This window comes from Gouania willdenowi, chromosome 6 (genome assembly GCF_900634775.1).
Source record: "Gouania willdenowi chromosome 6, fGouWil2.1, whole genome shotgun sequence".
In the NCBI taxonomy this organism is placed as follows: domain Eukaryota; kingdom Metazoa; phylum Chordata; class Actinopteri; order Blenniiformes; family Gobiesocidae; genus Gouania; species Gouania willdenowi.
The window spans coordinates 5,058,032-5,128,808 of NC_041049.1; the positions used below are offsets into that span (position 1 = coordinate 5,058,032).

Consider the following 70,777-nt stretch of genomic DNA (forward strand, 5'->3'; position numbering starts at 1 on the left):
TTAGTGCAAGTATGTCATATTTTTGCATTAAAATGAAGCTTTAAGCTGAAGATACTTGAGTTGTTGTGTTTGATGTAATAAAAATTTGAGCTACAAGATGGATTTTAAAGGTGCAGTCTGCAAATCTTAGAAAAGTGACTTTTTGTCATATTTGCTAAAGCTGTCACTTCGTAAGGACAACTTTACATCAAACTGGTAGTTTGTGTGAAAAAAAACAGGCTCATTGAGCTGCGCCCCCTGCTGCTCCTGCAGCCTTTGGCAGATTGCCAGAATGTACCGCGACTGAGCAAAAAGAACCAATCAGAGCCAGAATTGTGTTCGATGGACTGTTTGACAGCTGTTGCTCACAGGCCCCGCCCCTTTCCCGGAGCTAGAGCACCGTCTTTTTTACAGTGTATGGTCTGGAGGAGTGGAAGATGGAATTGGTGACGTTTCTGCTTGAAAGGTAATTACTGCTGCTTGATTTACATTATGTTTGATTTGTAATTGTTACACTAGAACTATGTGGTGCATGTGTTATTCATGTGCGCGCAGCAGCCTCTGTGTGGCTGCTGTAAGTGACACTGTGTTGTTGCTGCTGCTGCTGAGGTGTGCGCACATAGAGAGAGAGAAGCGCTGCAGTAATGTGCTTTTAACAGAGCATGTTATATTACTGTGATGTTGCTGTTGGACTAACGTTAGCTTGATAGCTCCTCTGAGGGAGGGACTTTGGAAAGTTTGGAGGCAGGGCAAGAGAGCAGCGAGGAGGGAGGGGGAGAGAGAGATCTGAGATTTGCGGACTGCACCTTTAACAAACATCAGGTTCAAACTGCTTTCAATAAAATATTATCATTATTATTATTATTATAAAAACATTTATTTAGTCATAAAAGCAGCAAACAACTTTCAGGCTAAAGGTTGCTACTTTTTAATTTTAAATTAAAATAGTAACTTATAAACCTTGTGGAAAACGAGCGACTTGTGATTTAGCAAATACAGTAAGTATCTGATTCATGTCTAGGAAGTATTTTTTAAAAATAAAAGTTTTGTAAGGAAAGAGAAGCAGTATGATAGTGTTTCTTACCTCTTTGATGCGACTGGTGACCACAGACGGGAGTTTGGCCCGCAGCGGCTCCGTCTCTTTGTAGGTTGCGGGAAAACCATTGAGGTAGGCCACAGATGGCATCCGGATCAGACCGGGAGCGTCTTTATCTGTGGTCTAGAACCAATCACGGCACGTTTTAGTTTTACCAGCTCGACAAATGACGACTGTGTAGGTTACAAGAAGTCATCAAGATCAGCGATTGTTGATTTTTAGCCAATTTCTAAGTAAAACCTGCATCACATACATTTGACAACAGGGAATATTTCTGTTGATTTGGATTTTGTCAACAGTAGAAACAGTTTGAACAGAAGTGTTATAAAACCCACCAGGTAACATCTGGACACGGTGAATCTGTGAACCTCTTTGGACACGTCATTGAAGACTTTATCAGCTGGAAGAGCAGAGATAAGCAGTGAGAGCACGCACACGTCTACACATTAACACACACACGCACACACACACACAAAAATGTTACAAGCTCCTATAATATCCTGCTTTTTAAAAAGGTGCGATGGGATCGTCTACAGCAGAGAAATCTGTGCGATATCGTTCAGTTAGTGAAAAAAACAGAAATGTATTGGGAAGTTTATTTGTCAGTTTTTTGAGGCGCAAACACAAGAAATCACTGTAAGAATAAAGTAAAAACACTTCTTATCATAAATACAGGTTGAATTAAAGAAAATGTATTCCAGGTTATGAATCAGTGCGTCACATCAACACATAAATTATATAAAGATAAACAATCTCAAACACACTTGATCTGTGTTATATAAAACCAAAGACTCTTTGTTTACAATCCCACGTGTGATGTACTGTGTAGAACTCTGTGGAACCACTTTTAAGACCATTGGTAATGATATTGTTTTATTGCAAAAAAAAAAAAAAAAAAAAGACCATACGACTGATAATAATAAACAAATAATGAATCATGAAACATCGGTGGCCTCACACTGTTCGAAGCAGCTCAATGCTAACAACTAGTAGCTAACCTACGAGCTAACATTGCCTGTGTTGTTGAGTAAATACTAGCTGTGTATGATTTATTTTACAAAGTTTTATTTACTATTTATATTTCCTATTACTTGTTCTTTACTATAGTTTTCGCAGTCATTTTTAAAAAAAAACATTTTATCCTTTTTGTGTGATTTTGGGTCTATTGTGTTAACGCTAGGGATGTAACGATTCACTCAACTCCCGATACGATTCGATTCACGATACTGGATTCACGATACGATTCTCTCACGATTTATTTTACAAAATGGGACTGTAGACAAATTTTTTTTTTGGGAAAAAAACTAGAAAATACGGTACTATTTTCCTTTTATTTTTCATTGTCAAAAGAATTCCTTGATAAACTATTGAAAACAATGCATTTTAACTAAAAATAAACCTTGAATGAAATAAACAAAGGAATAATACAAATGAAAACAAGCCTATTAATTTAAATTCTGGTTCTATAATAAACAATGCAAAACTGCATAATAGTTCTTTTTCTTTTTAAAAGTGCAACTGAAAATGTATTTTGTGCCTTAACAATTGGACTTTTAAAAAAAAATTTACATCATATTTGTTTGGACCAGCAGAGGGCGCTGGTAACACAGTGGTCAGTTGGCATGCAGATATCTTGCAGTGAAGAAGAGAAGCTATGCTAGCAGACAGAGCTAATAGAAAAACGTGACTTTTACAGATATTCAAGTAATATTACAGATATTCTTTCGGTGTTAAAGGGGTAATGAATCATTTATTAACATGTTTAAGAGTAGATGGCGGCCAGAAAGAAAGTATTAGCAGACTCCGCCCGCCGCCTACACTTGTGGATAGCGCCCTCTGCTGGTTAAAAAAAGTACTGCGATTCAATTTTCAGAAAATCGATATCAACCGTGATACCTATGAATCGATTTTTAACTGCCTTACGATTAATCGTTACATCCCTAGTTAACGCAGCTTGTCAAAAGGAAAAGTTAGCAGTGCAGTCACACACATGAAGATGTGCTGAAGAAAAGGATATCAGACGTGGTGAGGAAAAACAGTTTTCAGGGTGAAATAAGAGAATAAATAAAAAAACAGGTTAGCGTTACCTTCAGCCTGCGAGTGGAAGATGAGCAGAGAGACGGAGGTGGGCGGGTGGATGGGTTTGTTGACGTGCAGCAGCTCTTTGGCGGCCGAGAAGGAGGCGGAGAGCGCCGGCAGCTGACCGATCGTCATGTTGACCCCCAGGCCTGGATCCAAGGCCAACATGGGGGCCAGGATGCAGTGAGACAGCAGGCATTCAGGCTTCTCTCTGGAAAGCAACATCACGCTGAAAATTAACTCCTGCACCAAAAAAATCCACTGAATGTTGTTCATTTGTTTATTTTAAACAGATCCATGAACCGCTTTGTTAACAGTTTTAAATGTACTGAGGAACCAACTAAAGGCTTTATTCATGGTTTTGTTTAGTTTTTTGCAGAAAAAAGGTCAAAAAATTGTACAAACTACAATGAAAAAACCCATTAAGGACATTTAACATGCAGCTGTGTGACTAAAAAGATGGAAACTAATGAATAACGTCTCCTCCACCTAGCGCTGCACAATTATGGCCAAAATGATCACGATTATTAATCATAATTACTCATCATCTTCAGAAAAACATCTGTATTTTTATTTTTAACAAACAATATATCAGAGGTGGGCAACTTCCACACAGCAGGGGCAACAAAAATGTGTTTTTTTGATCGAAGGGCCACATTATTAACATTCATGTCAGCATTTAGAATAATGAGCAATCTGAGCATTAACACAGTAAAGAACAAAAAGTTTTTATAGTAATTAATTTTGTGCATTTCTGTTGTCCTTATGTGTTTTTTTCCTGTAAAAAATATTTTTTTTTGGAGTATTTGTGTAGTCATTTTGAATGTTTTTGCAGTATTTTTTTGTGAATTTCTGTTGTCGTTTTGCTTGTTTGTTAGTAGTGTGCGTTTGCAGAGTCATTTTTTGCATTGTTCTTATCTTTTTGCGTACTTTTGTTTTCATTTTCTTTAATTTTGTCAATTATCTTGAGTCATTTTGTGTATTTTTGTTGTTGTTTTGTGTTATTTGGTGTAATTTTGTGTATTACTATTGCAGTTTTGTTCATTTTTGTAGTAGTTTGTGTGTTTTTGGAGTATTTTCTCTGTTTTTCTTGTCTTTTACTGTATTTTCCTACAATATTGTAATTCTTTGTATTGTTTTTTATGTATTCTTGCTTTTGTTTTGTGTATTTTTCTGTCATTTTGTACGTTTACTTTAGGGGCCGCATAAAATTAGACCAAGGGCCGTATGTGGCCGTATATGTTGCCTTTGTCTGCAACATATGAACAGTTTAAAGTGCAAAAAAAGCTTTAAACAAGAATAATAATAAATACTGTAAGATTCACTTAAAAAGATGTATTTAATTTACTATGAGCTAACTATATAAATACACTGTTACAGACTCAGAGTGCAACTCCTTGAAAACAATTACAGTGTATAAAGAAAAGTAAATAACATCAGACTTAAGCTACAGGTTTTCAGTTAGAAACAGCAGCCTGTCAACATTTTCTGTCTTGAGTGTCCGCTGGATTCATGAATTCATACTAACTAATTAGGTACACCTGCAACCTGAGCACAGTCGAGAGAACTGGAGTTTTAGGGGGTTTTTTTAGGTAAGGAGACAAACAAGCACGGTTAGTCCCGCCCCTTTTATAAAAAACAAACACATGTGGACTCTTTGGTGAGTAGGTTGGACTGAAAGAATTGTGACTAGAGCTACGTAACTAACAGTATTTGATGTTTGTTCACTAATGTAAATAATATTGTAATAGTGAGCTGCTAATGGGATTACTGATGCAAATCAGTGCAGTTCCAGACTCAAATCTGTTCCTTAGCATCACATGGGAACGTTTATGCTTGATATTGGATTTTATGCCTTTATACATCCATTGTGTAGATATTTCTTTCTGTCACAGAGTTTGAGATCTGCTGCTTGTAGCAGAAATAATCAAAGCTAGAGATCACTCACCGATCATTTGGCACTTCCGTGGTTTCACTGACATTCCTCCCCAGACGTTCCCTTCAAGGACAATCAAATTGGAAGGAAGACAAGGCAAATATATTTGTGTATTACATTTTATACTCGAGGCAATTCAGTTTACATGACTAAACTTTAACGTGTTCCAGGCTTACAGCAGCACAGTTTCAGGAAACAGTTGAACGCCGGGAGGCAGAGTTCATGTTTCGAGGAACTTTTGAGCTAAAATCAGCTAAATCGTCAGCAGTTGTGCCCTCACCTCAGCGCTCGCTGCTCCTGCTGCAGCTGCTCTTTAACGGCCTTCAGCTCTGCCAGCAGCGCCGTGTCCGTGCCGTTCACCCACGTGTAAACCACATCGATGGGCATGGGTAGACAGAGCCTGCACACAAACAAAACACTCACTTTAAATTTAATTAATTGATTCCCACCATTAGAATAAACATATTTTAGCTGCTTCTTTCATCTGCACAGTGTGTAGCACTTATTTTAAAATGATGCCATTATTTGCCAACTTGGAACATACAGAATACAGTATATATTTTGTGTGTGATTTCCACTAGGGGTGGGCATTGGCATGAATCAGACGATACGATACACAATTTGCATGTCACGATACAATATATCCCGATACTACACAACCCGATAATATAAATTGCGATATATCGCAATATCAATAATTACACTTTTTGCTTGTGAGAACAAGTAAATAGTAACTAACTGTACAAATATCAAAAACAAGCTGCATGTCTATCAAACTGTCAAATTATATTTTTTTAAAAAGTTTAACTTCTGCTTCTACAACAGATTCTGATTCTGTTAAGTTGTTAAATTCTATATTTAAATCTATAAAAGTGCCCAGTTTGTTTTTATTTAAATAAAATGTAATCAACTTCCAGCTAAAATGCATTGAGGAATGAAGTAGTTTAACAAGGTCTGATGTGATTCACTGACACCTAGTGACCGGGCGTTTACGTGCTATGTAGATGTTAGCGCAATTTAAAAAAAAAAAAAAATTCCATTAAAAACCACGATTAAAAAATCAATATGAACATTTTTTTGGATCAGTGAAATGTAGAAATATCACTTAATTAAATTTTTTCTTATACCCTTAATTTCCAGCAGACTTTCTGGTCTATTACCAAATTAATCAATGTTTTAAAACTTTTTCTATTTCCATATTTTCAATTGTAAGATGCACTTGAGTTTTTCCCTTTTCGGATCAAAGGTAAACTTGCCAGTCTTTGTCTTCATTTATCCTAAACTCTGTATTTCTTAGTACGTTTGTGTCAAAGTTTATTAAATATAACATTTATTTTCATATTTTAAGTCAGAAAATTTGATTATTTAAATGTTATTTAAAAACAAAACAAAAAACATGTATCTCCAATATAACATATTTTTGTTTTCATCAGATTTATTAAAGTACTTTTTTAGAATGTCATAATTAATTTTCATTCATTTTATTAAATTGTGAAATATATGTTTATGGTTAAAATGTATGTAACCATTGGTTAATAATAAATGGATCAGTTTGTTTCTATTGTTCTCTGTATGAGTAACAGACCAAAAAATACTCAAGGCTGCAATATCAGCTTCGTATCTGGACTTTCCAAGTTCACTGTAAAATATCAAATTTTTTCCTCTCAGATTTCATGTTTTCCATGTGATTTTTAGATCTATTGCATTAATGCAGAACGCAGAAAGGAAAACAACAAAATAAAATACCAGGAAGAAGCAGTTCTCCATCACATCAGTAAAGAAATACAATATTTTTCAGCTCTAAATGTGGCCAAAGTCTAGAACTCAGAGTAATGAATCATCAAAGTGACGTGTATCCAGAGGTTCACCTGCTCTGGAAGGACTTCCCGCCCACATTGTCCCTGTACGAGTCGAACAGGACGTGATACTGGTCCCGACTCCACTCCACCACCACCTGCACAGACATCACATGTTCTCACATTAACCAGTGACCAGCACACGAGCACGGACCACACAGTGAAACCTTAGCATACAACACTGGGGGAACACTCGGAAATTGAAGTAAATAGAAAGCTTTGTGACTCGTTTTCAACCAAGGAATGTTCAATATTTTCAATAAAAGGTGATAAAATTGATGATAAGATGCACCATTTTTCCAATCTAGCCCATTTGGAAATAAACTGAGTCATTTGTGGAACCTGAAAAAAAACCAGTTTGACACCCCTAAGCTCGTACTGGGCTTAACCTTAGATACGTTGATCCCAAATACCAGTTTTAGGGATAACCACTCACTCCTTCCTTGTGTTCACGCCCTTCACCGCCATTATTTTTAAGCTGGGTGCATCGTCACCCACTTCAATTTCTCCACACGCTACAATTGTCAACACAGTAAGCACAATATGCACAACTATAACATCACATTTCGCTCTCATCTTTAAGCACCCTTCCATTGTCCTACCCTGACTCCTTCTTCCCTGTTCCCCTTCCCCCTCACCTAGGTGTAACACTGCCTTCTCTTGTTAAATCCTCCCTTTAATAAAGTGTTTCTTACCCTTCCTCAGGAAGGGCTGGTGATGGTCACAATTATGCAATAAAATAAATTCATTTATTTAATTGCACTAACAAAACATGCATTGCATGTGCAGACAAGGCAAAAAAAAAAAAAGTACAACTACTCCATTCATTAACGTACATTTTATATTTCTGCATTTAATCTTGACTATGTGAGAACATTGTTTCTTCCATGTTCCACATATGTTATGTTGGTAGTACCACTATTTGCATTTGTTGATACTGTACTGTAATACAGTTCTGTTGCAGCTGTTTATGACTGAATACTTCTTCTTGCTCCTTTTTAAATATGTATTTATGTTTTGATGTTTTCTTTTTGTTATTGTTTTGCCCCCATTTTTTTTTTTTCGTTTTAAATTTTTTTTTTAATGTTTTTGTTTGCATATTAGAATCAAACACTTGAATCAATGCATACATATTCTGTGTAGTTCTGGTAATAAATGAATAAGTAGTAAATAAATGTGTTACACATTTAGGCACAATATTGTAACATTTGCTTTTATTTGTTTTTACAAAAATAATTTAATATTTGAACCTGTATAAACCATGACAAACGAGCTTTAAAAAATTACAGGAGTTATATGGTTGCTGTGTGTGTGTTTTTTTTTTTTTTTTTGTTTGTTTTTTTTTGCTGCTGTCAGCAAGTATCTGAGTCTGGAGCTAAAGACCAAGTCAAAAACCTTGGTGTTCTGATTGACTCAGATCTGACATTCAGCAGTCAGATCAAATCTATCACAAAAACAGCTTCTACCACCTAAAGAACATCTCCAGAGTGAAAGGTTTAATGACTCAGAAAGATCAGGAGAAACTGGTCCATGCTTTTATCTCCAGCAGACTGGACTATTGTAATGGTCTTCATCAAACATCTACAGCTGGTTCAGAACGCTGCAGCTCAGGTCTGAACCAGAACAAAGTGTCTTTACACTGGCTCCCAGTCAGCCTCAGAATATACTTTAAAGTTCTGCTGCTGGTGTATAAATCTGTGAATGGGTTTGGTCCAGAATACATCAGTGACATGTTAGTCAGGTATGAACCCAGCAGGTCTCTCAGATCTATGGACACAGGTCAGATAGTGGAGCCCAGAGCTCACAGTGGTGATGCTGTGTTTAGTCAGCATCACATGTGAACATTTTTAAATCAAAGTTAAAGGCACTTTTTTTTCTCTACTGCGTATGATTGACAGGGAGATTTTTGGTCATGTTGTTGATGTAATGTGTTTGTTGATGATTTTAATTAATTTTACTGATGATTTTGAATGTTCTTATTGATTTTAAGCTGTTGAATGTTTTATCATGTAAAGCACATTGAGTTGAATTTGCCTTGCCTTTTAGTCATAGTAATTCTAGGATGTGTGTATTGTTTATTAGTGTACAATAGGTGGCATAAATCTTAAAACTGCAGTTTTTTAAACGGAGTCTGGTAAGGCTTGGAGAGTAGACAGCTGCTTGGAGACGGAGCCGTTATAGCGATCCGGAAATGTGACGGTCTGAGGTGGTAAACACACACACTCACCTCCCCAAACTGGAAGGCGGACACGATCATGAGGACGATGCCGCCGAAGCAGAGGTAGAGTCCGTAGCGGTGCGACAGGCAGGTGTAGGTCTGCCGCTGCAGCAGCTTCAGCACCGAGTTCACCAGCACCATGGTTCTCCGAGGCGACGCATAGCGCTGCATTCATTCACAGAGCGGACACTAACTCATCAGCTGACCGACAATCACTCATGACATGACAGTCTCTCCAAGCTTCTTCGGCTGCCGTCACGCCGCTGACGCCGGTGCTGAGTTCCGGACTGGCTCATTAGCATCCTCTGGTGGCTGGGAGGAGAAAAAAAATGGCGTCTGTGATCCAAATAACGCGAGACTTTGCGAGAACGGCCATCTTACCAGAGACTTTATTTATTTATTTATTTATTTATTTATTTATTTATTTATTTATTTATTTATTTATTTTTATTTTTTATTCATTTATTTATTTATTTTTGCCATCTTCACAGGTTGAACATACATTATCAAAAAGAGGAAGAGAAAAAACTAAATAAAATAAATACTACTAACAATAAAAGAAAGTAAAATAAAATAGTATCACATATTTTCCATTAACACCAACAACGTATCAACAAAAGCGTACAAGGGTCAGGATAAAATCGTTTTTCCTAAATAAGAAACTAGGATGTTTTTTTGTTTTTTTTTTTTAAATTGGCATTTATGTATGGAGAATTTGGCTGTCAATATTAAATTATTAACATTAAAGTCAATATTTTTATCTTTAGAAAAGTAACCAAATTTAATGCAACCAACCGTTAGTGGAGATAAGTTTGATTCACAATGATTTTAACATAAAATCAAATAAAAGAGCTATCAATTATAAAAATCTGAAAAAAATTAAAATCTCAAATCTAGAAACACCAAAACATAAAACCATTAGATGTGCTCTCTTAAATATTAGATCACTGAGATCCAAATCTCTACTAGTAAATGACCTTATCTCAGAAAATAACTTAGATTTATTCTGTTTAACTGAAACATGGCTGTATCAAGATGAATATGTTAGTTTAAATGAAGCCACTCCTCCCAGTCATTTAAATACTCATATGCCACGAGACATAGGCCGTGGAGGTGGTGTAGCAGCTATTTATCATTCCTCTCTCCTAATCTATCCTAAACCAAAGGCCAGTTACACTTCCTTTGAAAGCCTGGTTCTAAATTTATCTCATACCGAATCAAAAACCTGCCAGCCAGTCTTATTTGCGATAATTTACCGTCCTCCAAGCCCTTATTCTGAATTTCTATCAGAATTCTCTGAGTTTATATCAAACTTAGTCCTCAGTTCTGATAAAATACTGATAGTAGGAGATTTTAATATCCATGTGGACAAAGATAGTGATAGCCTGAGCTCAGCCTTTATGTCCCTAATAGACTCAGTTGGCTTTTTTCAAACTATTAATGAAGCTACTCATCGTTTAAATCATACTCTTGATCTTGTTCTAACATATGGCCTTGATATTAATGAACTAAAAGTCTACCCTGAAAATCCTCTGCTATCAGATCACTTTTTAATATCTTTTAACATTATCCTAGAGGATCTCGCACTGTGCAATAAAATAGTTAGGAGTAGAAATCTGTCCAATAGTGCTGTGGCTAAATTTAAAGAGGCCATTCCTGCTGCCTCAAACTCAGTGCACCATCCAATAAATAACTATGATATTAATTATAACCCCTCTCAACTGGATCTACTTGTCGATAGCTCTGCTAGTCTACTAAAATCCACCTTGGACTCAATTGCCCCATTGAGGGAAAAAACTATTAAACGTCAGAGGAAAGCTCCGTGGTTTAGCTCTGAAACTCACACACTCAAACAAACAACCCGTAAATTAGAGAGAATGTGGCGCTCCAATAAAACAGAGGAGTCACGAATACTCTGGCAAGAAAGCCATAGTAAATACATGACAGCCTTACGACATAGTCGATCTACATACTACTCCTCACTAAAATAATCCGAGGTACCTTTTCAGCACTGTAGCCAGACTAACACAAAGTCAGAGCTCTATTGAGCCCATAAATTCCTCTAGCCCTCAGCTGTGAGGACTTTATGACATTTTTTAACGATAAAATTCATAAAATTAGAGATAAAATTAGCCACTCCCTGCCTTCACCTGGGCCTGCTGTACCATTAAATGTAAATAGGCCTAACCTAAACTGTTTCACACATATAGGACTTCAGGAACTTAACTCTATTATTTCATCCTCCAAACCATCGACCTGCCTTTCAGATCTGATCCCAACTAAGCTGTTTAAAGAAGTTGTTCCCCTGGTCTGCCCATCTTTGTTGGAGACAATAAATATATCCCTATCAATAGGCTACGTGCCACAGTCCTTTAAAGTAGCTGTAATCAAACCCCTTCTCAAAAAACCTACTCTTGATTTCAGCACTTTAGCAAACTACAGGCCTATATCTAATCTTCCTTTTATTTCAAAGATTCTTGAGAATGTTGTGGCGGCTCAGCTCTGTGACTTCCTTCAAAACAACAACCTGTTCGAGGACTTTCAGTCAGGTTTTAGAGCTCAACACAGCACAGAGACTGCTTTAGTTAAAGTAACTAATGATCTACTCTGGGCTTAAGATGAAGGACGACTCTCAGTGCTGGTTTTATTAGATCTTAGTGCAGCTTTTGACACTATAGATCACTATATTCTACTAGAGAGATTAGAGAAATTACTTGGAATCACAGGGACTGCCCTAAACTGGTTTAAGTCCTACCTATCTGATAGGTACCAGTTTGTACACGTGAATAATAGGTCTTCTGTGTACACTAAAGTAAGCTACGGGGTTCCTCAGGGCTCTGTGCTAGGTCCAATCCTCTTCTGTATCTATATGATCCCCCTTGGTAATGTTATGAGAAAATACTCTGTTAACTTTCACTGCTATGCTGATGATACCCAACTGTATGTATCAATGAAGCCAGGTGAGACAAATCAGCTATCTAAACTTGAGGCCTGTCTAAAGGACATTAGGGCCTGGATGGACCAAAATTTTCTTCTTCTTAACTCAGACAAGACTGAGGTCATTGTACTGGGCCCGCGACACCTTAGAGAAACCTATGCTAGCCTAACTGCCCTAGATGGCATTACTCTGGCACGAAGCACAACTGTTAGAAATCTTGGGGTTCTATTTGATCAGGATTTATCCTTCAACTCTCACATAAAACAAACTTCAAGAACTGCCTTCTTTCATCTCCGTAACATTGCTAAAATCAGATCTATCCTGTCTCAGGGCGACGCCGAAAAGCTAGTCCATGCTTTTGTTACCTCTAGACTGGATTATTGTAATTCTCTTTTAGCAGGCTGCCCGAGCAAATCGCTTAAGACACTTCAGCTGGTTCAAAATGCTGTAGCACGTGTACTGACTAAAACTAGGAGAAGAGATCACATTACTCCTGTATTAGCCTCTCTGCATTGGCTTCCCATAAAATATAGAATAGAATTCAAGATTCTTCTTCTCACTTATAAAGCCCTAAATGGACAGGCACCAGTCTATCTCATTGAGCTTGTAGTGCCATACAATCCCCCCAGAACACTACGCTCTCAAAATGCTGGACTACTTGTTGTTCCATTTGTCTCTAGAAGTAGTATAGGAGGAAGAGCTTTCAGTTATCAGGCCCCACTTCTCTGGAACCATCTACCAACCACGGTTCGGGGAGCAGACACCCTCTCTACCTTTAAGGTTAGGCTCAAAACATTCCTCTTTGGTAAAGCTTTTAGTTAGGAACCAGCTCATAGTTAATATGCAATGTTCATAGACTGCCGGTGGGGGGGTCTGGCATGCTCGGTTGGAGAGAGGTTGGAGAGGGCGTTAAGAGAGAGGTCATTTAGGTTAGAGAGGGACCGGAGAGGGTCCCATTCCTCTCTCAAACACTCCCTCTATGTCTGCTTCTTCCCTTGTGTGTTTGCTCCTGTACTCCTTCTGGCTTTTGTCTTGCAGGTCCGTGGGATCCTTAGTGTGGAGTTACAGAGTCTCAACAACTCTGTCTCCACCCTTTCCTCTGCACACACCCAACACAGCATAACGTGGATGGCCGTTCATCATAGGAATGGAATCCACACAAGGTTCCTGCTGCTTAACAGAAGGTTTTCCTTGCCGCCATGATGAATTCATGTTGGGTGTGGGATACATATGTATGTGTATATACGTATATATGCATATGTGTGTATCCATAAAATGAAGAGTCCGTCCTTAAGACTGCTCTACTGTAAAGTATCTTGAGATACCATTGGTTATGATTTGGCGCTATACAAATAAAAGATTGATTGATTGATTGATTGATTGAAGTTTATTCCCTTTAGTCGCAGCCAGCTCCACAATTCCTCCCAAAAATACAATTAAATAAAAGATGCTCCAAATCTTCTATTTCATTGACACAGAAGGTACAGCCCTCCACCTCTCCATTGAATTTAAGTCTGATAAAATTATTAGTCGGATAAATTTCATTTAAAATTTTTAAGTTTAATTCTTTAACTTTTGGAGGGAGTGGAAATTTTAAATATTTAGTTATTATTATAGTTACATGGCCAGCTTCAATATCTCTCAATATATGATGTCTTTTAGTCTGATTAGGGAAAAAATATTTTGTTAGTAATTGTCTGATTAATTTGTGAGTTTTTTTTTTTTTTATCACAAAAATAAATATTGTCAACGTGAAGCTGCCTTGGTTCAGTTTTAGAATATAATAAATCCTTTCTCACCATTACTTTAACAGGTACAGGGATTGCTTTTGTTAATTTTTTATACATCCTGAAGGTACAAGTGACTCCAAATTTCAAACAAAACTCTTCATAAGACATTATGTCTCCTGAATTATTAAAGATGTGTACAAATGTCCAAATACCTTTAGAAAAAATATTTTCAACGAAAACATATTTCTTACCAGAGACTTAAACAAAGACATTGTCACCACACCTTATGTTATTGGGTACTGGAGTTGCTTTACTAATAATATCAACTGGAAAAAGTCACGGATGCTCCCCAACACGTTTTAATCACTAATAAGGTTATAAGGAGGTATCTTGCAAAATAATACATACTGTAAATATTATCCAGCTAACCATTACATGCAGAAACAGTTGTTCATCTCTTTTGATGTTTATAAGTTCATCATAAAATAGAATAGACTTTGTCTAACCATGCATTCTCTTTTATCCTGGATGTATTTATCTGACTTTTGTGCAATACCCCGCTGGTGTTGAGCTGTTGTCCTCAAACAAGATAACATGCAGCATCTTCCTCAGTTATACAATAATGCACATCTATAAACATGAACTAAATACACCACCAAATACAATTGATCAACAAAACAAGAAAAGAAAAAGCACACAAGATCACAATATGAGATAAAATAAAATAAAAACATTGTACAAAGTGTTTTTTTATTATTATAATTAAAAAAAAAAAAAAAAAAATGTAATTTAACATAAGCATCAAATTACATAATTTTCTTGCATGGACATTTTACATTTTATCTATGAATCATTGAAACAATAAAATCTCACATTTCAAAGCAGACCATGATGGGGGGCATTTAGCAAATCTGCAGTAGTGTATATAATATTTTGTTATATTTAAATTATTGATTAAAAATTTATGTTTTTATGTATATTCAGACTGTTCATTCATTCCATATATTCCCAGAGTCAATAAATATATATTTAATTACCTTGTCATATAATATAATACAGATATTATAAAGGTATAGTGAGATACCAACTAAATATATCATGTCAATATTTTCCAAAACTGCATTTAATATTTTTATATAGTTTTAGAGAGCAAAGCAAAACAAATTGAATCATAAATTTATGTCTACCTAACAAACTAGCAAGTTATCAAACCTTGTATTGTTATAAAATTAACTCGCAGTTACATCCAGGACCTTTGTTTTTGGCGCCCCCTGCGGTCAGAGCTGGTAGTTGTGGATTAAAGGCGTGAACCAACGTGTGTGAGACATAACCTGAGAACGACGGGATTAAAGGACGCTGCTGTAAGTGCGAGATAAAGCTTTCAATCTGTTTTTCTTTATATGTTCATTTCAGAATGTGAATATAATGATCGTGTGTTTGTTACAGGGCGGCGTCCCGTTTAATCTACATTAAGGTACTTTTACTTCCTTTTTTTATCGATCGTGCACGCACCTGTTTGTCAGTGAAAAAGGCGGAACCTTCACGGGCTTTAACTATTAATTCACGTTTTCAACAACTTAAACCAACTCATAATGAAATTAAACTTCACATTTGAATGTTAGGTGCAGTATTTTAAGCCACTTTTTTATTTTTCTATTTGCCTTTGCCAAAAATTGAATTGTTCTTTGTTTTGACTAAACAGCAACAGGTCATTAATTAATACTCACATTGTTTGTAACATTTGTCTTCTATTTGTTGTTTGATTGTGAATAAATGTCACAAAATGACATTTTTATTTTTTTTTTAGTTGTAAATTAGGTTTGGCTTCATTCTATTTACGTTTTAATTTTGTTTTGTGACGATTGAAAAGCAGTTTAGTTCATTTCAATGTATGGAAATGAAATATTTGCATCATGAGTGCAGATCACATGACACAGGTGCACTGCACGTACACACAGGAAAACAACAGAACAAAAGCCTTTTAAACTAAAAGGAAATATGTGTAGGTTTGATTTAGAGGTTAATTAAATTAATTTAAGTAAATAATAATAATAATAAAAAAAAAAATGATAAGGAGTGACTTCATACTATGAATGACATCATCCTATCAAACCAAGCTGGACCAGTTTTTTTTCTTTGCTAACAGGTAACACAGCCACCACCCATCCTGGTCACATGAGCCTGTATTTACACAACCTGTTTATGAACGTTGGGAGCAGAGACCTGATTACATACACACACACGCCCACACACACACGCCCACACTCATACATTTACAGTCAGGAGCTTCTTTTTTTTCTCTTCACAGAAAACACAATGGTGGAACAAACAAAACGTCCAAACCGCGTGGTGGTGGTGTCCCTCCAGGCAGGTCCTGGAGAGGTGGACGTGACACTGAGGTATACAGCACTGGCTGCCCTGTTCTGTGTGTTTGTGTACAATAACAGTGAGCGTAAACATGTGGGAGCAGGTGGCACACACACACACGCACAGGGGTGGACTGGCCATCTGCCATACCGAGCATCATCCCTGTGGGCCGTCAACCCAAAGTGGGCCAGTCCAGTCGGCTACGTTTTTTGACAAGCGAGTGGAGGCAGACATGGTAACAAGTGGCCAAAAATGGTCCAAACACGGCAAAAACGTAGCAAGAAAAGAGTGTAAAGTGACTAAAATCAGCCAAAAGTAGTCGAGTGGCCAAAAAATAGGCAAATAAATAGCAACATGTGGTATGTAATGGTAAAGGGTAGCTTAAATGGGCAAAATGTGGCAAACAATATTGTTAAAGGCCAAAAATGTGGAACAAAAAGAGACAAAATGTAGAGAAAAGAGGAAATAAGTGGTTTTATTGAGCAAAAAATGGATAAAAGTGTCAAAAAGAACTTGCAAAAAAGAAGTTAAAAATTGATATTTATTGGCAAAATGTAGCTAAAGTCTGAAAAAGTGTCAAAAGATGGAAAAATGGGACAAAGGACGTTGCAAAATGGCCAATGAAAATAGGTTAAAAGGGGTTAAAAAGTTTCCCCCTTTTTAGGTTTTCTGGGGGAATAATAATTAAAATGAAGACATAAAAAGCCACATGTTGAGCATCACTGACTTAATAACGACACACACACACACACACACACACACACACAGAGAGAGAGAGAGAGAGTGGGACATCCTGCATCTTTTAATGCAGCATTCGTTTCTAGCTATATGCAGACCAAACAATTACATAAGGTCCATGAGCCACTAGGTGGCGCCAAAGCTGATAAAGATCTACCGGTACTCAAGTAAAGACGTTTAAAGCTGCTGGTGACAAGCTTTTTTTTAAATCAGATAAATCCATAGTTTAGGCCTCATAAATCATAAATTCACTGCAAACACTCGACGAAGAAGTTTTGTGCATTGCATTGTGGGATGTCTCGTCCCATAGATGCAGTGTTTCTGAAACGTTTACCCCTAAACGTAACCCCTACGCAGTGGCACTACAGGGGGTACATGAGAGAGAGTGAGAGTGGAAAATTAACAAATGAAAGCATTAAAAATATGATTGATGTGTTTTTTGTTTTTTTTTTGTTAAAATTTATTATTATCATAATAATAATAATGATGGAAAAGATCTTGATTAGAACATTAACCTAAAATACAAAAGTCAGTCTTGAGGGGTTTTTTTTATGTGTTTTATCACTTATTCACTCCTTCATTATGCTCTAAAGTCATTTTTTCACAGTATTCTGAGCAAAATGTTGTAGTTAGACAAAGGGGGTACTGTACTTGGATGCAGAAATAAGAGAAGGGGGTACTTGGACCAAAAAGGTTTGAGAAGCACTGTGGTAGACGGATGCGTAAAAGTGTTTTTTATTTCATTCTTACTGTGATTTCTTGTGTTTGCCCCTTAAAAAAACTTTGCCAAAGTGACTTTCTAACATATTTCTGGTGTTTTCACGGATTGAAAGTTATTGCAAAACAATGGTGGATATTTATTTTGAGGTTTCTACGGAGAGATCTGAATCTGTCTGCAAACCAGAACAAAAATGGATTAAAGAGAATCTCTGTCCTCTGTGTCTGGTGAATAGACACAAGAAATCACAGGAAGAATGAAAGAAAAAAAAACTTCTATTCATCCGTCTTTGGAACTCCACATCCCACAATGCAATGCAGGAAACTCATAGTGTTTACAGTGGAGATCAAAACAAACTTTTGAGTGGCAACTTTAAACTTTTAAATCTTTTTTTCAAGCAAATGATCATAGATTTATTGATCTATGAGGCCTAAACTATGTCTTTATCTGATGAAAAAAAGCTTTCATTTTATTGAGGTTTTAATGACTGAAAAACTATTATCAGTAACCAAATTACTGCCGTTAGAAATAAGGATAAAGGCTTTTTGCAACAAATAGAAATCTCCCTTCAAAATAAAAGCACAGGATCTCTTCCAGATGCTTCAAATAAAGCTGTTTGTCAAACTTGGGGTCAGGACCCCATGTGGGGTCGCCTGAAATGTCTAATTGGTTAAAAAAAAACTGCTTAAATACAAATCTACTTAATGTTGCACATCTTGTCACTTTGTGCACTAATATTGGTTACTCTGTATTTGTAACACACTCTATTAACATGATCAAAAACTAATTCTAGGAAAGAAAAAATTGTCTCTTGGGTCACAGACACTTGTGATATCAAAATGGGGTCACGACCCAAAACAGGTTGGGAACCTCTGAGCTACAATATTTGTTTTCAGTGACTAAACAAAAAAAAAGGGAAATCTTCCTTGGTTTTGAGAATAACTGACACATTGAACTCCCCTTTGTGTCACCTTCAGGGTCAGTCACAGGGCGGCTCGGGTGCTTGGGCGTCAGCTGGCTTTAATGGGAGACCAGTTTGATCGTGAGCGGACCAGTGGGAACTTAAACAGGCTGCCGACTCCTCTCCACCTGCTGAGACCTGCTCAGACTCTGACTCTAACCATCCTCAGGTAGAAAGACGACCATCCCTTTAGCTATAGATCTATGATGATAGAGGACTAACATGTGACTGGTTGATGTTTCAGAGACATCCACAGTCAGCTGTGGGGCGTTCAGGGTCTGTCTGCAGCAGTGAAGGCCTGGATCGGGGGCGCCACCGGCAGCCCATTGGTAACGGCTCCTCCACACCTTCTGTCTGTATCTGTCTGTGTCTGTCTGTGTCTGTCCATCTTTTCATCCATGTATGATTAAGATGGGGTCACCAGATGCGTTCAACAAACTACAAATATTGTTTTGTTTTTTTTTAACAATTTTGGCCCATTTTTGCTTATTTTTACCCCTTTTCCGCAGCTACACCAAACTTGCCATATTTTAACCTATTTTCATCATTTTTTCTTGCTATATATTAGTTCTTTTTAATGCATTTTTGCTACATTTCTGTCACATTTCAATGTCCTATCTGCGCATTTTTTACACTTTTAAGACATTTTCACCACTTATAAACCCATTTTACCACTTTTCCACAAAATGTTGCATATGTTGACCGATTATTGTAACTTTTAACCTCTTTTCACTATATTTCATGCTTATTTTTGCCAATTTAACAACATTCGTCATGCCCATTGTTTGCCAGTTTAAAATTATTGTTCCAATATTGACACTTTGATCCCTTTTTATTTATTTATTTTTACTACTTTTTCCTTGGTTTTGGGACACTCTAATGTGCAACTTTGACCCAATTTCTGTGGTTTTTAAAATCCCATTTCACCACCTTTTCCACCATTTTGGTCAATTTTAACCCATTTTTTAATTTTCTGATTAAAACAAGGACTGACGTCTTTAAGATGACAATTTTGTCCTTATTTTAACCTGTGTGTCTGGGTGGGCGGGGTTTGTGCAGGGTGGGTGTATTTTTAATTATGGAAAAACGCCTTGAGTTTACACTGTTGTATTAAAGGTGCTTCTCTTTATAAATAAAAAGTGGTTGATTGATTGATATATTATGGCGCAAATGATAATAAACTTCCTGGATAATGGTGGATATTATTCAGATAAATAAATAAATGTGGTTATCACAGATTCATAGAACAATGGACCATCATTTTGCTGATTTTATGGATGGGCCCCAAAAATCCTAAACTTTTCATGGAAATTATTCAATAGATTTAATCAGAATTTGGGAATAATTTTAAATAACTGTCATATCCAAAAATAAATATCCCAAAAAATGTACTTTAAAGACATGACATTTCAACTAGGGTTGCAAAATTTTGGGAATTTTAAAAATCGGAAACTGTTCATGGGATTAACAGGGATTATTGGACAAATTGAAGAATTGATCAAATTAAAGGTTGGCCCTAATAACATGGCTGTTTAGCAATTTAGCATAATCTAAAATATCAGCATCAGTTATTCAAAATTACTCTAAATTTCTGGTTAATTTCCATGAAAGTTTATAGATTTGTATATTCCCAAAAATTCTCAAACTGAAGTTCTTGTGGAAATTTACCAGAAATGTTCCATCATCTTTTCATCTTCTGAATCATTTCTCGATCTAAAGACTCTCTGTGGGTTTGTTTGTCCCCTCTCGCAGGTGTCCAGGTGGAAACCAGTGACCCGCGCTGGCTGGACCAAAGGTTTACTGGTGACGCTGGCCTTGGTTGCCGCGGTGACCGTCGTCGGCACGGTATGGGTGGAGTCGAAAGCCTGACAAAGTGAGCCACGAGCTGATGTTTTTCTACTGAGGAGGATTGGGACGAGTGGAGGAGTCACTGCATGGGTTCAGAATTCATGAGGAGGAAGATCTGCACTGACGTTAATCTGGAACAGAATTATTTTCATTCACACGCTCGGAAATTGAGCATAAAAAGGTATTTAAAGAGTAACTAAACCCCCTGATTTAAGACACGCCCAGTCTATACTATGAAATCTCCAAAGAACAATCTATGCTACGCTAACTAGCTACTCAATACTTCCTATAGCTTTCTATTCACTCTTCTCTCAATCCAACCAACTGGAAACAGATTGTAGAGTGCACATTATTAAAGGGGAGGGGCTAAAAGTGCTTGTTTGTGACTCAAAATGGTCCAATGACTTCACAGAATCTCGTTCTCAGGTGGAAAAAGTGGTAGAAAGGGTTTATAAGTGCCACAAATGCCTTGAAAGTGGAAAAATGTGCAGAAAAAAATGGAGAAATGACAGAAATGGGATTAATGTAGCAAAAATGTCTTAAAGGGAGCAAAAATCTGGCAAAAAAGTGATGAAAATAGGTCCAAATGTGGCAAGTTTGGTGTAGTTGCAGAAAAAGATTAAAAATGGGCTTAAATTGTAATAATAATAATTATAATTTTAGACTATTACTAATGGTTCCTTGAACGCATCTGGTGACCCCCTCTCAGTGTCTCCCGACCCTAAGGTTGGGAACCCCTGCTTTCTTGGTTACAGGGTGTTTCCAATAGCATAGTAATTGGTGAAAAAATAAAAACTTGGGTTAAAAAAATGAAGAAAAAAAAAGCTTAAAATTATATTTTTAATTTGGTCACCTGAAAAGTTCAGTAATTTGTAAAAAAAAAAAAAAAAACATCACACACAATACATATCAAATAACTGTATTGTACACTTCAACTTTCTCAAATATAAATCTTGTTCAAATAAAATATAAAATAAAAATATTGTAGGTGGTGCATTTTCTCACTTTGTGCACTAGAAAAAAAATGTCTCTCGGGTCACCAGACAGTTGTGATATCAAAATGGGGTCACGACCCAAAAAAGGTTGGGAACATCTGACATAGGCCAAAATGAAATACTTTGATTAAATTGATGAGTTAGATCAGGATCAGTCAATAAACACTACTTAATATTCAAATACATTGGTTTTCAGCAGAAAAAAAGTGGCTTGGGGTTTAGTTATTCTTTAAAAGAAGTAGTAGTAGTAATATTAGTATTGATGATGTATTTCTGATTGTCTAATGGAGGTTGAACAGGAGGTTTGGGCAGAGCTGAGGATGTAGAGAAAGATTAGTGATGAGGATGATAGAGGGATGAGGCTGAGAAGGTTTGTTCATGTAGGTATGAGAGATAAGTATGTAGGGAAAAGAAGGTGGAGGCAGGAGATCCTCTGATGCCAAAAAGATGATTTGTTTTGAAAGTTATTGATGTTTCTGAAAACCATTTAACCATTTCTTCTTCTGTTAATTCCTCCAAATGCACTGTATAGCAATATTGGCCTTTTTCTCTGTAACAAATCAACAAAAAGACTAAGTTTCAACTTAAAATTTTCATTCTGTAAACCAGCTTCTTCCTTTAATCCAGTGTTTTCGACCTTGGGGGTCAAGACTGGTTAAAAATACAATTTGTAAATCAAAACACAAATCTTAAACAACTATATTCTATACTTTCATTTTGTCAAATATAAATCTAATTAATTAATAATAAATTCTGAGCTGGCACAATTTTGCCACTAATCCTGGCTATTGTGTATTTGCACAACAGCCAGGGGAGAATTCACCAGAAGTTCTTGATATCAAAATGCGGTCACGACCCAAAAAAGGTTGGTAACCACTGATCTAATCTGATGACTCAATAAGTCAATGATTTGCTGTTTTTTTTCACGTTTTTGACATTTATTCTCAGATTTCTTTGAAAATTCGAGCAGTCTGATTTCTAAACCCAGCGTTCCTAATCCTCCTCTGTCGTCTCAAACTGATTTACATTTGACTTTTTTTTATGAGTGACGCTTTTATTTTTTAAAGATTTTTCTTACCGTTTACTTTCTCGTGCCATGTTGTTGAATGCAGTCAAACTGCAGCAGCTTTAAGAAGCACTGATGGTTCTGGTTAAACGAGGCCCACATTTGTACACGAATGCGTAATATAAAGTGAAGGGAGCTGGACTTTCTGTTGAAATGATGTGAATAAACTCTGCAAAGACAAACTGAGTGCTCTTTATTCATATAAAAAAAATCTACTTAATTACTAATAGCAGTCTGTGCGTGCACTCAGTCCTCGTCCACAGTCACCTCCACGTGCGTGTACTCCTGAAAGGCCTTCCTGTTGCACCTCTGCAGCGTGGCCCCCAGCTGTCGGCCCGGCCCCACCTCGTACGTGTGAGGAAACGTGGATCCCTGCGTTCTCTCGTACACCTCGTGCAGCGTTTGCTCCCATTTCACCGGAGACACCAGCTGCTTCACCAGCTGCCGCCGCACGTGGCTCTCGTTCATGTAGCGTTTACCGTCCACGTTGGAGTAAACGTTGATCTCGGGACGCCGCACCTGAGACGGAGCGATGATTAGAGGCTAGGTGAGCATGTGGACAGTGTTCAATTACAATTAGGACTTCAATTACATTTTTTTCTCTCTCGTTTTTCCCCCCTTTTTTCTTACTAAACCTACACTAAAATCTACTAAACTTGACCCTAGAGTACCACTGAACTACAGTGTACAATTACAATTCAATTATGATTACAGTGAACAGCATTTTTTCCAATTACAATTAAAATTACAATTATTATTTACCTATAAAACTAAATTACAGTGAGGGTTTCAATTACTAAAGTTCACCTTCCTCTTGTGTTAGCTTCCTGTTTGCATCTCTAATGATAACAGGTCAGTTGTGACCCATGTCAATCAGCTGTAAAATACACTAAAAAATATCATCTATCATCAAATTTGAATTTCATCTCTTGTTTCTTCCTCATCCATGAAAATATTGGTTTTTAATATTTTTGGTGTGGGCGTTAGAGCCTTTTTTCTGTCAATATAGACCAAGATGATTATTATTATTATTTTATTTTTAATGGTAAAATGATCCTGAAGAGAACTGACAGATAAGCTCGATATGCACACATTTTATTAATTGTTAACTACGTATGTTTAAGCCATAGAACTTTAACTTGGTTCCCCAGGTTTGCGTTTAAATAAACTGTAATTTACAGTTTTTTATAGAGTAGCCTTTTCTAATTACAATTATAAAGTCAATTATCTGAACTCAATCACAATGAACTTATAACAGGTTTTTTCAGTTACAGATATATCACAATTGTAATTAATTATCAATTATAATTGACCCCAGCCCTGGTGTGTGGGGCAGCAGAGTAGACTGACCTCCACCTGCCTGAGCACCGCTCTGAGCGCTTCGGCGGCTGACGCCATCAGCTCAGTGTGGAACGCCCCGCTAACAGGGACGGGGGCGGTCCTCACGAAGTGCAGCCGCTTTGAGTTCTGCTGGAGGAAATCCAGAGCCTGGAAATACAACAACATGCAGACAGTGAAGACCCCACGATAGAAGTTAAGCACACAAACATGTGACTTTAACCAGAGACAAACTTTCACCTGCCTTAGAGTGTTTTAGGGGGGTCAGGGCACACCCCTCCCCCTTATTTTTTTGTGTTCTTGTTGTAATGTATATTTTTCTGTCATTTTCTGCATTTTTGTTGTTTATTTGTGGGTTTTTGGGGTCACTTTCTGTATTTTTGTTGTAGTTTTCTGTATCTTCCTGTCATTTTGTGTAATTTCGCTAACAGTTTGTGTGTGTTTGGAGCTGTTCTATACTTTGTGCATTTGTGTATTATGTTGGGCTTCATATTCCTTCCAACTTCTTGAATTACAATTTTTGGGGGTTTGCCTTAAGGGCCACAAAAAATCTGACTGAGGGGCACATTTCGCCCCCCTGGCCACCAGTTGCCCATGTCTGCCGTAGGAGATCAAAAATACACCGTAGGGGGCCCTTACGCTCCACAACGCAGACGAGAACCCTACAGTGACATCCCAGTAAGAGTTTATTGTGGTAAAATCTTGAAATATCATTTTTGTTCATATCGTCCAGCCCTGTGCCACAATGGAGAAGATATGTTATTTTAGCGTGCATTATGGCGTCTACCTGCTGATGGCCTGCGATGACGCGCCCATCAGGGAACAGGTAGTTAGCCACTGAGCACACGGGCTCCTCCAGGCCAAGACCCCTACAGTGCTCTATGGCCTGGATGCAGGCGTGCTTATAGTTGGCCTGAGGCCGGCCCACCACAGACAGCATCCCACTGGGAACCAGCTCAGACGCCCTCTGCATGGCTTCGGCTCTCACCTTCACGGCGTACAGCGCTGCGGGGGGGGGGACAGAGGAATGAAGTTTGGAGTCAGGACGACTTTAATAAAACTCACGGCGTAAAAAAAAAAAAACATGACTGATCACCTTCTGTGAAGCTCAGGGCTCCAGAAAAGACCAGCGCCGCAAATTCTCCCACGCTGAACCCTGCTGCGGCCACACACGAGTCAGTGGCCTGTGGACATGTCACCAAAATAAAATTATTTATATATGCCATTACATCCAGGTAAAAAGGGTCAAATCTATTCTTAATACATTAATTATTCAGGTGAAGCATGCTGAACGACAAAAACAGAAGCGAATGAGTGATTTCTATAACTATTGAGACATTTTATTCAGTCAATATATTGAGAAGTTCATTATTACACACTAAATATTAAAATAAGGTAAGATTTTTCACAAATGTTGACATTAAATGACAGTGAGACAATTTTAAAAACATAAGTTGCCTTGTCACCTCATGGACCACTAGGGGGCACACACGACCCATGAATGGTTCTCTGACCACACTTTGAGAACGACCGCTGGTTTGATGTTTTACAGATGTTGGGATTAATATAAATTACAAATATTATATATTGGGTTATTTACAGTTAAAATATTGGTAGGCTTTAAATCATAGGTTCTCAATTTGTGGTTCAAGGCCCCAAAGACACCATGGGTTTGTCTTTGAATGCAAAAGACGAAGAAATCGTGCAGCAACTAAAATACATAATAATACAATAAACTACAAAACTAGAGCATAAATGGTACATCAATGTTGTGGTGCATAAAAAAGGCATCATAAATTAATTCACTTGTGTAATTTAAAATTATTATTAAAGCCCTTTGTTGTTTTCAAACCAGGATTAATGAATGACGACATGAAAGTCTGACATCGAATAACACAAAAATATGGAGCAGTGTAATTTAACACATGCATCATAATTAGGAACTTAAGCTGTTGAACTCAACTAATATTAAAAAATATATATATTTTTTTTAATGTTGTTGAATTAACCAGAAAATGTGAGTAACTTTTAAATAACCAAGGTTGATATTTTAGCTAATGCTAAAATGTATTATTTTTATTTTTCAAACGCATCCCGGTTCAGGGCTGACTTTCAATTTTGAAAATTCCCCCTTAATTCCATTGAAATGTTTCCAACTTTTAAAAATCCTGGAATTTATGTATTTATTATTTTTAAAGGATGCTGATTTTTTGGATATGATACAGTTATATAAAATTATATAAAATTACCTACCATTTCCAGTTGATCGCCATAAATAATTCCAATTAAAGACTTATATTTCTGAATATTTCGCCAAATTCTTCATCTTAAATTTCCCGTGGAAATAAACCCTACTTTTGCAACTTTAATCACAATCTTATTGTTCATTACATAAGTAGAAAGTTACACAATTAAATAAAAAGCTTTTTTTAATCCAGAAAATTTAAATATACATATTAAAAAAAGTTTCAATTAAACGCGTGGAATTGTTTCTTTGGAGTAGTTGGTTATTGAAAAGTAACTAATTACATAAATTTAAAAAAAGTAACTAATTATGTTAAGTAAATAACACATTATTGCTTCCTACCGTTACATGTAAGGATAGATGGCACTCCTGTCATCCTTCAAAATAAAAGCACAAGCTCAGAGGACCCACTAAAAACAAGTCCCCGACCCACCATTTAGGATTGGGAGCCCGTGCTTTAATCCAACCCAGCCGTGTATCGTCATGTCCGATATTTAATCTCCGATCTCGGAGAGCAGTTTTCCTACCTCCGGGTTGAGGTGGTGGAGCCTTTCCACAGCAGCCAGGGACGTGACGAACACGGCCGGCTGACAGTGCTCGGTCTTCCGCAGCTGCTCCTCCGGACCGTGCAGACACAGAGACAGCAGGTCGTAGCCGAGGACCCGCTGAGCCTCGGAGAACATCTCCCTCACGTTGGGGTACTGCAGCAGCCCTCTACCCATACCCATGAACTGGCTGCCCTGACCCGGGAACAGCAGCACGGAGCAGCTGCTCGGATTCTTCCAGGCTCTCCGCGGCCGTCCCTCTGTGGACTCTGTGTACGAGGAAGGGTCGGTGGGCTCGGGACGGTTGGAGCAGAGTCTGCGGCTCAGAGGAACCAGAGAACCGAGCATCCGTCTGCAAGCCGCTGCCATGGCAACAGCCACCGGACTCAACATGACCGTTAATCCAGAGGTTGAATCTGATTCAAAGAGTTAATGAAAAGTGATCTTATATCACCTCTCAGCCCGGCATGACCAGGGACATGACTGCTCCATGGAGGACGCCATCTTGTTCAGGGGTCGGTGACGTTTAACTTCCGGGTTAAATTACCAGCTTTGGTACACTGCAGCGCCACCTCTGTCCACCTAAATCATAGCGTCAAACCCATAATAATAATAATAATCAGTATCAAAAGTACTTTATTTTTCCCAGGGGGGGAAATTTTTTGCGTTACAGCCGCTCAAGAAATATTGCAAATTAAAGGAATAAACAATAAAAAATAAAGAAAAACGTACATAATTAAGTAAAAGACTGTTAATTAAATAAGGATTAAATAAGTGCACACATTACCGCAGTAAAATAAGATTAAAAATAATAATAGTACAAATATACACAACAATAAAAGCTGTCTGGTTTCATAAATGATAATAAAATAATTTTCAGCTGTTACTTTTGCAAAACAAATTTTGAAACAAAACATTTATTTATGAGTGTGAAATAGTCTAATTTATATGGAAATATTTATATGGTTTGCTGTTTTATAATCATATAAACATTGATTTCTGGTCAATTCAAACTATTCAATTTAGCATCAACTGTTTTTTGTTTTATTTTTTTTATCAGACAGGCAATACTGTTTATATACATGTTTATTTTTAAAGCACAACCTTCAATGGATTAGACTGAAAATGAAAGAGCTTATAATTTAAGGACTGTTTTAAACTAAAATGGAAAGTGGATCCCCGGCCGACACACAAATACCAACACCAATGGTTTCATTCATCAAAGTTTATTGTAAAGTTTTAAACTTTGCTCACTCCTCGTCGTGTGTTTTTATTAAAAACATGAATCACGTCATGTACGACAGAGATGGGCAGCTTTTATCACAGCGGGAGCCACAGAAATGTGATTTTCTGATTCGAGGAACACATTATCAACATTTATCTCAGCATTTTGAATAATAACATATGTGAGCATTAATACAGGAAACAAAAAAGTGTAATGTATTTTGGGGAAATTGTCACACAATTTTTTGTATTTTTCAAAGTCATAATGTGTGTTGTTGTGTATTTTTGTTATCAATTTGGGCATTTTTAGTCTTTTTCCATGTTTGTTGTTACAGTATGTGTATTTTACTGTCATTTTGTGGACTTTTGTTAACATTTTGTGTGTCTTAGAGTCCTTTTGTATAAGTACAGTATAATTGTTTTGTGTTATTTTGTGATTTTTTTTGTGCTTTATGAGTCAGTTTGTGTATTTTTGGAACCTTTTTGTGAAGTTTTCATGATATTTTGTGTATTTTCTGTCATTTTGTGAATTTTTGTTGGCATTTTGAGTATCTTTGGAGTCACTTTGTATACAGTATGTGTTATTGTTTTGTATGTCTGTTGACATTTTTTCCATTTTGTGAGAGAATTTGTGTAGTTTTGGACCCTTTTTGTGTAATTGTGATGATATTTGCATATTCTTGTCAACATTTTGTGTGTCTTGGAGTCTTTTTGTATTTGTATAATAGTTTGTGTGTCTTTTTTGTGTTTTATGAGTCATTTTGTGTATTTTTGCAACCTTTTTGTAAAGTTTAGATGATATTTTTTGTGTTTTCTGTCATTTTGTGAAAGTTTGTTGGTATTTTGTGTGTCTTTGGAGTCACTTTGTATACCTTATGTGTAATTGTTTTGTGTGTCTTTTTTGTGATTTTTTTTTTTTGTGTTTTATGAGTACCGGTAATTTTTTTTTGGAACCATTTTGTGTATTTTCTGTCTTTTTCTCTGTGTTGTGTGTGATATATTGGGCTTTGTATTCATTCCAACTTCTTGTATGACATGTTATGGGGGCTGCACATAATTAGAACGAAGGCCGCATGTGGCCCCCGGGCCGCTAGTTGCCCATGTGTGATGTACGCCGTCATCCGTCTGTGCGTTACGTACATATAAAGTATAAATGCCATTGTTTCCATGATCAGAGGTTTGTGATATTTGGGTAAAGTCTAACACTTGTCCAGCATTTGTCCGTTGGGTTTCCCGGGCGGTTGGTCGCTCATGCAGATGTTCTCCAGCTGTTCCTCCAGCGTCTCCTCATCCTTGTTGATTTGTCGGTCCACATCGGCTTGTTTTGTGAACTTGGAGATGAACTCGCTGCTGGCCAGCGCTCCCTCCTTCTTCGGACATGTGCGTGTGGACATCAGGCGGTTCTCCAGGCGCTCTGGAGGAGGAAGACGGAAGGTTCAGTGACAGGTGAGCGACTTCACTTAGAGACAGAACCAGGGGGGGACTGGGACAAAAACTCAGCCCTGGTATTTTCTGTTCAGACCAGTCCACTACATTATCAGCAGACACCACATAGAAGCTGTTATTAAGTCAGTGATGCTCAACATGTGGCTTTTTATGTCTTAATTTAAATTATTATTCCCCCAGAAAACCTTAAAAGGGGGAATCTTTTCTTTTTACCTATTTTCTTTGGCCATTTTGCAACTTTATTTGTCCCATGTTTGCCTCTTTTCAAAAAGTTCCGATACTTTTTTATACATTAGCTTCTTTTTTCCTATTTTTTGTCCATTTTTGCAAGTTTTTTTTGACACTTTTATCCAATTTTTATCCTTGTCTTAAATTTTTTGTCCACTTTTCATAATAATAATACATTGGATTTTATATAGTGCTTCATCATAGACACTCAAATCGCTTTACAGAATTAAGACATTATTCTTTCACTCCACACTAAGTATGAGCTAACTTTTGCCCAACAAATACCACTTGTTTCCTTTTTCCCTACATTTTGCCTCTTTTTGTTCCACATTTTTGCCCTTTTTCATTATTGTTTGCCACATTTTACCCTTTTTCACGATTGTTTGACACAGTTTGCTCATTTAATCTACTCTTTACCATTACATACCACCTGGTTCCTCTTTATTTGGCCATTTTTTGGCCTCTATTGACTGCTTTTGGCTCATTTTAGTCACTTTACACTCTTTTTATGCCACTTTTCATCCAAATAAGCTAACTTTTGCCCACTAAATACAACATAATTCCTATTTTTCCTACATTTTGCATCTTTTTGTTGCACATTTTTGCCTTTTTCACTATTGTTTGCCACATTTTCCTCATTAAAGCTACCCTTTACCACTACATACCACCTGGTTCCTCTTTATTTGGCCAGTTTTGGCCACTCTTGACTGCTTTTGGCCCCTGGAGGGAATGCTTAAGGTTTCTAACCTGCAGGGGTGATGGGCCTCATCAGGCGGTTTAACTGTACGTTCCAGTGTCGCACGTGTTGGCTGGCGTTTCTCAGCTTCTCCTGAACCTCCTGCAGAGCACATCAAGACCAGAAATCCTTAATTTTAATTCTTTACTAGAAAATGAATTGTTGTGAAAAAAATGTTAAATATAGCAAAACTAGTTTTCTAAAAAACCATAAAATATCCATAAAAACGACAGTGACTGAAAGGAATATGAAACAGCTGCTGCACAGACTGTCAGGAAAACTGTAAGATTTTCTGTTTCAGAAATGCAGATTAAAGTTGGTTTGAAAGTTACAATTTTGGGGGAAAATATTAGTGGTGGGACTCGATTAAAAAAAAAAATCTAATTAATTAGAGACTTTAGAGAATTAATTAATCTCAATTAATGGCCTCACAGTTTTTGACACGAGAAGCAACGTTTTTCAATCGAATCGTTTATGACTGAATCAATGAAAACAATAACTGATTTTAAACAACAAAATTATGAATAAAGAACATTATGATTGCGTTGTTCACGAAGCACAAACTTAATTTTAAGTAAGCTATATTCATACTTTTTTGGATTTTTTTGTAAACTTTCCAAAACAAACTTGTTTTTGTGCATTAAAATAAAAAAAAAAAAAAATGGCACTTAGTACAGAACATTCCAGACAAGTGCAAAGTTGGTATTGAGGTGCTAGCTGCTACATGTTTAGCATTGAGGTGCTAGCTGAGACCAGGAGATTGTCAAACTCTTTCTTGCACAATTTGCACACAACTGGGCTTTTCTTTTATAATTTCATTCCACACAACATTGACTTCTCCTCTGGTTCTCCCATTTCTTGTGTTGTGGTCTGTGCATCAGTGTTAAGGGTATACCGGAAACTCATGCAATGAGAAAGGTTCCGCAGTGTTTGGAGTGTAAAAAAAAAAAGCAATGAACTGTGCTATTTTTTAGTGTGTCATTTTTCTGTAATTGATAAATGAATGAATCACTAGAAAACATATTTTTGTATCATTAAACAGAAGTAACATTTTATAAAGATCATTTTTGGACTGGTTGGAAACAAACTATCCACATCACGTGTGCATCAGACGGTTGCTCACCTCCAGCCGCTGGTGGCTCCTCTCCCGGGACGCCTGCAGGTCCTGGAGCTCCTGAGAGGCTGAGTACAGGGCAGAGGGGTCGTCCTCGTGCACCCCGAGGTCTGAGGCCTCCAGCACGGGGCTCAGGTCATGCAGCGTCTTCTGCTGCTCCTGCAGGAGCAAGAACTGCTTCCTCTTCTCCTCCTCAGCTGCCAGCAGCCTGCAGAGAGGACGGAGAAGAGAATAAAGACCTTTGAGGTGCCACGGTCACATGCAGGGTTGGGGTCAATTACATTTTTCAGTTACCCATGTTCTATTACAGTTCAATTACAATTTCAGTGACCAGCATTTTTTCCAATTACAATTAAATTACAATATATTTTTTCCCTCAGAAAGACAATTACAATTGCATTCTCAATTACTAAAGTTTAATTATAATTACTGAGCCTGGAATAAATCACCTAATAAAAGTTAACGTTCCTCTTGTGTTAGCTTTCTGTTAGCATCTCTTATGATAACGGGTCCTAAATCAGCTGTAAAATACACTAAAAACAAATATCTATAATCTAATGTACTTACTATCTATTGGTGACCTTGTTAGGCTTCCTAATCAATAAAAATATAGGTTTTAATATCTTTGGTGTGGACATCTGTGCTTTTTTGTGTCAGTATACCACAAGAATATTTTTTTTTTAAATGGTAAAATGTGGGAAAGCCTAATATGAAACATATTTTAATAATAATTAACTACATATGTGTAGAACTGTAACATGGTTCCCCAGTTTGCGTTAATTTACAATTGACAATTTTTATAGAATTTTCATGGCAATTACAATTACAAAGCCAATTATCTAAATTAAATTACAATTTAATTACGATTACAACAGCAACATATTTTTAAAACAACAATTATAATTATCCCATAATTGTAAATAATGATCAATTACGTGATTACAATTATAATTGACCCCAACCCTGGTCACATGTACCAGGATATTGTGAGGTACCTCTCCAGCTCCTGCCTGGCTCTCTCCTCCTCCAGCCGAGCCTGGATCTCCACGTTGAGGGCACCCTCCAGTTTCATCTGAATCATCTCCAGCTCCTGGATCCTCCTCTTTTGTTGCTCCGCCTCCTTTTCTTTCTCCTGCATTTCAGCCTGCATGCTGTCTCTCAGCTGCAGCTCACACACACAGGGACAAGAAATGGCCGATTACGTTCTCTGACAACATCATAAACACAAATACATATAAGGAGCTTTATTTAAAGAGTAGAAATACTGTTTATAATGTCAACAGGAAACCTGGTCTCTACTGTGTCTAAAGCAGTGGTTCTCAAACTGTTTTTGGGTATTCCTCACTTTGACCAAAGCTGACACATTTTTAAACGTACAGTATTGAACTAACCGGGAACAAGTAGCATCATATTTCACAATAAATCAAAACACTAATTGATCTAATCATCTGTGTAAAAAAAAAACTAAAACAATAGTAGTCCAAAATACAAGTAATAATGAAACATTGTTTGCAATCTGTGCCAAAAAGTTTAAGAAAAATAATTAAAAAAAATTCAGTGCACGTATGAAATTAACTAACAGGAAAAAGTTTCACAATGCAAGTAACATATTTCTTAAATTAATCAAAACTCAAAAACTAGATTAAACTAATTACCGGCATTAAAAACAAATGTAAAAGTGCAGCAGCCAGAAATACAGAAAATAACCAAATATTGTTTGCAATCTGTGCCAAAAAGCTTCTGAAAATTTTTTTTTTTAGGTCAGCTCTTGAAAGTATGTTTATCATTCCATTCCATGTCATTATTACTTTATTATTGTGTAGGTGTTTTGTTTAGTGTTATTGCCAACCCCATATTGCCCCATATTAGATGATTTTCACTGAATATTTTGTACTATGACAATCTGAAATCTGAAACCAGATTCTCAAAGATTAGATTCTACTTTCATCAGAAAAAATAATTTTGTAGAGGCAAGTTTCACACAAATCGCCAGTTTGTGACAAAAAGCTGAGAAAAACGGCTTTTTCTGAAAAAACCTATTAATGACTTTTTTTGTGCTTTAGGGACACCTCAACATTGGTTTCCTTCTATAAAACTACAAAAACAACACGGATACCGGGCTTTTGATGGAAACATTATTACTATTTTGCTATCAATGTCAGAGTTGAATGGATTTCCTACTGTATTTTGGCCATCCTCCAAGTCTCTCCCCCATCATTCTCCCCACACGCAACTTCCTCCTCATCCCGGACATGCTGGGTATCACCGCTTGCCCCGTTTTTTGATCGTTTTATCTCACCATCTCGACACTCTCAATAGTCCACTTAGTTCCACACATGCTCTGGTCGAGTGTGAGCTGCTGGGAACTTCAGCATCAACTCTCGTAGCATCATTTTCTGTCTCGTAAACTCCTTTCCTCTCCCTCTGAGCTCTGCCCATCACGGGTGATCTCTCATCCATAGGCGCTCTGCTGCCACCTACATGTCACCAGTTGGTCACTACATCATGGTACAAACTCGATATTCACGGGAGACCTTCGTCACACTGTCTCCTAGCAACCCCTCCCAAAAAACACAATTGACGTCTTTGGCAGTCAATGAGTTAATGATCTTTGCTGTCAATGAATGAATAATGAAATTGAACATTTCCTCCTGTTTGTCACACCCCACCAGTCATACCTCCATTCCCCACCAGGGGGCGCACCACACATTTTGAGAAGCACTAGTTTAAAGCAACATGAATCCAAGCCATTTCTTGGTGTATTTCTGAAGTTTGATCATGTTTTCAGCTAAAATAATGAGGAGAGGTTATCTTATCATGTTACCGTCTCCGCCTCTTTCAGCTGTCTCTCCAGCTCCATCTGCACCTCCCTCTGTCTCCTCCTCTCTCTCTCCTCCTCTTCCCGCCGACGAGTTTCCAACTCCCGTGCATGCTGCCAATACAAATGATAATTGGATCAAATGGCAGCGACTAGAGCCTCAGCAGAGGCGATGCAGAGCCACATGCTGCTTGCGAGCCCCGCCCTCGGCTCCCCCTCCTACCTGGATGATGCTCTCAATCTCTGAGTCCTGCCTCCCCTTCTCCTTCTCCATCTGCTCCAGCTTCTGCAAACTGGGCTCGTCTGATTGGCTGCTGCGGCTGCCGCGGCTGCTGCGGCTGCTGCGGCTGCGCTCCCGCTGGCTGTGTTCCCGCTGCACTCGTCTCTTTAGCTTGAGCTCCTGGTGCAGGGACGGCTTTCCCTCGCTCTGCAGACGGAGAGCCGTGTGAACGGCTGAGCACGACCCAGGAAGGAGCACAAATCAAGGAATTGAATTGAATTGATTGAACCAGAACTCATTTTAGTTCAGGGGCCAAATACGGAGCAGTTTATCTTACGTGGGCCGCAGATTTTGGGCGAGAAAATTAGTAATTCAATCATTATTGTGCTGTAGTTTGCGCTTCCATGTATAAATACATGATAAAATATGTACGACACCGATAATATCAAAGCAATAAGTGACAGATATCAGTCCCTGCTGGATTTTCACTTTACATTTTTTAGATGTTGTGGCCAATTTATATGTAATTTGTGGAAATTTTGTGGGATAATTTGAAGAGGAGTGAATGACTGCCATCATGTGATATAAGCGTGGGGGAAAATGTGAGCCCTGTTAATATTGTGGGGTTTCACTGAATTTGTGTATTGATTTGGAGATATCTACAACTGTAATTTACACAAGGATTCACAATCAGAAATACTTTATTTATCCCAAGGGGAAATTGCTTGCGTTACAGAGGCTCGAGAAATATTCAAAATAAAAAGAATAAACACTAAAGAAAGAAAAAAAGAAAGAAAGAAAAACTTACGTAAATAAGTAAAAGACTGTTAATTAAATGTATTCATGTTTTCTCTGACTTTTTTGCGTCTGCTACAGGCAAAATTTGATGCTCTAAGGCAGTGGTTCCCAACCAGGGGTACGTGTACCCCTAGGGGTACTTGAAGACATTGCAGGGGGTACTTGGAAACATTGATGAATCTATTTCCAACATGCTGAGTCATTTTTAAGCCTATTTCAGACACTGTACATAATCATCCAACACCTTTTCCACCCGTTGACAATAAACGGCATTAATGAAATAAACAATATTGTGGCCTTAATATCTTACTAAATCGTTACTAACATGCTATGCACATTACTAAAAATTGAGGTCAATATATTCTCTGATGTAGAATAATTGTAATGCGCAAAATTGATATTTAGTGTGCGTTAAACGTACAGGTTGACATGTTCAGGCTCTAGGAGATTAATGAGGCCAACATGGTAACAACATGTAAATAAAACATGAAACGTTACTAAATTGGAGTGGCGAAGGGGTTCTCCTAATCTAAAGAGAGGGATGGGTGGGATACATGAGACAGATTGGCAGGTGGGTGTTAAGCATTGAATATTCCTCCCTTCAATTCATATTTATATTCTTTGCCAACAGTCCAAAGTGTTTACACAGGACATGCAAACGTAAAAAAAACAAAACAAAGTGCTTTAGTGTCTGTCTATTAAAAAAAAATACTTTTACGATGATTTTCACGAGGACACAAAGATTAGATCCGTTCCCGTGACAAACAGCTGTTTAACGGCAAAGCTACAAAGAAGGAAAACGTCCCCTTTAAATCTTTCTGTGCAGCAGCTGTTTCATATTCCTTCCACTCTATCTACATATAAATGATGACATCGCTCATTATTATTGAATAAATGGACATTATTTGTACAAAACAACAGGATCAAAGTTCAAACACACCTTGAGTCCACTCCACTTTCTGCCTCTGGTCGGACGCGCTCATCTCAAAGGTTTTGTTGTGTGTTTTCACGCAGAAGAGGCAGCGCTTCCCCTCCCTGTCAGGGATTGGCTGAACAAGAAGGACACACACAATCAAAGAGTTTAAACCCCTCATCACTTAATCACGCCATCCACCCGTAGCCATCGAGTGTTTCATAAATCAGTGCTGGTGGGGATGAAATGCTGAGTCATGATTTATTCGTCCACTATCTTTGTTCTACCCTTGTTCATTTTTTTCTCCTGCTATTGATTTCCAGTCTTTATATATTCTACAGATCAGACATTAGAAACTGGAGGCCCACGGACTGCGTATAATTTTGTGAGGCCCCTAAAGCAAACACTGAAAATGACAGAAAATACACAAAATGACAAAAGAAATATGCAAAATAACTCGAAAGATACACAAAATAGTAACATAAACAAAATGACTCTAAAAAGACAAAAAACAATGACAAAAACACACAAAATAATATTAAAATCACAAAATGACAAAAAAAAATAACACTAAAATACACAAAACGATAGAAGAAATACACAAAATGACTTTAAAAACACAAAACAGCGACAAAAATACACAAAATGACAATAAACGTATAAAAAATAACACAGAAAAAACAACAAAAACCCCACAATTGTATAAATAACATACAAAAATCTATTAAAAACTCACAAAATGATAAAAAATACATTAAAGAAGACTCCAAAAACAAATTAAAGAATTAAAATAAGCAAAACAACAACAAAAATACACAAAACAAAAGTGATAAACACAAAAAATTACCACAAAAGACACAAAATGACAAAAGTAAAAATACAAGGAGAAAACACACAAAATTACTTTAAAAAAAACAAAAAAGAGAGACAAAAATACACAAAATGACAATAGAACTATACAAAATAATTGAAGATACCGACAACAAAAATCGCACAGTTGACAAAAACATACACAAAACAATGATAAAAGGTATTAATAACACGAAATGGCAAAAATACATAAAAATACATAAAAAAAACACCAAAAACAAACAAAATGAAGAAAATAAGCAAAATGACAACAAATATACACAAAATGACAATAGCAATAAACAAAGTAATTCCAAACATACACAACACAACAATAAAAAAACCAACAATTGACTAAATGCACAAAGAATACAATGATAAAAACTCACAAACCGGTATTAATAAAAGACAAAACAACAAAAACACATCAAAAACCAGCAAAACGATCAAAATAAACAAAATGAAAGAAAACACACCAATCGACTATAAAAATACATAAAAACAGCAAGAAAAATACAAAAAATTACTTAAAAAAAAAACTAAACAACAACAGAAAACTCACAAAATGACTCCAGAAACAAACAACATGTGATCCCAACATTAGTGATTCATTAACCATTTATTGAAAAAAAGTTACATTTTCTGTTGCTGCTTCCCTGTTTAGGAAACAGTAATATTTTTACTTTGTCACGTCCTCTAAAGTGTTTATGATGAAATAATGTATCACCTGAAGCTCAAAAAAACACATTAACTTGACATTATTAAACACACACACTGATCCTGATGATGGTAGACGTGTTGTCTCTGATTCTTACCTCTACGACACAGCTCTTATCCAGGAGGATCTCCCCTCTCTTGTCCTTCAGGTCCTCACACACGTAGTACGCCATGGAGGTGGGCTTCAGCACGAACCAGCGCTGAGTCCAGTTCCTGCGCACGTGTCCCTTTTTCCACATGTATCCCTGAGGAAAAGAGAGATGAGTGGAATGATTGAGTAAAGTCAGAACACAGATGGTTAGTAGAGGTAGTGAGCGACGCACCCTCTTCAGAACATTGTGGTACATCTCCAGAAAAACCTCGTCCAGGGCCAGACTGAACGCCTCCGCATTGGTGACCCTCAGCAGTCGGCCGGCGCCCATGTGTTCCAGGAAGGACCAGACGGACACGCCCTCCTCCTCCACAGAGGCATCATGGGACATGAGGTCCTCCAGGGGCTTCTCGTCCCATTCCTGGCTCATGGCTGAGGAGATCTTCTTCAGGAGATACTCCAGCTTTAAACAGACACAAGTTAAATCCTCTGAGATCAACTTAGATCACATGTGTCAAACTCAAGGCTCAGGGGCCAAATCTGGCCCTTTAGAGCAGTGATTCTCAAACTTTTTTTGATCAAGTACCCCCTTTTCTTTTCTTTCTAAATCCAAGTACCCCCTTTGCAGACGACATCATTTTGCTTGGAAAATGATTTAAAAACAATTATAGAAAATAAGATGGAATGAATTAGTGATAACACACATTTTAAATAATCTAATTTTGTAAATAAGTTCAGTGGTTCCCAACCTCTTATGGATCGTGACCCCATTTTAATATCAAGAAATTCTGGTGACCCCAAAGACATTTTCTTTCTGAGCTCATCTATATATATATACAAAAATCTATTTACATTTTTCAGAAATTTCAGGCGACCCTATTTAAACTACAGGCGACCCCAGATGGGGTCCCGACCCCAAGGTTGAAAAACTTTGATTTAGTAGCTCCTATCGATTTATTTCTATAGTTTTTTATCATTTCCAGTCATCTCACGCCTGGTATGGGACCAAATTTTCCTCTCTCTCGCTTTCTCAAGTACCCCCTGTAGTGCCATCGCGTACCTCTTTGAGTGCACGTACCCCCATTTGAGAAACACTGCTATAGAGCATCAAAATTCGGCCCGCTCAAGAGAGTAAAAATGACAGAAAAGACATGAAACATTTTGTAAATGACCAACTAATTCAGTTGTGGATAAGGCGTGCAGGTTTGAATCAAATTAATGAAAACGAATAATATTTGAATGTATTGAAGTTTAAATATTGGACGATATTTGATAAATAAACATGGTGTGAAGTTTGAGGCTGTGCCTGCAGATGGTCTGTGCACGTGCACACATACACGCACACACACACACACGTTACACACTGACAGAGGAAAACTACTGCGTCGGCGCTACAGAAGCAGATTATTTTGGTCTCTTCGTACAGGAAACCAAAAGCACGAGGGAGGAAGTGCAGGAAGGAAAAACCTCATTAAGTCGCTCACAGTTGCAGTAACTTACAGTTACAGGTCTCGTCTGCTGGGAAGATGATCTATCACTGAAAGCCATCATCACATGGTATCTTCAAAATGATTTAGTTTGTCTTGGAGTATATTTTATCATTTAACTGTTTAACATGGAATCTCTGTGTGTGTGTGTGTGTGTTCCTCAAATATCACTGTAGATCAGGATCAGACTGACAGGAGAGTTTCAACATGGCTGCTGCCTGGTTCAAGGGTGTGCAACCCCCACAGGCAATGAGTTGTGCACGTGACGCTGAGTCAGCTGAACCACAAGATGCCCGCCGGGCCAGCAATGCTGCACTCCCCCCGAGGCTCCGCCCAGCTGAAAACCGAACCTCCCACTTTTCTATAGCAATAAATACTTCCTACGGACACTGCACTAGTATAAATAAATTAAAGAAAAATCAAAATCACACCAAGATACCAAAGGGCATCACATTCAATGTAAAGACCTAAATTATTGTTTGAAAATAATATAACTTTAAAAAAAAGAAAAAAGGCTAAAATAACTGTTTGAATTCCTTACTTTTCTCAGCGTTTTATTAAAAAAAAGCTGCAAGTCATGTCTGAAAGGCTAGAAACTAAGGGTGTAAGAAAAATCAGACCTTGTTAAACGACTTCACTCCTCAATGCATTTTAGCTGGAAGTTGACTGGCCTTTATTTTCATAAAACATACTAGACACTTTTATAGATATACTGTATGTGGTTACTTCTTTATTTTAATTTATTTTTAAATCTAAGAACTTAAAAGAATCAGAATCTTTCAAAATGTAAACTTATTTGAAAAATGTACATTTTTGATAAACATACCACTTGTTTTTTTTTTTATGTTGGTACTTGAATTACAGTTAGTTACCATTTACTTATTTTCACAAGTAAAAAAAAAATGAAATCAATTGTATTTCATACTATTTTGTACTTGTAAAGGTGAAATTTATTACTATTGATATCGCGATATATCGTGACTTATATCGTAATGTTTAGTATCGGGATATATCGTAGCGTATCGTCAGATTCACGACAATGTACACCCCTACTTGACATAACGTTCAACTTTGTTCTAGTGACGTTTTCTTTTCACATGAACTTGGCTTACTTGGAGAAAACCAACACCAGCTCATGGGAGAACATGCAAACTGCACTAAAGCACCCGTGCTCGTGTGTGTGTGATGAGACTGTGTGTGTGTTCACCTCCTCTGGGATCATCACCAGTGGGTAGCGGTCCTCAGACAGGAGGTTGAATAAACAGAAGAGCTTAAAGCAGTCTCTCTCTGACAGCGACGCCCCCTGCGGCGCCCCCCGGTAGTTCTTCTTCATGGTCATCGTCCAGCACAGGTCGTCAAACTTCTCCTTGTCAAACATTCCTTGTTTGACCTTGAAAACAAACACGAGAACACAAACGTCATTCACTCGGAGTATATCTATGTTATATTTGTATATGCAGATTGATTACGTCAGTAAGAAGTCATGAGAGGGCTAACAGAGTATATTGATTAACGGTTTATTTATCTCTAATACTCGTAAATATATACATTTTTACTGGGTCGATAGTTTAAGTTATTCGATAAAAGTGATTTTCCTTTTTTTATGGGATAAAAAGATACAATAATGGGTCTGGACACATTTTTGTAAAATAATTAGCAAAATTATACAAAAGCTGTAAGACAGTGTTATATTTAGTAATTGGTAAAAAAAAAAAAAAAAAAAAAAATTCTGATCACACACAATAAATATCATACTTGAACTTTCTCAAATTTAAATTTAGTTCAAATAAAATGCAGTATAAAAATATTTGAGGTGGTGCATCTTATCACTTTGTGCACTAATCCTGGCTACTCTGTATTTGTAACACAATATAATAAACATGATCAAAATAATAATAATAATAATAATATTTTTTTTAAAAAGTCTGGTGTCACCAGAAATTTGTGAGAAATGGGTTCACGACCCAAAAAATGTTGGCAACCCATGCTGTAAGACATGTAGTCCACATTTTGTAAGATAAATGACAAATAATGAATAATAATTAAGTGTATTAAAGCACTACATGAGAAACCCCATCCTATTCCTGTCTTTTCCTTCTTCTCTCCCTTCTCTTTAAACGTCCCACTTGAATGACTTTAGTCTAGGACAGAAACACACACAGGGATGAGGAGACGAACCTTATCCAGGATGTATTTGTTGAGGTAGGGCATGTAGCCCTGGTTAGAAACCGGCCCGTCGTCGTCATCCTGGAAATGTTGCTCCAGAGCCACGGGGTCGTGTGGGATGTTCAGCACCGTGTACAGGTTGTGAGAAAGCACCTGCAAACAGACACATGCACGTGATCCAGGCTCACTGGAGCTTTGGGTTTCATCTGCTTTCCCTAATCAGATGTCCGTACTGGTTATCGAACTTCACAATGTTGTGCCAAACATGGTTGATACAGGTAATGGAGTGAAGTAGTGTCACTATACAGCAGAATTGTGCAAAAACAAGCACACGCTGAGTTCATACAAAATTTTCATTGTTGTTTTTTACTTGTTTTTAGTAAACATTTTGTTTTGTTTTTTTTATTTGAGTATTTTTATTGTTTTATGTAAATGTTAAACCACCTTGTGTGTTTTTGTTGTCATTCTGTGTGTTTTTTTGAGTCAATCTTTTTGTTTTTGTGGTCATTCTGTGTTTATTTTGCATTATTCTGTGTTTTTTTGGCCATTTTTGTGCATTTAGAGTCATTTATGTGTTTTTGTTGCACTTCTGTGTGTATTTTGTGTGTTTTTGGTGCCGTTCCGTGTGTATTTTGAGTCATTTTTTGTGGTTTTTGTTTGAAGTTTTGATGAGTTTTTGGAATAATTTATATATATATATATATATATACTGTATATACTGTATATACATATATATACATATATATATATATATATATATATATATATATATATATATATATACACAGAGTATCTTCTGTGTGTGTGTTTGGAGTCATTTTGTGCATTTATTTGGTTCCGTGTCTGATAACTAATTTGGAATTTCTTATTTTTGAAATTTGTGTAATATTTACCCTTTTTGGTTTTTACCAATAGAGGCAAATTAAGGTGATGCATGTGTCACGTGTTCTATGAACATTTGTCGTGGGTGAAGCTGGAAGGGTTTGAATAGAATATTTCAATAGAAACATTGTTAATGACTTTGGGACGTCTCCCTGCTCCCACACACACCTGAAAAATGATCTACATGATGACATAACTTTAAAACCTGCAGGACTGTGGCCCTCAGGGAATGAGTTAGAACTTAGGCTCCTTCCTTGTTTCCTCACACAGCAGTAAACACACATGTACAGTCCTCAGAAAAAGATCATGTTGAGACAGCTGTCTGCTATTTACTGGGATTCCTCCCACCTATGGGAGCTCAGGGACACGTACAGGGACTGAATGGGAAAGAAATACAACTCCAAAATAGAGTTTAATGTTTAAAAAACCCTATTTTCAACAGCAGTGATTTTTAAAAACCAATGTTATCTTTTATATTTTCCATTTAAAGGGATTTAAGTGCATTACATAAGAAAACTGACAGCCTTCTGTCAATATTTTTTCCACTTCAAAGGAAAAAACATGAACTTTGAGCTTCAAACTCAAACAATGACTTTTAGTTGTTTTATTCATAAATGACTTTAACCCTTTGTTTTACATACTAAGGTTTCTGAAAACGCTACAGGAGAATCTCACCTTGTGTTTCCACTTTAGTATTTTGTTCATAAAGTAGCTTTTAAAGAAAGAATCTGCCTGGTTTGTACACGTTTCTGGCGTAGGTGTGATTTTTCAGCGTCTCCGTGGATCGAGTTCTTACCTTGAGCTGAGATTTGGACACTTTTCCACACTTCTCCACGTCCAGAGACGTAAAAGCGTACCAGACGGACTTGAGCAGCTCGGATTTTAGGTTCATGTCGGGAGGCGCAGCAGAGAACTACATTTCCGAAGCGGTGCCAGACGCGTTTTTACGCAGCGGCGGCGCAGAGAAACTGACAAATAACAAAGTGGGGCAGAGCACAAGAGCAGTGGAAACCACACCGGGGGCCAAGCTGCTAACGTGGGGGTGTCTCAAGTTCATCTGATGACATTTAGGCGACACTCAAAGCGCCTTTTTGGGAAACAAATCCTTCTTTACGCACCAAATAAGTGGATCTAAACAGGAAGAGGACACTTACAAGTAAAAAAAAAAAAAAAAAAAACCCAGGACCGATTTATAAAAATAAACAAGTTAGATTAAGGATTAAACCACCATGACGCATGCCAAACACAGTTGTTACCAGATTTAAGAGATTTACGGATTCGGACACACCCATGTGTGCAAAGAGCCTGGAGCCATGTTTGTTTGAGCAGATTTGTGATGTGCAAAGTTCAAAAGGAATCACATTCAGTCAGTCAGTCAGTCAGTCAGTCAGTGGAATCTTTTACCTTTAATCATCAAATATTTTCATTCTAAACGTGTGAAATGAACTTATTAATGTGCAATAATAAAAAAAAAAAAGATGAAAAGAAAGTTATTCTTACTACTTTATTTTATCCTATGTGATAGTGAAGCATGGAAAATTTTATTTTTTTAAATTAAACTCTATATGCCAGGTGTTTTCAACCTTGGGGTCGTGACCCCATGTGAGGTCGCCTGGAAATAAAATGGGGTCTAATAATAATAATGAAATGAATCAAATCACTCGTTAAAATTATGTTTTAAAATCAAAATATGTATCTTTTTGATTTTTCTATTTAGCACAGTTAAAAAACAATACATAATATGGCAGAAACAGATACTCAGTGCAGGAAGAGGAAGAAAAGAAGAGTTTAAATAATTATTATACACCACACACAAACCAAACAATTGTATTTCTGTACTTTCCCTTTCTCAAATATAAATTTAGTGAAAACAAAATGCAGTATAAAGATATATGTAACACTTTACTTGAAGTTTTATACATAAAGGTTGACATTACGCTGTTATTATTATGACATGAACATCTGTCATTAGCATGATTAAGGTGTCATGAAGGCTGTCATTAAGTGTGGTTCGTTACCCTAACCCCTAACCCTAACTAACCCCACTAGATCCCTCCACCTAACCTAAAAAATGCCAACATAGCTCCAAAGGTGTCATAATTTAGCAAATGACACTTAATGACAGACTTCATGACACCTTATTAATGCTAATGACAGATAATGACAGTATAATGTCAGCCTTGTGTATAAAACTTCAGGTAGTGTTACTAAAATGTCTAAGTTGGTGCATATTGTCATTTTCTGCACTAATGACTACTCTATAATTGTAACACATTCTAAGTCTCCGGGGGTCGCCGGAAAATTGTGACATAAAAATGGGGTCAAGATAAAAAAAAAAAAAAGGTTGGGAACCACTGCAAGTATATGCAGATGTGACCTATAACAGCCAGGCCAATGAGATCGGACTGTGAACAAGCTTCATTAGAACCAAATGTAGGCTAATCAATACTATAATTAGGGCATTAAAATGCCTGTCACTGTGAGAAGGCCACAGCCATCAGCCTCTGATTAGATCAGTGGTTCTCAACCTTTTCGGCCCCCAACCCCCCTTCAAAAATAGGTTTGAGACTGGAGATGCCCACTGTACCTGAAGGTGGTTTAACACAGACATGAACAGTCATGTGGAGACAGGGTCATCAATAAGGGGGAATAAAGAGTAGAGCTGTTTGTGGCCCATCCATAACCACATTTATTTATTCATCTGAATAATATCTACTGTTATCCAGGAGGTTTATTATTTGCGCCATAGTATATAGTCATCTTAGAGATGTAAATCCTTGTTTTAAAGGGGCAGTCCGCAACTCAGATCTCTCTCTCCCCCTCCCTCCTCACTGCTCTCTTGCCCTGCCTCCAAACTTTCCAAAGTCCCTCCCTCAGAGGAGCTAACAAGCAAACGTTAGTCCGACAGCAACATCACAGTGATATAACATGCTCTGTTAAAAGCATATTACTGCAGCGCTTCTCTCTCTCAATGTGCACACACCTCAGCAGCAGCAGCAACACAGTGTTACTTACAGCAGCCCACACGGAGGCTCAATGAGTCTGTTTTTTTCCACACAAACTGCTAGTTTCATGTAAAGCTGTCCTTACAGCTTTAGCAAATATGACAAAAAAGTCACTTTTATAAGAGTTGCAGACTGCACCTTTAATCAGAAATACAATAGATTAAAAGTGACCAAAAATGGTGGAAAAGCTGGTGAAATGGGGTTTTAAAAACCACAGAAATTGGTTAAAAGTCGCAAATCAGAGTGGCCACAAATGCAGAGAAAAAGTGAAAATAAATAATTATGAAATATGGTGAAGACATTAAAAGTGACAATAATTGGTCAACATTTGCGACATTAGGTGGGAAAAGTGGTGGAAAGGGTTTATAAATGCCGAAAATATCTTGAAAGTGGAAAAAATGTGTAGAAAAGGCATTGAAATTTGATTGAGAAGTGGCAGTAATGGGAGTAATGTAGCAAAAATACATTAAAAGGAGCAAAAATATGGCAAGAAAAAGTGATGAAAACAGGTTAAAATATGGCAAGTTTGGTGTAGCTGCAAAAAAAAGGGTAAAAATAAGCAAAAATGGGCTCAAATTGTTAAAAAAAAACATATTCTAAGTTTCTTGAAGGCATGTGGCGACCCACTTCCAGTGTCTCGTGACCCCAAGGGTGAGAACCCCTAGATTAGATGAAGATATGAAAGAGAACATAAGGTTGGACGTATCAGCACCCTCACACTTCTCATTCCTTCAACGCGTCCCTTTTTACGATGGGATCAATGAGAGCTCAGGCTGATGGGGGGACTCGTCGCGCCTCCTTTCAAGGGCACATCTGATCACTGTCGTCTCAGGTGCGCGTTGGAAATGAGATGTGGTTCAATCACAGCTATAACTCAGAAGAGCCCAGCCACAGGCCTGGATCACATCCAGATGGTGCCTTTCTCTCCAGCTCTTTAAGATGCTAATGGGAAGTTTAAAACCTCCACTGGTTTAAGATGGAGGACATCGGGATGTAATAAAAGCCCATTACAGCTGCTTTACAAAGATCACTGGATATCATTTTGACCTTGCAAACATTGGAAATATGTCACTGCATTCATTACAGCAGCTCCTGGTTTCTAATCAATACAACATTCAGCGACAAGACAAAGACTTCACAATTCTTTATTGATATTTACGTTCCATGAGCTCAGTCATGCTTCTTTGCACTGGTTGGTGATTAATACCATAAGAGATTATACACAGTGTATACAATACATCAAATTTAGCTGGACAAGTATTAAGATGTAAGAAACTATTCAAACTTACATTAAATGTTGTCCGTCATGTGGTTAGGAAAAAAAAGTCAGTAAAAGAGACAAACAGAGGACGTCAGGTAGAGGAGGGTTAGCCTGGAAGCTTAACTTAAAGAACATGTTATTGTTAAAAATGAATATGTTAAAATACAGCCACATTATCGGCTTTCATATTCCAATGCTATCCCATGCTTGTGTTGGCAAGCAAAGATGAAGATAAAATGATGTAGCATTTGAAATTTAAAAACATTGGCCCTGTTTTAAATGTCACACTAACGTACTACTCATACTACGTTTGACGTCAAAATCAGTATGTAGTCCGTTCACATTGGATAGTATGAAAAGATTGAGTATGCAAGAAATACCTGGATTTATACTGTATCGGGAAATTTTTTAAAAATTCACAGTGGGCACACTAGTCATACTCATCCACCCCATGATGCATTGCGAGCGGAATGTAAAATGGTCCTGGGACCTGCTTCAAGCTAAAAATCAAACATCCCCTTTTCAAAACAAAAGCATCTATTCTTGTCTTCCATTATTTTTTTATGCTTTTTGTAAATAGGGCTCTTGTTTTGAAGTTAACCGGAAGTTTTGTCAGTCGCACAATGGAGGGTCTCAAAGGTGGAGAAATAACAGAGATATTTAGCTTCAGGTTTTTGTCGTTGTAGGTTCCTCAAATGCATCTTGTGAAACTTGGAAGTATACTTCGTACTTCATTGGGAACACTCATCATCCTAATCATATTTATAGTAGTAGACAGTATATACTCATTGAGCATGTAGTACGTTAGTGGGCACATTCGAACACAGCCACTCTACGTATGCTAGCCCAAAAACACGTACAACTACAGGTGCATTAAAGTAAAAAAAAGAGTATACAAACCAAAAGTCAACCAAACTAAAATGTTGATATTACAATTGGCCAGATAAAAACACATTTTGCATAAATCTCATTGTACAAAGTACATAAAACATGTCCCTCATTAATTTTACAAATAAAAAAAAACAGATCAAATCCATGCTGAAAACAATATAATAAATAAAAATAAAACATCCACATTAATGTAATGCTAGGATGAGCCAAACTCGGCTGGAAAGTGAAAAACAAACATAACTTCCTTTTTTGACTGCATTTTACAAGATTCTGGCTATGAAAACCACAAAAAAAAAAAAAAAATGTAATTGTTTATACAAAAGCACAAGTTTGTTTTTGAAACTTAATAGAGAAAACAATCTATATTTGTAATTTGGAAATGTGAGGCATTTCTATGCTAGCCTATGGTAGGCTATGCATAGCTGGAGTTTGAAACGTACATTAGCGAGTGGATTAAACAAGTCAAAGCTTTCAATCTTAAGAAATGACTAGCCAGCGAAACATAGAAATTCAAATACAAGCAGATCATGCATTCATTCCACATATTTGATAAGCAGCCAAAAGCTGGACCTGTGCAGCATTAATACTGTTCGCTATACCGAAGCTTTTTCATAAATCTGTCAAAATAAGTGTAAAAGAAGAGAAAAAGACTTCCTTTGAGGCCATTAGCAGTTTCATGCAAAATATAGTGTTGCGCCTGAAGGACTCATGGATTAAAACAAACAGTAACCCTAACCATAAACACCTTTTTCATGTTTTAAAGACTTGGAACAACAATTTTGTTCTTCAAGACATCCAACGAGACAGGGACACGTAGAAAAAAAAAAAACAAGTGGAAAGCTGAAAAAGGTCCAAACAGAACGGCCAGTGACCTCAGTCCATCTGGTGTAGAATTGGCACATACAAGACATGACAGCGAGCTTGTTTAAAAGCTGATCTGAAGCACCGTGTTGAGGACACTTTGTGTGAACGTCTGCTAAACGTAGACAGACTAAATAATCCAGTGGAAACCTGATGGTTTAGATATCCTGTGCATTCAAACGTGTCACAAGAGGAAAAGTCGGGATAATATGTCAATTCTTGGTTTGCTTTGCACCCATGCTGCGATGGAGAGAGTTGTATTGAACCATGCTGTATGTATATAGTTCCATGACAGTATTCCACAGTACAAAAATGCAAAGGGGAGTCTTTTCTACAATTGGAGTGCCACATCTTGACATGAAATCAATGAGGATGAATGTGTGCTTCTTTATTAGCGGAAGAGGAGTGCATTTACCATTTCCTGCATGCATTTCCATACAAAATCAGCCAAGCTTACAATTGTACAACTTTGTTTACTATGACTGGGGAGTTAAAGCACACTATAAACAATCTAACATGGTTATTTATTGAGTTATGTCAAAAACTATTCTATTCCAACACACTATAGCAGTCACAGTGGACCTGTTTGAAGGAACCTGCTCCAAATACTAGGCTGTATAAATTGTTTTGCTGAATGTTGTGGGGTTTGTACAAGGCTTTGAATGATAATGAGTTTAAATTTGATGTGTACAAAATGAAAAAGGTTTTGCTTCACTGCTAGAATCCTCAAATAACTCGTGAGCCAGTTATGGTAATATGGCAGTTAATGTGCCACCACTCGGCCATGCTGCCTTGGTGCCATTTTGTTGGCCAGCAAACAAGCCAAGGCAATTCCTCCGATCTGAGTGAAGGCTAATCCCAGGACAGTGGCAGCGATATGAAAGACATTGGCGTTGACCAAGCTGAAGACTTTCCGGAAGCAGCCGTGCGGATGAATTCCCGCAGTGGCTACGCCATCGATGCCGTCATCCGTCAGAAGAGGCCGGTTCTTGCACCCTTTGCGTCTCGCGCAGCAGCTGTCTGGCAGGGACACAGAGGTGCCGTTCTCGTTGGGCAGGAACATCATGTGCTGAATAGCCCAGTCCGACGTGAGCCAGTCTCGCCAACCCTCGGCACCACAGCATTCCAAGGCCCTCTGAAGGCTGTCCAGAGCATCGGCTCGGCCTTCGTCCACTGTGTAGCCGGCAACCGCTCGTTGCAAACCGCTACGAAATCCCCCCGCAATTTCCTCACGGTAGAACAGGCCCGAGAGTCCAGCTGCCAAACCACCTATAAGTGCAGCAAGTTGAAAGAAACCGTAGGCTCGGAGCACACATGGAAGGTTTGCAGCAACGCCAAGACACCCAAGGAACCCCCAGGCAGTGACAGTAGCACCGGTGGCCAGAAGGATGAGCGGGGCGTTGGGGTACTTGTTGGCCGACAGCAGCATGTAGTCCGCCAATGAAATCTGAGCCCAGACGCCCAGGGTGAAGATGGCCAAGCCCGCTGCCCAGAAGAGGCAGCTAAAGGCCAGCAGACCAAGACGCAGAAGGTGCATAACTCCAACGGGGCGGCAACAGGGTGGGACGGCGCCCACAGGTGGATGCGCAGGGGGCGCCAGCGAGGCGTTGGAGCCGATGGATAAAGAAAGGCGCTGCTGCTGCTGCTGGTGGTGGTGCTGGTGAAACTGCTCCTCTTGTTGCTGGTACGGAGGCAGCAGGTAGCCGGGGATGGCAGAGGGTCGACGAGGGAGAGGAGGAGGAGAAAACAAGTCGAGACCTCGTGGGGACGAGAGCCTTCGCACTGCTAGCTGCTCACGCTCCCAGTCCAAAGCTCGTCTGCTGGGGCTTGGACGAACTGACAGCGAGTTGTAGGACTGTGAAGACCTCATGATGCCGACTCTAGTGTTTTCTTCTCCTCTCTCTCTCTCTTCCTTGCTTCGCCACCTCTCCTGCAACACACAGCGCTGCTCCTGCCTCTTTACGAGCGGTGATTAATTCTCCACCAGCAACCCCAACGCCATCAGGACAGTAAATCACACCAACCGGTGACGTTCCAGTCGTTATCTGCATCCACAGCCACCTTATTTACCCTCTATTCATCTGTTTATTGCAGGCTGTATCTGCACCTGCATGATCATTAATACTCTAAATACTTGCACTGAAAGCTGCATCCCCACATCTGCCTGCACGCTGCTGCCTTTCTGTTCTGGTGGAGAGAGAGGAGCTGAGTTCCAATCTGCTGCTGCTGAGCATCCACTCGTGCACACCCTCTCTCGGTGTGGAGGATTCCTCTCTTTCATTTTTATTTTTTTGTGGTTTGAATGAGATGAAGTGAGAAGAGGTCCTAATATTTACCTAAACATGAAAAACAGCCTGTTCATTTTGTAGATAACAAAATAAATGTAGATTCAGCCAATACGTACATTTTATGTCGAGCTAAAAATAGAAACCCATTTCCATTTAATTCTCCGGTTTCATGGGGCAGCTGGTTTTATATACTGGTAATTCCTGCCTGCCAATGACTTTGCCCTGATCACCTATTCCACCGAGCGAGCGGTAATTAAAGCTTCACAGTTAATAAAAACTGACTGAAATGTCTCTCTATTAAATAAAGCCATAAGACAACTGAGAGGGGATTACCTGAGTAAACCGTCTGGAGAACTCTAATCTGCACTCATGCCTTACCTTTGCTGTGCTGCTACAGTACATTAAATAAGGCAGAAATGAACAGTTTAATTTTCCACAATGCCATTAGTGGTTCATTCTATGGGTGGAGGAGGCAAATACATCCACTGCTGTCATCTGGAGCTGTGAACAGGAAGTGAGTTTATGGTGTTTATAATTAATCTTTGCACGGTGGACATCGACTAAGGAGCTCATATTTTCTTTTTAACGCGCGTGAAGCCAAAGGAGTCACCTGATTCTTTGCACAATAAAGCACTGGTTCTCAACTAGTGCAGCTTCAGGGCCTAAAAAACAAACTGTGACCCAAATGAAAGGGAATGTGTACATGAATTGACAAAAGAACTCAAAAAACAACAACAAAAGAAATGGGAAAATGAGCACAAAATTAATACACATGAAAACACAAGATCCCTGCAAAAATACACATGATATAAACAGCACACAAAATGACAACAAAAACACACAAAAATATAAAAAATGACCACAAAACATCATAAATACAGAAAATCACTGAGAAAACCCACGCTAAACACAAAATATCTCCCAAAACAAACAAATTCCGAAAATATAAACAAAATAATTAAAAAAAGAACCTGCAGTCACTCCAAAAACAAATTTACACAAAATACACAAAAGACTCCATAAACACAGAAAATTAACAAAAAATAAAACATAAAAATGACCGAAAAAACAAAACAAAAATACAATACAATACACAATATAAATCCAAAATATACAAAATGACAAACAACCTCCCAAAACACACAAACATCAACAAAAACCAATGTGACTCCAAAAACACAAATTCACACCAAAAAACAAAGACTTAAAAAAATTGACAATAAAAATACACAAAATGACCCCATAAACACACAAACAACAAAAATGTACTCTAAAAACACATAAACCGACAACAAAAGATGGTAATTGAAGCACAAAACATGAAAGTTTGAAAGTTCTGAAAGCAATTTAAGTGAGAAAGTGACCAAGTAGAATATTAACATCATATGATCCATAAAACTTCCGTAAACACATTTCATTCACACGTTTCAGAGATTTTCGGAGACCTTCCATTGTGCTATGGACAAAACTTATGGTTAACTTCAAAACAAGAGCTCTATTTACAAAAAGATACTAATGGAAAACAAGAAGAGATGCTTTTATTTTGAAAAGGGGATGTTTGATTTTTAGTTTGAAATTGGTCCCTGGACGATTTTACGTTGCGCTTGCAATGCATCATGGGGTGGTTGAGTATGACTAGTGTGATCACTGTGGATACTTAAAAAAATGTCCCCATATAGTATACACCCGGTTATTTCTCGCATACTCAATCTTTCCATACTATCTAATGTGAATGCACTACAGTATGAGCAGTACGTTAGTATGCAATTTCTAACACAGCAAACAACTTATTAGAGCTAGGTCAAAACGTTATCACAACAAAACATTCAGATTAATGAATGAAATGAAACGGAGTTTTACAAAGTAAAAGTCTGTCCTTCAAAACCAGTGACCTAAGGATAACAGTGTGTACCAATACAGTCCTCCTCTCTAGCAACTGAGCTAAGCTGACAAACGCGGAATGACTTTTGTGACTCCCAGCCTTGAAGAGAGGCACAACACTGAGACGCAGAATTAAAATAAGAACAGAATATAAAAGACTGCACACTTTGTAAAAGTCTAATTTATTGAATCTTTTTGTGTTTTACGATACAGGAAATCTGCTAACCTTTGTTGCAGTTATAGCTGCACTTCGCTACTTAAAAGTTTTTCAAAATAAAAGCACAGTCTTCATTTACTTCGGTTTTCTCATTGCAAAATGGCCACAACCCACTGTAAACAGGTCCAACAGTTAAGATAATATTAATGAAAATAGATCATATTTATAGTGCACATTACATGGGGTGTTCTTCCTCTCCGTGTGTCTCTGTGTGTTTCCTCAGCTTGGCCTTTGAGGTGAACGTCTTCATGCACAGCTCACAGTGCAGTCTGCTCCGTTTTAGGCCTGCGTGCCTTCGTTTGTGTCGTGCCAGCTCCGACGAGCTCTTGTACCGGAGCTCGCACGTATCGCAGGCGTACGGCCTCTCGCCCGTGTGGATCCTCCGGTGCAGCTGAGCTTCGGTCAGCGTCCGGAAGGACTTCTCACAGTGTCCGCACGGGAACGGCCTCTCCCCCGTGTGGATCAGGTTGTGTCTGGTGAGCGCGTAAGACTTGGTGAAGCACTTACCGCAGTACGTGCACGGGAAGGGACGGGCGCCGCCATGGGAGACGATGTGCGCCTGCTGGGTTTTCTTGCTCTTGAAGCGTTTGTGGCACTGAGGGCATGAGAAGGGTTTGTCGTCCACGTGGGACCTGTGGTGCTTGCACAACTCGCCCTGGGATAGGAAACCTTTCCCGCATTGTGAGCAGAGGAAAGGCTTCTCTCCTGTGTGCATCCGCTCATGTCGCTCCAGCACAGATGCCAGCGCAAACTTTTTCGGGCAGTGGGAGCACTGGAAAGGTCGCTCACCCGAATGAACGCGGAGGTGTTTGACAAGCATGAATCGCAGCGAGAACCGCTTGCCGCACTGGTTGCACTGGTAAGGTTGCTCCCCAGTGTGGGAGGACAGGTGCCTCTTGACGTCGGCTCTGCGCGTGTACGTCTTCTCGCAGTGCGGACACTTGTGCTGTCGCTTCACCTGGTGCATCTGCCGGTGCTGGGAGCGGGCGAGCAGGGAGTGGAAACCCTCGCCGCAATGCAGGCAGACATACCGCCTGGCGCTGACGTGGGACTTCTTGTGCTCCGTCAGTTCGTCTGCGCTGGGGAAGGTTTGGCTGCAGATGGAGCAGATCTGAGGGAGCCGGATGTCGTCGGAGTGACACCCCTTGTGGTGGACGGTCAGAGCTCGTAGATTGGTAAAGGACACGTGGCACAGCTGACAGGTAAAGGAAATGTCCACGCCGTGATCTTTGGCCTCGTGCTTTGTCAGTTCCGACGAGTAGAGGAAGGTGCGATCGCACTGCGAGCAGCGGAACGGTCGCTCCCCGGTGTGCGTGAGCTGGTGTCGCCTGACGTCCGACGTTCGGGTGAACGACTTACCACACGTGTCACAGGTGAGAGCTTTGTGTTTGCTGTGCGACGGAGAACCTGCGCTTTCGTCGTCTTGCCACGCTGCGTCACTCTGCTCCACATTTCCTTTGGGAATCAACTTGATGGATGTAAATATCTCATCCGTGCTGGAGGGGGCCGGGGTAAACGCGGCTCCAGAGTGAGTCCGGTACGAGTCGGACTGGACGCTCTGCATGTGGAAGTGAGGGGGAGTGTTTTTGTCCGAGTTATAGAAAGGACAGTGTGAGCAGGTGAAGATGATGGACATCTCATCAGAGTTACCTATGAAAGGTGGAAAAAAAAAGAATCTCTAAGAAGAAAGTACGAACAGTTCCCAAAATAAGAATTCAGGAAACAAACACACAATGCGGGGGTCGACAGCTACATTTTTGGATCTTGTTAAGCCTCTGCAGTTGTACCATAGTGAGTTTTTTCTTCTTTATTCTTTAAAATGTTCATGTTAATGCTAAGCTAATGTTAAGCTGATGCTAATGTAAGCTATTGCTAGGGTAATGCTTAGCTAATGCTGGGTTAATGCTTAGTTAATGCTATTGCTAAGTTAATGATTGGCTAATGCTAATGCTAGGTTAAAGTTAATGCTAGTTAATACCAGGCTAATGCAAATGCTAATTCTAGGTTAATGCTAGTTATTGCTAATGCTAGCTAATGCTAGTTGATGCTAATGCTATGGTAATGCAAATGTTAAGCTAATGCAAATGCTAATTTTCGGTTAATGCTAGCTAATGCTATTGCTAGGCTAATGCTATTGCTAGTTTATGCTAATGCAAATGCTAGATAATGCTATTGCTAGGCTAATGCTATTGCTAGGTTAATGCTATTGCTAGGTTAATGCTATTGCTAGTTTATGCTAATGCAAATGCTAATTCTAGGTTAATGCTAGCTAATGCTACTGCTAGTTGATGCAAATGCTAGGCTAATATTAATGCTAATGCTAAGGTAATGCTAATGCAGTGTTCGATGACACCTGCATTTTGACTTGGATTTTCTTCAGGAAATGCAAATATTCTATTTTTCTTTTGTTTTGGTTTATCCCTGATCCTGTTGTCTTCTGCTGGAATTAGGATATACCAACCTCCCTTTTTCTTTCTCTCTCATTTTTACTGTAACTGGTGTATAGGATTGCGATGCACAACCACCAAGTGTGGAAAACATTGTTAATTGAGTGCCAAAAATGTGTGTTAAAAAGAGTTAAAAAGAAGTAAAAAAGAATTCAGGATACAAAAATAAATAAATATCTACACAACAATTATCCATAAATTGGCTAACAATGGAAAATGTATTTATTTATTTCTTTTCTAATTGACTTGATAAATATGTATATTAAATCTTCATGTTTACACTCGTTGTAGACGTGCTACTGTGCTCACACCTTTCATCAAAACGTGCCCTTACCTCGTTCACTTGCCTTGATGGCGATGACAGACGGAGCCACTGATACAGTCGAGCTCCTGTTGGAGTAAAAACAGAAGATTCCCATCAGAATCAGCCATAGAAACACAGCAAAGAGTAAAAACATGGACATTAACAACTACTAAAACAAACAAATAACCATACTTTTGTAAGAGATGTAAGATCTACTGATGGCACGTTTTACCCTTTTGGAAGAATCTGGCTCTGGTGGTTCACAAACGACTGCTTATTTAATATCACGCATAGTACAACTAAAACAATGACCAATTTGAGCCTTACAACAGGATAGAACAACAGTTTGGTGTGTTTTTTTGTCCTTTTTGCGTATATTTTACTCATCGTTGAACATTTTTGATGCTGTTTAGTGTTTTTCATTTTTGTTGTATTGTGTGTTTTTTAAGTCATTTTGTGTATTTCTGTTGTGACTTTTTTCCCCAGTTTTTGCAGTAATTTTGTGTTTTTTAAGTCACTTTTCTTATCTTTTTGTTTTTTTTGTGCTTTTGTATGTTTTACTTTCATTCTCGTTGCTGTTTAGTGTTTTCTTTTGTTGTTTTTTGTGTATTTTACAAGTAATTTTGTGCATTTTTCGAGTAATTTTGTGCATTTGTTGTGATGTTTTTGGGTTGTTTTCTGCAGTAATGTTGTGTTTATTGAAGTCGCTTTTGTGTATTTTTCTTATCCTTTTGTGTCTTTTTCCTAATACAAAGTAGAAACAGTGACCTTAATTTGCATAAAATCTAACAGAAACAGATTTTAATTATTTAAAGTTAATTAATTTATTAATCACTGCTGAGAGAATGTCTCTGCTTTTAATACAATTTCTTTTCTTTTTTTATCTCCATGTTTTTATTATTAAGAAAGGAACAGTGCAGAAGCTCTGGATCGTTCATTCACTTACAACTTCTCGACTGTTTCCATGTTGAAAACAAGAGAAAAGACAAAAGAGCTGCATTAATACAGTATTTTACATACGTTTTGGTGTCGAGGCTGATCCCTCCTGAGGTCATGTCGGTTCTCCAGCTGAGTGAAGAAACGTCACATGCTTGTGTGGACACAGTGTTGATGTCGTGGTCATCTGATGGTCTGTTAATCTTCTCTTCTTCAGCTGTTGCTTTGTTTTGATCTTCTAGTTTCTCATTCTCAGACAGACTGTTCCTTCTCTCTCCTGGAGGGTTTTCCTGACTCAGACTCTCCTTGGTGAATGTTTTTGTCTGAGTTTGTAAATCCTGGTCATCACTCGTCTCCTCCGCTCTGGGTTTGATGTGCTCTGCGCTCACAGCCTCGATCTCCTCTTCGTAGAAATCCATCTGGACGTCCTCAGGCTCGTGCTCGCCATCGTTTCCTTGTTCTGACGAGTCGACCACCTCGGTGTAAACGGCCACCAGGCTGTACTGCTCCGCTGCCGCCAGCGTGACGGGGTTTAGTACGTTGGCGTAGTTGTGGATGGAGTCCAGGTTGACGTTGGGTTTCTGTGACGGAGGAACGGACAGAGCCGACAGGATGCAGCGCCCGATGGTGGAGGACGGGCCGTCTGCGAGGAGGACGCAGACGAAGAACAAGCTCAAATTAGCAGTTATTGTGTAATATTAGGCAGATATTTGTGTGGGCAGGTTTCAATTTTTCTCAAATTATTCCACAAAACCTCCCCAAATTAAATAAAAATTGGTAAAAAAAAATAAACAAATCAAAGTCCATTGAAGTATCTGTTACTTATTGCTTAGATATTGTTGATGCCTTCCATACTTTATGTCTAATTTATAACTGGAAGTGTAAACTTAGGCACATTAATGTGGAAATTGTTTGTTTGTTTCACACGTGGGCCACCCATTGTGATCCAACTGGTCTGTATTTGGCGGCTGAACTGAATTGAGTTTAACCCCCCTGCTCTACAGTGTGAATATTTCACTCGCATTTGCTTCTATAAAAACGTATGTGATAACTACAAAAACAATTTGGTCGACAAGGCTAAAATAACGGAGGCTAACGTGAGCAAAGATTAAAAAAAAAAAAGAAAAAAGAAATGAGAAATCAAAATGTAAATTAAAAATGTATTTGTGTCTATAAAGAAATGTCTCTTTGTGCTCCAAAATATTATGTCAGCGTTACGCCATGTTAATACATTAACATTAGGGGTGCACAGATTGCAATTTTTACAACTGAAAGCATATTCCTTCAATGTTCCAATCTTATTTTATTGCAAAATATTGAACAATACCTGTGAAACGGTACAATTTCATTTATATAAATGAAAAGTTTAGAGAATTGCTGCCCAAACTACTAAATTATATCAGTTCCTTTAGTCTTTCATTTATGAATTTTGGTTCCTATCGCCCAGCCCTGCTAGCGTGTCTACATTAACTGCAGCCTAGCAATTCGCCAGAAGAGGTCACTTAAACTGAAGCTTTGAGTAATCAACCCATTTTCAAACATTTTTACATTAGCATTTTTAACTTTTCCTGATTTATTTGAGCAACGAAAAGCAGGACAAGTTAGTATTTTGACTGAAAAAGATTCTTAACAATCTAAAAAGATGCTAAATGATCTAAAAAGCTGCTAAATGATCTAAAAATCAGGCTGAAGGCTTCACTCCAATAGAAATCAATGGGATGTTTACAGGCAGTGGGGCCGTGTGACATCATCAATCACGTGATTTAAAGATGGAGGAACACAGGCTCTAAAACTGTAAGTAGTCCCATTTTTAAAAGGCAATTAAATTAATATGGTGTTGTGGAGGTGTGCGTTGCCATGAATCTGATGATACGATTCACGATTTGCTTGTAATTATACGATATATCCCCATATGTCCCGATACAAAACAATACGATATATATATTGTGATATATCACAATATCAATAGTAACAAATTTCACCTTTACAAGTACAAAATGGAATGAAATACAATTTATTTATTTAAACTTAAGAGAACATGTAAATGGTAACTAACCGTAATTCAAGAACTAATATCAAAAATAAGTGTTATGTTTATCAAACTGTAAAAATATATAATTAAAAAACAAAAAAAAAGTTGAACTTCTTAAAGGATTCTGATTCTGTTAAGTTGTTAAATTATTTTTAACCACATATATCTGTAAAAGTGTCCACTCCAGTATGTTTTATGAAAAAAAGTGCAATCAACTTCCATCTAAAAAGCATTGAGGAGTGAGGTAGTTTAACAAGGTCTGTTGTTGTTCACTGACACCTAGTGACATATGCATGATAAAAAAAAATCATTAAAAAAACATGATTAAAAAAATCGATTTGGAATTTTTTTGGATCGATACAATAATCGCACAGTGAAATATCATGAAATATCGCCAAATCAATTTTTTCTTACACCCTAAAATGTGTTTTATCAGGCATGGATCTTCTAATTGTAAGATGTGTTGTAATGGAGACACTACTTACAAGCCATCTTCAGCAGCCCTGAGCTCCTGTAGTGCTTGAACACTGTACTTAACTCTTGAAGTGACGAGTGAACACATTCCTCTAAAACTGCCGAATCAGAGCCGAGCCAGGCAGCGGTCTGTAATGAGGGAGGAACCAGAGGTTTAGAAACATGCCAGAGGAGGAACAAACACATGCACAAACTGCCTGCGTGTGTGGATTCCAAAGTTAGGATTATAATTATATATTTAATTATCCATGTTCAATTACAATTACAAAGACCGGCAATTTTTCCCAATTACAAATAAGATTACAATTCTTATTTTCCCCCAGAAAATCAATTACAATTACATTCTCAATCACAATTACTGAGCCTTTAATAAATGCCCCATAAAATGTAGCTTCATCTTATGTTAGCTTTCTGCTAGCATCTCTTATTGCAGACATAGGCAACTGGTGGCCCAGGGGCCACATTCGGCCATTGGTCTAATTTTGTGCGGCTTCCTAAAGTAAATGTACAAAATGACAGAAAAATACACAAAACAAGAGCAGGAATACATTAAAAAACACAAATAATTACAACATTGCAGGAAAATACAGCAAAAGACAAGATGAACAAAAATACATTAGTAATAGACAAAATTACTCGGAAAAATATACAAAGTTACAGAAAATGACTACTAAAGTACATCAAAAGACAAAAAAAAAAACACAAAAAAATGACTGCAAATGCACAGTAGTAACAAACAAGCAAAACGACAACAGAAATACACAAAATGGTAAAAGGACCCTCAAGAGAACAAACAGGTAAACATGATATGAAACATGTTCTAATAATTGTTAACTACGTTTCTGTAAGCCATAGAACTGTAACATTTATCAAACGCTCATGTCAATTACAATTCCAAAGTCAATTATTTTAACTCAATTACAATTTATTTACGATTACAACAGCAACAGATTTTTTTTTCAATTATGACTGCAATTAAAATTAAAGCAGCAAGCGGCGTCGTAGGATCCAAAAAAGTGGCCTGGGTCGGTCAACCAAGGTCGTGTATCCCAATGTTGCGGATTTGGGTTTGAGCAAATTCAGAGCAAATTGGTGGAAAAACAGCTGAGATATTGCATTTCAAATGCTTCAGCATTAGTACTAGCCTAGCATTAAAATGAACTTAGTGGTAGCATTAACATAGCATTAATATTAGCCTAGCATTAGCATTGGGATAACATTAGCATTAACCTAACATTAGCATTAACCTAACATTAGCAATAACCTGTCATCAGCCTAGCAATAGCATTAACCTTGCAATAGCACTAGCATTAATCTAGCATTAGGATTGGGCTAACATTAACATTAACGTAGCATTAGCAATAATCTCGCATTAGCATTAACCTAGCAATAAAATTAACCTGGCATTAACTTTAACATAGCAATAGCATTTACCTAGCATTAACATTAGCTAGCAATAGCTTAGCATTAACCTTGCAATACCATTAATGTAGCAATAACCTAGCATTAGCCTAGCAATAGCAATGATAAAGCAGTAGAACAGGAAAAACCAGTAAAACCAGTAAGAAGGTCAATTTACATAGTAATGTGTTAAAAACCCAGTATGAAAGGAAAAAGGTCAAAGGGAGGCTGTGAATAATAATAAATAAAAGCAATTACAAAAGGGTCCTTCTGGCCATTGGAATGTCATTACATCATAATTGTAATTATTGACCAATTATGCTATTACAATTATAATTGACCCCAACCCAGGCAGATACCCGTTTAAGGTCCGGCACAGGGAGCAGCTTTTCCAGCTTGGAGAGGAGCTCCCACAGGAGCACGTGCAGAGCTGTGTCGTACTGTGAGCCGTACTCCACCGGAAAAACTTCCTGAAGGACATGCAAATATAATTAGAGTTTGATTCACACAAATATTCAAGTCTATCCAGCTGCAGACCCGCAGGCCCTCCAAACCACGCCCATCCAAACCACGCCCATTGTGTGACGATGGCCGGTGAAGCAATTTTTCAATGTAACCTCAAATTTTGCCAGGAAGTGGAGGCGGTAGAGGTTCGGGTTAGGGTTAGTTAAAAAAAAAAAAAGGTAAGTATTGTAAAGTTCCAAAATTGCCAGAACAGTGGAGGGGGTAGCGGTTGAGGTTAGTGGAAAGGGGGTGTATTTTGTAGGGGGCGTGGTTTGTAGCGGCTGCAGCTGCAGCTAGACCCTTCTCTAGATATTGGTAAATGAGAGAACACGTGAAGCACCTGAAAGAAATAAGCTCTCTCTATTGGATCTTTTAGCAGGCTCTGAACAAGCGCGATGAAGGTGGACTCAGTTTTCCTCACCTCTGCATCCATGGGCTGCCAATCAAACAGATGAGTCATTCCATGTCATTTTCACAACATCCCACGCACTTCAGTCTCAAAGAATTCAGTTTTTTTTTTTTTTTTACCAAATGTTCCTTTTATAATGCAATTGGCACCATTTTATTGGATGAATACTTTTAGAGATAAGGACAATTTAGTGAGGGGAGTGTGTCAATATCTATGTCCTTATTATATCACAGGAACTACACTACATAGAAAAGTGAATTTTGGTATAGTAATACAACTCCACCTACTCTGTCAGAATACATAAAAAGATCTGCTATACATCCTATCTGGTGGACATGCTAGCTCCTTAAATTTGGGTAAAAGTTTGTCTTGGTTTGGGTCTGGAACGTGACCCAATGATTAGTCACATAAATGCATTGGTTCTTGGGTGACAGTCACTTGAAAGTGAAAAATGAATAAACAATAAATGATTATAAGACACAGAGGCTACAATGACCTCATGTAAATGATTTTCAATATCGGTGAGTGGTGAAATAACCCAAAGTTGGGGTTCAAAACTAAAATGAAGAATTTGCATGAAGAAAATGTGTTTTATATCCCAAGAAAGAGCAATTTTTATGCTATAAATTAAAACACAGATCAGATGTTTTTTTTACATTCCCACATGCAGTAATGGGCCAATTCAAGAGACTGACACCCAAGAACCAATGCATATACTGTATGTGACTAATCATTAGTGATGTGAACAGTCTATGTTCATAACTCAAAGCTGATCAAATTACATAGGGCTGAGGCATATGCTAAGTTGTTTACTGAAGGCCCAAACATGTTCCAGACCCAAACACAGGCAAACTTTTCCCAAATTTAAGGAGCTGGCATGTCCACCAGATAGGATGTATAGCATATGTTTTTGTATATTTTGATAGAGTAGGTGGAGCTATATTACTATACCAAATATCAGTTTCCTATGTGATGTAGTTCCTGAGATATTAGAAGCTGAAAATGGAAAAAAAAAATAAGGACAAGCAAAAATCGACACATACCCCCCTCACTAAATTGGCCATATATCAATAAGTATTAATAAAATCAAACTAAAAATGTACAGTGTGCCTATTGAATAATCACAGAACAATTAGTAAACATTTCATATGTCGTCATTTTACTCACAATCCGCTCAGAGGTTACAGACAGTCTGTCCAGGTGTCTCTGGATCACCTGAGAATCAACCGACCCCTGGGCAGAGCCTTTGCACAGCTCCAGGATCAACTGAAAAACCACAGAAACCAACACTAAGCTGCACTGAGTAATGTGATAGAACTTGATCTCAGGTTCTGTTAAAGCAGAACTTCTCCACTGATGGAGAACCTGACGACTCACTCTAGCTCTGAGGCCGAGGAGCAGCTGCGCCCTCTGCTTCTGGTTGATCAAACCGGGAACGGCTTGGGTCACCAGAGACACAAACTCCTGCAGCTTCTCGTAGTTCATCACATCTTTCTGCCTGACCAGGTTCCACATGGCAGCAGACAGGAGCTGCAGAGGGGAAACCAGGAGGCGGAGCGAGGACAAAGGTAGTCCAGGATCTGGAACACACAAGTAGAACGTGAAGAAAGGCCCAACAATCCATACACGTGACAACTGGTGATTTTCTGAATGATTCAGTGATAATACAATAAACAGTTTGCTTAGCATATCAACAAATGAGGGTAAAAAATTATAAAAATGTAGCATTGGCAGATACTCACCAATGTACCAATTCAAATTTACAAAGGCTGAATCAAGGTAAAGACTGAGGTAACAAAAACTAAGATTTTTTAAAAAAATATTCAGAGGTAAATAAAAATTTAAAAAATCAATCACTAAAATAAAAAAAAAGTGTACTTCAATCAAAATAAATATTTTCAATTAAAGAAAATTTGCAAAAAACATTTGACACTCAAATAATTGCATTTGAACACTTTTTTCTTTGATTTGATTTTTTTTAACTGAAGTATTTTTTATTGTAAAGGTTTTTTTTTAGATTGAATAATAAAGACACAAATCAACCTCCATATTACTGAGGAAATAAAATAAAGTTTAGCGTGACAACCTTTTTTTAATAGTGAAACTATTTTTTTTTTTTTTTTTTTTTTACAATAACGTGTTTGGTTATTCGGTAAAAATAAAAAATAAAAATAAAAAAGAAGCGCCAATTCGATTACCTGCATGCAAACCACCATTTAAAGCGGATACCAGTAGACCTATAACACCGGTAGAACAATTTCATTGTAAATAAGAAACAAAGCCAGTTAGGTCACATGAAATTATCTTAAATACGAACCAGTAATTTTCTCCGCAGAATCGTGAACCTCCATCAGTGCAAGACTGCGTTAAACCAGAAAAACAAGTGTAAATGTTAGTTTTTTGCTAACATGCGCGGTTACGACGCAAACAACACGTCCTTGACGCCACCACCGCCTGCCAGATTTTCACAATAAACTGTGTCATATATAAATACGCGTAAGTGTTTTTTCTTTTTTTAATAAAAAAAAGTTTATTTTTAAATCTTTGAAGATGTGTCAAAATATTTTACTTGACAAAAGGCTGTGAAGCTTCAGAAGTCATTAAATGCGACCGTGGAATACAACCGGATGTTTCGGTTCTCTGGTAATAGAATTTAACGAGACTTCAAAATAAGAGTTAAAACTTTAAACTTGTTTTTGTGGATTTTTTTTAATTGGGAAATTCTTAATTCTTTGTTTTATTGTCCAGTTACTCCTTGAATACGTATTTATTTGTACTTAATTTTGTTCCTTCACTTTTTTTTTTAAATTTAGTGTCACTAATTTTTGCTCATAAAACAGTGTCATTTTACCTCTGCTTGTTACTATAAAATAAAAATGGAAAAAAAAAATCTTAAATGTACAAAAACAATTGACACATATTTAAGTTTAACAATCATGACCAAGTTAGCATTTTTCTTTACACAGTAGCACGTTTTTTCAACAACAAATCAATTTTTCCGTTATTTATATAAGCTGTTAAACATTGGGAAAACCCTTTAACAATAATAGCTATTATTGTATATAAATAATTGGACATTAAAGCATCGGATTATTATTTAGATTATTTACTCTTACTTGTTTTAAACTGTTGTAAAAAAAAAAAAAAAAAAAAGAAGAAGAAGAAATCCTATCATTTTGTTGTTGTTATCTATTTCTTATTTATTTGCTTTTGCTTTTTTTGCTTTTTTTTTTTTTTTTAGTAACAATGGCTTTGAATTCACATCTCAATAGAAAATAAATAAAAAATAAATAGAAAAAACGTATCGGCGTTTGACTGAATACGTCCCATGCGTCATGACGTAGTGACGCAATCACCCTGCGCAGAGTCACGTGAGTCGTTTCACTGTGGATTTTACTTTTGATAGCTTTTGTTTTTGTATTTTAGGTTATTACAGCTAAACTTTCACATTATTCTGCAGATATTGTTTTAATCGGACATGGACGAAGACGGACTGCCCATTGTGGGCTCCGGAGTGGATCTGACGAAGGTTGCATTTATTTGTTTTTGTGGAGAAAATGATCATTCTGTTTGTTTTATCTGTGGCTTTAATTATGTTTATTCATGGAGTATTTTACCTGCCAGCTTTAATTATGAAGTAAATGCTCTTATTGTTACCTTTGTAGGAGAAAAATGCTACAGGGATTTACATAAAATACTTAGAGTGATCCTTCTGGACACAGTTTGCCATTTAGATTTTATTTTTAATTTTAATAAATCAATTCAGGATGCAAACATTTAAAAATAGTGATTAACCAGCAGCTCTTAAGGTTAAGCAGCTCTATTTTATTTTTTAATCAGTTTTGGACAAAAGGGCTTTAATAAGGCTAAAATAAATGAAAGATGAGGTAAATAAAGTAATAATAGAAGTGAATTTTTAAAATATAAATGAAGTTAAAAATTTTGAAGCATGTTGGACATTTCACATAGATTGTTATTTTTAGGTTATCAATGCAGGAGATTTTGTCCATAACAAGACAGGACAAGAAGAAAAAAAAAATGCTTGTTTTGTTTTATGATATTGCGATAATATCGCAAATTAAATTAATCATTCAGCCCTAGTTTAAACTGGCAAATAATGGGCATGAAAAGTTGTGAATGTGGTGAAATTGTCAAACCATAACTATGAAATATGGTGAAAAAAGGATAAAAGTGACAATTTTGGGTCAACATATGCAACATTAGGTGGAAAAGTGGTGGAAAGGGTTTATAAGTGCTGAAAATGTCTTGAAAGTGGAAAAAATGTGCAGAAAAGTATTTGAAATTTGATGAAGAAGTGGCAGAAATGGGAGTAATGTAAAAATATGGCAATAAAAAGTCATGACAATAGGTTAAAATATGGCAAGTTTGGTGTAGTTGCAGAAAGAGGGGTAAAAAATAAGCAAAAATGAGCTGAAATTGTTAAAAAAAAAACAATAATATTAGTTTCTTGAAGGTATCTGACGACCCACTCCCAGTTTCTCATGCCCCCAAGGTTGAGAACCCCTGATCTTAGAGCTTTTCCTGTGTTTGTCTCCAGGTTCCTGCAATACAGCAGAGGAGGATCGTGGCGTATCTGAACCAGTTTGTGGTTCACACTGTTCGCTTCCTGAATCGATTCTCCACCGTGTGTGAAGAGGTACAAACTCCACCTCCTTTTCCTCTCTCAGCTGATCTACAAACACTTCAGTGATATATTTCCCACGTTGTTTCCATAGAAACTTGCAGACATCTCCCTCCGCATTCAGCAGATTGAAACCACTCTGTGCATTCTGGAGGCCAAGGTGAGTGTGGGAGCGTCTCCTGTTGTTCTAACGTTAACGAAGCGTTCCTCTGAGCAGCTGTCGTCCATTCCTGGACTGGAGGACGTGACTGTGGATGGACTGGGTCAGACGACGCAGACAAACGGACCGGTTCCCTTCACTCAGACTCACACTGAGAGTCCTGCTGCTGAGACACTGCATCCCACAGAGGTACCAACACAGACCTGATCCCACCCCTCAACCACAGCTTTGGAACTGGTTTACACTCACTCCCAACACAGCTCCTCCACCATTTGTCCCGTTCTCAGGTCACACCTGAAGAAGCACCGGTGGAGAAACACGAGGCGCCTGCGGACAACGTGATGACGGTGGCCAAAGACCCTCGATACGCTCGATACCTGAAAATGGTTCAAGTGGTGAGTCGGACTGGGACCATTGTGTCTCTACCAGAGGAGGAAACGTCCTTTACAAAGCTTAGAAAATAACAACCGACTGGAGCTCAATTTGTCCCTCATTCTTTGACTTTATCGCTCCACTTAGATTAGAATAGAATCCATTTTTATTGTTATTATTTTTAATTAGCAACGAGAAATACACACTAAAGGAATAAAATAGAATAAAAACACCAACAGAGCATAAATACGTCTTTAGAAAATAGAAAGATGACGTGTGTATATATATATATATATATATATCGCGTTAATTGCGATGAATTAATTACAGAAAATCAACGCACTAAAAATGACACAGTGGGGGCGGTGTGTAGCTCAGTGGGTTGAGCGCCCGCCCCATGTACGGAGGCTGTAGTTCCTCACCTGCAGCGGGTCCAGGCTCGATTCCCGGCCTGGGACCCCTTCCTGCGCGTCATTCCCTGCTCTCTCTCACCCCCTTCCTGTCAAGCAACTGTCATATAAAGGCCACTAGAGCCAAAAAATGACACAGTGAATTGTTTGTTTTTTTTAACTCCAAACAGTGTGAAACCTCTTATTTCACGAGTTCCCGGTATACTCATAATACTGATGACATATATATTGTATATACAGTATATACAATATGTAAAGTGATGTCAGTCAAGATCAATAGGAATGGAGGATTTAATATATGAGAGGTTCGGTCTGGGAAATTGGCAGCCCTTTGTCAAATTTTGTGCAGACCACGAAGACACAGAAAACAAGAATGCAAAAATAAAAAATAAAAATAAACATACAAAATTTGAAAAATACAGACACCTAAAATATAGAAATGTGCTTCAAAAACGCATACGACGACTACAAATATACACAAAAATAATAGAAAATATGCAAAACAGCAACAGAAATACACGAAATTTAAAGATTAAGATTAAATCGGGGCTTTTCGCCTTTAATTGGCCATGTAATGTTATTACATTAATAAAATTTGTCCTCTACATTTAACCTGCCGTGGGCAGCCATTTTGCGGCGCCTGGGGAGCAATTCGGGGTTAAGGGACTTTCTCAACATCCCATAGTGACGGCCCAGGTGAGGCTTGATTACAAGCCCAGCGTCCTTAACCACTAGGCCACCACTCCCCTGTGGTGACTCATTAACGCATAAAACAAAAAGAAAAAATATACAAAATTACAAGAAAAATAGCACAAAGGGACAACTAAAATACAGAAATTTACTCCAAAACTACATGCGACTACAAATATACACCAAAATAACAGAAAAATGTACACACCGACAACAAAAATACACACAAATGAGTTCAAAAACACAAAAACGACACAATAATACACAAAATGACTCCTATAACACACAAACCAATAGCAATAATGCACAAAGTTACAAAAAAATTGCACAAAGGAACAACTAAAGCACAGAAATTTACACATACGACGACTACAAATATACACATAAATAACAGCAAAAATCAAAACAATAACAAAAATGCATGAAACGACTCACATGATACACAAAACAAAGATAAAATAAGAAAAAATACACAAAATTACAACAAAAAAACCAAAATTCATTGTACTTTACTATAAAATTACAAAAGATTGCACAACGGGACAACAAACATAGAGAAAGTTACTTCAAAAACACATACGATGACTACAAATACACACAAAAATAACAGAAAAATATACAAAACAACAGAAATATACCCAAATGAGTCCAAAACAACAATAATATACAAAATTACTCCTATAACACACAAAACAAGAGCAAAAATGCACAAAATTAATTACTTAAATGACCATAAAAAATTACAAAGAATTGCCCAAAGAGACAACTAAAGCACAGAAATGTACTTAAAAAAAAAAAAACACGTACAATTACGATACAATAACAAATATACACATGAATGACAGAAAAATACCTGTATACGAAACAGAAATACACACAAATTAGTCCAAAAAAACTAAACAACACAATAATACACAAAATTATTCCTATAATACACAAAACAAGAGCAAAAAATCATGCACAATTACAAAGAATTGCACAAAGGGACAACTGAAATACAGAAATGTTCTTCAAAAACACATACGACGACTACAAATATACACAAAAATAGTACAAAAATATACAAAACGGCAACAAAAATACACAAAATGACTCGTTAACGCACAAAAAATAAAATATACAAAATTACAACAAAAATACAAAAACTCTTTGTAGTTTACTACAAAATTTAAAAAAATGCACAACAGGACAACAAACTTGGAGAAAGTTACTTCAAAAACGCATACAATGACTACAACTACACACAAAATGAGTCCTAAAAAAATTAAACAACAAAAAAATACACAAAATTACTTAAATGACACACAAAACAAGAGCAAAAGACCATGCAAAATTACAAATAATTGCTCAAAGGGAAAACTAAAATACAGAAATTTACTTCAAAAACACATGACTACAAATATACACAATAATAATAGAAAAATATACAAAACGGCAAGAAAAATACACAAAATGACTTGTTAACGCGCAAAACAAAAATAAAATTAGAATAAATGTACAAAAAACTAAAACTCTTTGTGAACCACTGCAATAACTGCTCCAGAGACGTCCAAAGTAGCTTCAACACACATCCTTGTTTTGACCATATTGATAAATAATAAAGAAAATGTGAAGAAACGCTCCAAAAACGTAAAGAAAGAGGAAAATCAAAGAAAGATCAAGTGTCTTAAGTGTTTTACTGTCTCTGTCTGTCACAGGGAGTCCCAGTGATGGCCATCAGGAATAAAATGGTGTTGGAGGGTTTGGATTCCAATCTGCTGGAGTGAGTGTTTCAAACGTCACACACATTAAAAAAAAACACAAAAAAACATTGTTTATGTATCACTTTTGTCTTCTTTTAAACCCCAGCACCCCTGACGCTGCGGTGCCTGACGCAGGAACAGCAAACGCAAAAGACCACGACGTCGCCGCCACCAGCTCCGACAGCGAATCATCTTTCAGCGACTAACTGAGGCATTGCCACGGCGATGAGACGTACGTTAGCGCTGTCAGTGCCTGAAAGGATGCACCAGTCCACCAGCAGGTCCCGTGGGAACGCCGAGGCTCTCTCTGTAATTCCTGATGGAGCTGTTCCAGGAGTTGTTCATTCATTCCTCGTACGTTAGCAGTACCGTAGTCCTCGGTAGCAAATGATGAATCTCGTAGCTGGAGCTGCTGACTCAGCACAATCTGATGCCTTTAACTCAGTGGTTCTCAACTGGTCCCACCCTGGGACCCACATTTTGCCACGGACATTAAATTGCGACCCACTTTTTTTTTTTTTTTTATAGAATTCAGCCAACAAAATTAAGTTTTTCAAAAATCGCTGTTGAAAACACACATGTAATATTTTTTCCAACATAAATCTACATATTTTCCTGTGTAACATGCATTTCACAGCATGCCTATCAAAAGAAAATTTTATTTCAAAATAAAATACAACATGAGAGACATTAAGCATTTATTTAATTTTGACCAGCTGTCCACGACCCACTTTTGGGTCCCGACCCACCAGTTGAGAATCACTGCTTTAACTCATCGCTCTGAATGTTCAGTTAGCTGTCATCCTGTCTTGTATTTGTAGCTGATAATGGAGAACAAGCTTGAGTCAGTTATTTTCCAAAAGTGTTCCTTATTATTATTATTATTATTATTATTAACGTGCGATTGTAATTCATTAGTCATTAAAAAATGATCTGAAAAGCTTGAGACATTTAGTGCAGTTTTGTTCCCACAGCATTAAAAACATGAGACCCACACACAGCGTCCATAAAGGAAACACCAAAAATCTTGCTTTTTTTCCTTAAAAATATGAAATAACTTTAATATTAATAAGTCCCCCATTAAACAGCTACAGTTTTCATAAAATAAAAGAACTTTGAACAGACAGAGACGTAAAGACAAGATCTGTGGCCACATTATCAACATTCATGTCAGCATTTACAGTAACTAGTGCAGTGTCAATAGGAAGTGTGTAATACTATAGAAGAGTGGGAGGTTCAGTAGCTGGCACACCATTAGGACAATGGCCTCTTGTGGCCCACGGGCCACCAGTTGACCATATCTGCTTTAAAGGTTCCTATCATGTCATGATGTCAGCGGTCGGTAACACTGTAAAGTTGGACACTCCCGTCCTTTGCTATAAAAGCTCAGCTGACATTGGTTAATATCAGTCTGCTGATGCAGAGGTCATGCACTTTTCCTGTGATCACGCAGGAAGTGACACTGATGTGGCAACAGCTGAGCAAAGTGCAACCAGATGAGTGACCGC

The 70,777-nt window shown here is 37.7% G+C and overlaps 6 protein-coding genes across 8 annotated transcripts in view; 1 reads left to right on the plus strand and 5 right to left on the minus strand.

Annotated features, from left to right (window-relative positions):
• The window catches only part of gnptab (N-acetylglucosamine-1-phosphate transferase subunits alpha and beta), a 29,490-nt gene extending 20,052 nt beyond the window's left edge, over positions 1–9,438 (minus strand). Inside the window, exons 1-7 of the mRNA XM_028451025.1 lie at positions 9,174–9,438; positions 6,959–7,044; positions 5,371–5,490; positions 5,103–5,153; positions 3,163–3,365; positions 1,411–1,475; positions 1,064–1,198 (exon numbers count right to left, since the gene is read on the minus strand). Of these exons, the coding sequence (XP_028306826.1) occupies positions 1,064–1,198; positions 1,411–1,475; positions 3,163–3,365; positions 5,103–5,153; positions 5,371–5,490; positions 6,959–7,044; positions 9,174–9,335 (822 nt within the window). The 5' untranslated portion in view covers positions 9,336–9,438. The remainder of the gene's footprint in view (positions 1–1,063; positions 1,199–1,410; positions 1,476–3,162; positions 3,366–5,102; positions 5,154–5,370; positions 5,491–6,958; positions 7,045–9,173) is intronic.
• A 13,264-nt stretch (positions 9,439–22,702) lies between these two features.
• mcat (malonyl CoA:ACP acyltransferase (mitochondrial)) lies at positions 22,703–27,223 on the minus strand. The gene is made up of 5 exons (XM_028449318.1): positions 26,636–27,223; positions 24,960–25,047; positions 24,651–24,868; positions 23,876–24,013; positions 22,703–23,044 (listed from the first exon to the last, which is right to left on the minus strand). Exons 1-5 carry the CDS (start codon positions 27,044–27,046, stop codon positions 22,772–22,774), a joined length of 1,128 nt encoding a protein of 375 aa, XP_028305119.1. The 5' UTR covers positions 27,047–27,223; the 3' UTR covers positions 22,703–22,771.
• A 1,537-nt stretch (positions 27,224–28,760) lies between these two features.
• Positions 28,761–43,469, minus strand: def6c (DEF6 guanine nucleotide exchange factor c). The gene is made up of 12 exons (XM_028449317.1): positions 43,139–43,469; positions 41,473–41,613; positions 40,502–40,684; positions 38,040–38,270; positions 37,815–37,961; positions 36,178–36,286; positions 34,443–34,672; positions 34,226–34,333; positions 32,397–32,563; positions 31,411–31,609; positions 30,299–30,389; positions 28,761–29,291 (listed from the first exon to the last, which is right to left on the minus strand). The coding sequence occupies exons 1-12, from the start codon at positions 43,232–43,234 to the stop codon at positions 29,077–29,079; spliced, it is 1,917 nt and encodes a 638-aa protein (XP_028305118.1). The 5' UTR covers positions 43,235–43,469; the 3' UTR covers positions 28,761–29,076.
• A 4,980-nt stretch (positions 43,470–48,449) lies between these two features.
• LOC114465689 (tetraspanin-7-like) lies at positions 48,450–50,527 on the minus strand. Its single transcript, XM_028450858.1, has one exon. The coding sequence runs from the start codon at positions 50,228–50,230 to the stop codon at positions 49,124–49,126; it is 1,107 nt and encodes a 368-aa protein (XP_028306659.1). The 5' UTR covers positions 50,231–50,527; the 3' UTR covers positions 48,450–49,123.
• A 2,008-nt stretch (positions 50,528–52,535) lies between these two features.
• LOC114465281 (zinc finger protein 665) lies at positions 52,536–63,705 on the minus strand. Its single transcript, XM_028450191.1, has 9 exons — positions 63,571–63,705; positions 62,631–62,833; positions 62,421–62,519; positions 61,185–61,280; positions 60,700–60,810; positions 58,951–59,068; positions 56,518–57,076; positions 55,528–55,583; positions 52,536–54,396 (listed from the first exon to the last, which is right to left on the minus strand). Exons 1-9 carry the CDS (start codon positions 63,602–63,604, stop codon positions 52,922–52,924), a joined length of 2,751 nt encoding a protein of 916 aa, XP_028305992.1. The 5' UTR covers positions 63,605–63,705; the 3' UTR covers positions 52,536–52,921.
• An 885-nt stretch (positions 63,706–64,590) lies between these two features.
• washc3 (WASH complex subunit 3) lies at positions 64,591–69,790 on the plus strand. 3 transcript variants are annotated; one of them, XM_028450396.1, is made up of 8 exons: positions 64,591–64,624; positions 64,714–64,782; positions 65,812–65,910; positions 65,990–66,055; positions 66,113–66,244; positions 66,316–66,450; positions 69,225–69,289; positions 69,376–69,790. In XM_028450396.1, exons 2-8 carry the CDS (start codon positions 64,732–64,734, stop codon positions 69,473–69,475), a joined length of 648 nt encoding a protein of 215 aa, XP_028306197.1. In that variant the 5' UTR covers positions 64,591–64,624; positions 64,714–64,731; the 3' UTR covers positions 69,476–69,790. The 3 variants fall into 3 exon arrangements, with proteins under 3 accessions (XP_028306197.1, XP_028306196.1, XP_028306198.1); XM_028450395.1 differs by lacking the exon at positions 64,591–64,624 and having other exon boundaries at positions 64,631–64,782; XM_028450397.1 differs by lacking the exon at positions 64,591–64,624 and having other exon boundaries at positions 64,631–64,782; positions 66,343–66,450.
• Positions 69,791–70,777: the final 987 nt, after the last annotated feature.

What these genes read in the sequence shown, in the direction of transcription:
- washc3 (XM_028450396.1), top strand. Translation starts at nt 64,732, where the DNA reads ATGGACGAAGACGGACTGCCCATTGTGGGCTCCGGAGTGGATCTGACG. An exon ending in CCGGAGTGGATCTGACGAAG is followed by an intron (nt 64,783 to 65,811) that starts GTTGCATTTATT and finishes GTTTGTCTCCAG; the next exon opens with GTTCCTGCAATACAGCAGAG. An exon ending in AGACACTGCATCCCACAGAG is followed by an intron (nt 66,245 to 66,315) that starts GTACCAACACAG and finishes CTCCCAACACAG; the next exon opens with CTCCTCCACCATTTGTCCCG.
- LOC114465689 (XM_028450858.1), bottom strand. Translation starts at nt 50,230, where the DNA reads ATGAGGTCTTCACAGTCCTACAACTCGCTGTCAGTTCGTCCAAGCCCC.
- def6c (XM_028449317.1), bottom strand. Translation starts at nt 43,234, where the DNA reads ATGAACCTAAAATCCGAGCTGCTCAAGTCCGTCTGGTACGCTTTTACG. An exon ending in TGTCCAAATCTCAGCTCAAG is followed by an intron (nt 41,614 to 43,138) that starts GTAAGAACTCGA and finishes GTCTGTTTGCAG; the next exon opens with GTGCTTTCTCACAACCTGTA. An exon ending in ACAAATACATCCTGGATAAG is followed by an intron (nt 40,685 to 41,472) that starts GTTCGTCTCCTC and finishes TTTGTTTTCAAG; the next exon opens with GTCAAACAAGGAATGTTTGA.
- mcat (XM_028449318.1), bottom strand. Translation starts at nt 27,046, where the DNA reads ATGTTGAGTCCGGTGGCTGTTGCCATGGCAGCGGCTTGCAGACGGATG. An exon ending in AGCCCTGAGCTTCACAGAAG is followed by an intron (nt 24,869 to 24,959) that starts GTGATCAGTCAT and finishes CCCCCCCCGCAG; the next exon opens with CGCTGTACGCCGTGAAGGTG. An exon ending in CGGTGCTCAGGCAGGTGGAG is followed by an intron (nt 23,045 to 23,875) that starts GTCAGTCTACTC and finishes GCTCCGTCTCAG; the next exon opens with GTGCGGCGTCCCGAGATCAA.
- LOC114465281 (XM_028450191.1), bottom strand. Translation starts at nt 63,604, where the DNA reads ATGGAGGTTCACGATTCTGCGGAGAAAATTACTG. An exon ending in CTGTAACCTCTGAGCGGATT is followed by an intron (nt 61,281 to 62,420) that starts GTGAGTAAAATG and finishes TTTGATTGGCAG; the next exon opens with CCCATGGATGCAGAGGTGAG. An exon ending in AGAGAGCTTATTTCTTTCAG is followed by an intron (nt 60,811 to 61,184) that starts GTGCTTCACGTG and finishes CATGTCCTTCAG; the next exon opens with GAAGTTTTTCCGGTGGAGTA.